The 70,913-nt window shown below is 42.9% G+C and overlaps 2 protein-coding genes across 5 annotated transcripts in view; both read left to right on the top strand.

Annotated features, from left to right (window-relative positions):
• GFPT2 (glutamine--fructose-6-phosphate transaminase 2) overlaps positions 1-4,619 on the top strand; it is a 17,634-nt gene extending 13,015 nt beyond the window's left edge. Inside the window, exons 14-19 of the mRNA XM_054642969.2 lie at positions 42-199; positions 336-450; positions 1,050-1,177; positions 1,815-1,982; positions 2,415-2,576; positions 3,765-4,619. Coding sequence (XP_054498944.1) covers positions 42-199; positions 336-450; positions 1,050-1,177; positions 1,815-1,982; positions 2,415-2,576; positions 3,765-3,809 — 776 coding nt within the window. The 3' untranslated portion in view covers positions 3,810-4,619. The remainder of the gene's footprint in view (positions 1-41; positions 200-335; positions 451-1,049; positions 1,178-1,814; positions 1,983-2,414; positions 2,577-3,764) is intronic.
• A 1,433-nt stretch (positions 4,620-6,052) lies between these two features.
• On the top strand, positions 6,053-32,083 carry MAPK9 (mitogen-activated protein kinase 9). Of its 4 annotated transcripts, none has more exons than XM_077186614.1 (12): positions 6,053-6,202; positions 9,910-10,084; positions 13,927-14,056; positions 15,193-15,251; positions 16,171-16,309; positions 16,528-16,693; positions 17,621-17,692; positions 21,753-21,935; positions 22,446-22,570; positions 23,093-23,156; positions 24,471-24,542; positions 25,264-32,083. In XM_077186614.1, exons 2-12 carry the CDS (start codon positions 9,963-9,965, stop codon positions 25,404-25,406), a joined length of 1,275 nt encoding a protein of 424 aa, XP_077042729.1. In that variant the 5' UTR covers positions 6,053-6,202; positions 9,910-9,962; the 3' UTR covers positions 25,407-32,083. The 4 variants fall into 4 exon arrangements, with proteins under 4 accessions (XP_077042729.1, XP_054498704.1, XP_077042731.1 ...); XM_054642729.2 differs by lacking the exon at positions 17,621-17,692 and adding an exon at positions 17,911-17,982; XM_077186616.1 differs by having other exon boundaries at positions 25,259-25,406.
• The last annotated feature ends 38,830 nt before the right edge of the window (positions 32,084-70,913 follow it).

Below are 70,913 nucleotides of genomic sequence, written 5' to 3' on the forward strand. Positions count from 1 at the left end.
TATCTCTGCCAACCTGAAGTGAAGGTGTGAATGTTTTCCAGGTGAAACTGCAGATACACTGATGGCCTTGAGGTATTGTAAAGAACGCCGTGCTCTGACAGTTGGCATCACAAACACAGTTGGAAGTTCAATATCCAGGGAGACTGACTGTGGTGTGCACATCAATGCAGGGCCTGAGATTGGTGTGGCAAGCACAAAGGTAATTCCTGTTCAGTGTTTGACTTTCCCCCTTCAGCCCTGTGGAACACAACTCAAATTTCAATTGCAGCACTTCAAACTGAGACCATATTCACTCTCTGCAGAATTAGCTGCTAAATGTTTTGTTTTGTCTGCAGGCCTATACCAGCCAATTCGTGTCTCTTGTAATGTTTGGCCTAATGATGTCTGAAGACAGAATTTCCTTGCAGAAAAGGAGACAGGAAATCATAAGTGGACTAAAATCATTGCCAGGTATATTGATATTTTGGGTTTGAGGAGGCGTAGGGGATGTTGGCAGTGTAAAATACTTCTCAGGGATATTTCTTTCTCATTAAAGTTTCACTCTCCCCCTCATCCTGAAAGGCAAACAACATGAGAAAAATGGACTGTTCACTTCTGCACTGTTTGCCAATTTCACAAGTGCTCTTCCAAGAAACTTGGCAGGAAGATCGGAATTTTCAGGGGTTGGGTTTTCTAATTAGAATAAGGTAGTTTTGTATGAGACATATTACTTGATCTCCTAATTTCATGGTTTGAAATTTTTAAAAACTCCCACTTTCAATCAGGATAAAATGAAACTAATTCAAGGTGATTTTTACATGGATATTTCACAACTTCCTTTAGAAATTCAAATGGGATGTATGAGCACTGCTTAAACCAATAGTTGTTTTAAATTTATTACTGTAAGTAAGGCTGGAGAAAATATCCTTAAACTGCAGTCAAATTTGCTAAGTTAATGGCTGAATTACATTAAGTGTATTTGTTCTATTAGATAATTAGAACATTCTAGTACAAATGAACTATTTTTTCCAGTTAAAAAAAAATGATTTTCTTTTCCTGTGCCTCAACAGAAATGATTAAAGAAGTCTTGTCCTTGGATGAGAAGATACATGATTTGGCTCTTGAACTGTACAAACAGAGATCGTTGCTGGTTATGGGCCGTGGGTATAATTACGCCACGTGTCTGGAAGGAGCTTTGGTAGGAACTTCTCAATATTCTTTGATATCATTTAAAATGAGATTTTATGCCTTCTGCAACATGGTTTTTCTAATATTTCATTACAATTTAATTCTACTGCAAAAAAACTATTTATAACCAGAAGCATTTAAACACATACATAAGGTGAACCTGGATCTGATACCACTTTCTTGTTTCTTTCACATCATAAACATAGTGTTTAATTAGTCTATTTAAAACCAAGAAACTAACAATTTAAGTTGCTGACCCATTTGGAAAACAACATCAAAAAAATGCAATGTGCTAATGTTGAGAATAGATGCTCATGCATGGAAGTCATTAATTATGTTATGAACATCCTGCTAAAATGGACACGTGCCCATTGCTCAGAGGAGTTGGGTGTGTTAAAGGTAGACTGCAGCCAAGGCTGTGCTGGGTGTTTGGTTCCTAAAATTCCTCTGGTTACTCCATGTGTGGGTGAGCTCTGCTGCTGCCACAGCCTGCTAGAAATCCCAGCAGCCACCTGTGTGTTTTCACTAATACTTGATACTGGGTAGATGTATTGAAGTGGCAGAGGCACAGCCTGGGTGTTTTGATTCTTGTGGCTGTTGCTTCTCAGCTGATTTAGTAATAACTTGAGGCATTTCCTTTTTTTTAGAAAATCAAAGAAATCACCTATATGCACTCAGAAGGTATCCTGGCTGGTGAGCTGAAACATGGGCCCTTGGCCCTAATAGATAAACAAATGCCTGTTATCATGGTGATCATGAAGGATCCTTGTTTCACCAAGTGCCAGAATGCCCTGCAACAGGTCACTGCTCGGCAGGTACAGTGTTCAACTGATTCACTTCTCCTGTGTCATAGGAAAAGAGATGGTGCACACTGCACTGCTGCTGGCTGTGCACCTGGAAAGGGATGTACTGCTGATTATTGTTAATTATTAAGTTATAAATAAGATGCTACATCTGCATTGCAGGTTGTTATTACAGGTTAATATCAGTAGTGAAACCTGCTTTCATATGGCTTGTTTGTTTTGGGGTCTTTCTGTTTTGAAGCAAATGGAATAATGTTTAAACTCTACAGGGTGAAAACATTCAAATCTTACAATATAGCAAAAGTCAAGAGCCATTATGCAAGACTGGCATTGCCTTTGTTAGCTACTTGAGTGTGTTCAAACACATACAGACATGCTGTAAACAATATTTCAAAGCAGGTCGAGACTATCTCTTCACATAACAATGCAAAAATTTATTTTCAGGGTCGTCCAATCATTCTGTGTTCTAAAGAAGACACTGAAAGCTCAAAATTTGCCTACAAAACCATTGAGCTGCCTCATACAGTTGACTGTCTTCAAGGAGTGTTGAGTGTCATTCCTCTTCAGTTACTTTCATTTCACCTGGCTGTTCTCAGAGGATATGATGTAAGTATTTTCTATATTTAACGCTCCTTTTTATGCAGTTTTGAACTTCCTCCTACCAGTGTAAAGTGAGAGACCCAGTTATATGGCATATCTAAACTAGCTATGAAAATAGCCAGTGAATCTCATAGTGAGTGGGATTATAGAGGTGACATTTCAGTGCCAATTCTTCAGTTTTGCATTTTTTAATTAGTATCCTTCTAAAAAAATTATAAAGCTCTTTAGCTGGTTAGTTAAGAGTGCAAATTGGGACTTTTTCAGAGAACCTAATCTCAAAATATGATATTGTACTTAAAATAGGTCAGTGCTTTGTACACCTTGGTTTGTTGATGTATCACTTTGACAATGATGACTGCTTTGGAGAGGTATCCTGTGCAGAACAAATATGTATTTGTTAGGAGGGTTTTGGAAGCACAGATGAATTCAGCTGCTATTGGAGTTAAGACCCAACATTGCCGGGTGGAATGTGCCTGGCTTGTCTGGCCTTGCTGCTGGACCAAAGGTGGCAGCTGTGGTGGTCTCAGCCCAGAGACACCCCTGGCTGGCTGGGTACTGCAGCTGGCGCTTGGGACAAGTCCAGGCAAGCAGGAACTCGGGTTTGCCTCTGGTGGAAAGGCTTTAGGAGATGGTGAAGGACAGAGGAAACAAGTCCTGCTGGAGGGTTTGATCCAGAGCTTTATTCCTAGCACACAGGCTTCTGAATGTTGCAACAGCTCCAGCAGAACCAAGAACCGCCTGGTCCCTGTGTCTTTTAAGCCCGGGGATAGGGGGAGAGAAGGGGTAGGTGTGCCACCAACCAGGTAGGAGGGGGGAAGTCTCAGGGGCCAAGTGACACCTGGATAGGCCAATGGTGCCAGGGCTGAGAGGCATCTTTTGAACTTCGTCAATCACACTATGCCCTTGCTGGAATGTTAAGATTGATGGACAGCACTTAGCAAGGGGGCAAAGGGGAGGGGAAGGGGGAGGTTGTTGGCACACCTGAGGGAGGAACTGGGATAGCTGAAACAGTGTATTACATCACACTGCAGCAAGCTGCAAGTCATTATCTGCAGATCTACAGCCTGTTGTGTGTGTTAATGTGTCTAGAATCAAGCAGAACTCATTAAGAAGTCAGAAAAAGCACACTAAATGAAGTGTCAAATGTAGAATTGTATTACTCTGCCATACTGAAAGCCTGTCTCTTCATTCTAGGTGGACTTCCCAAGAAATTTGGCCAAATCTGTTACTGTAGAGTAACAGCCATGAACAGCTGATGTCTTTGTCACCAGACCTCTGAGTTATACTTGTAGAATGTGTTGTTCTGAATTGATAGGTAAATGTTTTCTCTAAAAAGAATGATAGTGCTAACTGGAAGGTGTCAGAAGGATTTATCTTGCAGCTTTAAAAGCTTTTGATGTGCCTTGTACCCAAGTGCTTTTGCTCACAGCAAATACTCCTCTAAGTCCTGAAATTACCAAAGAAGATAAAAATTGTTTACACGTGGTATACTGAATGAACTTTTTTACTGTGCAATATATATATATATACAGCTCTCTCCAGAGTAACTGTGAACATTTTTTTAGCCTACACTACATAACTAGTTTCAAAGATATAGTATTTATAAGTACAATTTGTATAGCTTTTTTTAAGTTATTTTTTTAGTACATTGCTTATCTGTAACATTGGTAATGCTCAGAATGTAAATACTGAGCATGTTGATACTTCTGTACAGTCATTAGGGATTTTCCTCCTTCAGCCTCAAACTGGAAATTTGTTGTCCTCTCTTCTTTCCCAGCTTCCCTTCCCCCGTTGCATCTGTGTTTCATATTTAACCAGTCATTTGCAAAGTTCTGCCCTGGCTGTAAATTGCCAGCTATGTTTTCAATTTCTGCTTCTTTTAACTGTTTTGAAAAGCCAGAATGGTATTTGTTTTGTATGCCACCCCAGCTCTTATTTGCATAACATGTATAGTGCAACAGAATAAGGGAACTGGATGTCTTTCAAGTGATATTTTTGTTGAAGAGGGTACAATGAAATGACAATGCAATTAAAAGATTATATAATTCTTCTTATTATGTGGTTTGGTTTTTTGTGTGTGTATGTGTGTTTGGGTTTTTATTTGTTTCATTTTTGTTGTTTTGATTTTTTTTAACCTGATGACTTCTATGTCAGATCTGAAGAAAGTCCTATTTTAGTACCATATATATTTGCAAAAGCACACACTTTGATAGCTGTGAACCAACTTGCAGTAGGGGAGAACCTATAAACCTGCAAAAAAATAAGCTGGACACACACAAGAAGTTCTGTACTCATTTGTTTGGTTTTTATTTCCAAATGGCCAGAAAGCATAGGATTTCTTTTTTCTGCATTTTATTAACTAACTATTTCACTAGTGAAGTTTCTGATATTCCTGTGCAGGCTTGGTTCTAAGTGAAGGTGTTTGAATGTTTACTCAGGTTAAGAGCTTGAAAGTGTTACACCAGCTTGTTATAATAGCAGCTACTTACTGGAAACCGCCCTAGGACTTTTATTACCATGTAATAAAACCAAAATTGTAACAAAAAATATAGTACTAATCTGACCTAAATGCCAAGAATGTGTAACTCTGTATCTAACATGTTTTGGAAAGTGATGAAAAGGCCCCTTTTACTCTTGATCTAAAATTAATATTCCCTTCATATTAAAAAGTGGAACTATCAAAGCATATTAAGGTAATCTAGTCTATATGTGACATTAAAGTGATTTATTAAAAAATTACAGGTGCATTTTTCTAAATTAATCTGTGAGAACAGAAATCACAGAAATGAAAGCTCTCATCAGTCCTAGGAGAGGTGGCAAATTGAGTTTATTTTTAGGCAGCACCTGTTTTAAAAACAAGCAGTCCTCGTGTCAGGGCGGGGGGTGTGTAATGGAGAGAAGGCTTATGATTTTTGTGTGGGCTTGAAAATAGCTTGGGGAGAGAATAAATCCCTTCCCTCCTGAGCCATCGCTCTGGAAGAGCTGAGGGAAGCCAGGCAGAGGGGCTGTGCAGAACTGGTGGGCCGGGGCCTGCTGTGCTGTGGTGTGTGGTGCTGTGCCCTGCTGTGCTGTTGTGCCCTCATGTACTGTGCCATGCTGTGCGGTGTGGCGTTGTGTTGTGTCCTGCTGTGCTGTGCCATGGTGCCAGGCTGCCCCTGTGTGATGTCACCGTGCCCCTGCAGGGCCTCCTGCCCACGGCGGGCCTTTGCCTCACCGAGGGCTTCTCCCGCCTGCCGGAGCTGTGAGGAGCCGGCAGCAGGACTGGCGCCACAGCCCGTCATGACATGGTACTGCTGTGAGGTGACATCACGACTATCGTGACAGGCTGACATCAGGCAATGACATAACAACTCAAATGACGTCACGATATCGCACGATGACGTCACACATTCCCGCCACGCTGGGGGCGGGGGCCGAACTGCCCCGTCACTGCGGGCCTTCAGCGCCCTCCCTTATATAGCGGCCAGCAAGTCCCGCCCCCATATTCGATTGGCTGAGCTCCTCCGGTGGGGGCTGCGATTGGCCGCGGCGGCTGTCAGACAGGGGCGGCGCCGTGCGGAGCACCGGGAGGCCATTGTGGCTGGGGCAGTGGGAGGCGGTGGCTGGGGCCGGTCCCGCCGCGTCCGACCCAGGTGAGGGGGCGGCCGCGAGGGGCGTGCTGGGGCGGCGGGGCTGGAGCCGGGGCGGGACGGAGTGCTCGGCTCGTCCCGCGGCGCGGGCAGAGCCGGGGCACCCCGCGGGCCGCTGCCCGGGCCCGGCCGCGCCGGGGGGACGCGGGGGAGCGGCGGGGCCGGGCCCTTCCTGCTCCGGCCGAGCCCCCCGCCCTGCCCGTGCCGCAGTGCCGGCCCTGCGGAGCCGCCTCTGCCCGTCCCGCTCCCCTGTCGCTCCGTGCCGGCCCCGCCGGTGCCCGTGTGCGGCCGGCCCGCGCTCGGCGGCCCCAGAGCCCCGTCCCGGGAGGGCAGCGGGACCGAGCGCTGCGGCTGCGGCCACGGCCAGCTCGGGCTCTCCGGAGCCGAAGCGATTGCTTAGCAGAAGTTTTAGGAAAGATGTGAGAAGACTCTTCTTGCTCGCTTCTTACATGAGCAGTGAAATTGCTTACAGCACATGCATGTTTAAACTTTTTCTCTCTTTACACCAGCTTGCCCTGGCAGAGTTCTGAGATCCTTTCAGTGTTTGCGTTTGTGTGTAATAGCTGAATGAGACTGTAACAGGTAGTGGTGAAATCTTTGTTTGGTCAGTAGTAGTGTGGGTTGCTCAAAGAAAAAAAATCTGCTTTCCAAGAGTTTCCAGTTGTAAACTGCCTTTAAACTGCTGTAATCCTTCGGCATTACTCAGCTAGTGCTTTGCTACACTTTCGTTCTAAAGGTTGGCAGTAGAGGAGCGAGGTGTAACTCACTGTGATTTTGTAGTTGGACTCTTTCCTTTTGATATATACTGCTGTAAAGATTAAAAAAAACCCTTGATACTATTGGATGATAGTCCTTAAAAGGGCACACCTGAATTACAAATGGTTTTGCAGAGGTGAATAAGAGAATGGGGGAGATTCGCTGCATGGAATTGCGATATGTTTTCATAAATACGTGTGTGTGTGTGTGTGTGTGTATTCACTGCTAATATTGTCAGCAGTAGAATTTTAGCTTAAGATTTAAAAAACAAGCCAAGCTTCATGCTGTTCTTGTGTTTCGTTTTCAGTAATAACATTTCTGTAACCAAAACAACCCTGGGAATGTGTTCCCAATCTGTTTCATAAGCTTTTGACTTGAAGATATCCAGACAAATCTGGTTAATAATAAGTTGCCATTTTAATAAATATATTTTAGGGAAGTGACTGTTTAATGCAGGATGTATTCTGTAGTGCAGTTGCTTTCAGCTTCTAAAGATTTCTCACTGAAATTGTGTATAAGCCTACTACTGGCAGGCTTGGTGTGTTGGTTGTTTTTCTAGTAGGAGAATAACAGGTAAATACTAAGAAACTTATTTCACAGATATACTTCTTACTTGCACAACAGGAAATCTATTTTTATTTGGGGGCTCTTGAAGCCCTAGTGAAAGTCAAGGCTCGTGGAGAGCTGCTTTGCACAGAGAATTGCAAATGTGTTGAAATACATAAAACTTATGTGTTCTGATAATCCATTTCTCTTTTTGGGGCTTTTCTAAGGAGCTTATGCTCATTTCCAAGTGATTTTTGAAAGGTGGCTTTGTGCAGACAATGATTCTTAAAGGGAGGGGTTTTCAGGATCAGAATAATTTTGTTTTCCCGTATTTCTTTATCCCTTTTACAGAAAAGTGTTTCATTAACTCCTGAAGAGGTACAGCATTGTTCTTGTGTAGCTAACAAGTTGATATCCTGTAGCTTGATACCTAGTTTATGCAAAATCTGTACTTTTTTTGGTTTTGTCTCTAAGTCCTTGCAGAGGGAGGATCTTGACCTTCCAGCTGTACTTTTCTTAAAATATTGAAGATTCAGTGAAAATACCATAGGTGCTCAGGAGCTGTTCACCAGAACACTTGGTACCTCAGAGTGCATAGCTTTAGAGTAATGAACAGGGCTGGAAAGGAGAGTGGGATGTACTGGGAAAGTCTGGAGCTGCCCTTGAGGCATCCTGTGGTCCCATGTTAGTGCTGGCTGTGCAGCTGCATGACTGCCTGCCTTCAATATTATTGTGTTGGAGATACCATTTTCTTCCTTTTTCTCCCTGTGACAGAGCAGAAAGTTGGTAGCAACACATTTTCCCTTTGCTGATCCTTTTCCCCCTGCTTTTTTTCTAAAGCTTCTAAGAGGAAATGTCAAATGAACTCACTGCCTAAATTGCTGCTGGAGATGACCCAGTTGAATGTCTGCCTCTTAAAATGCTGCATAGATTTTGAGAAGCTAGAAGGTAAAAGGGACTCTAGACATTTCTTGAGAATCTCTTAAGACTATTACAGTTTGGTTTAAACTCAGCCTTTACTAGGATTTGGAGGTATTCCATTTATTTTATTGCAGATTCCTTGAGTTTGTCAGCTGACTTAAAACATGGAAAAGATGCTGCTCCCTCCTACATGCACTGAGGAAGACAGAAATCCAAATTCTAATTCTTAAAGCAACCAAAAGTTATTTGTGTGGCTTTGTGCCCTTCTAGGGTGGGTGTCTGGGTTGCCCTTGAGGCTTTTCTGTTTTGCATTGGCTCACAGATACTCGGTGGGGCCATTGAAGAGAGAGACAAACTGTGCCTTTAGAAAGCAAAGCAGGCAGCCCAGAGCACAGCTGCTCCGGGGAAGGGGCTGCTTGCATTTCCTGTTTTAAGGAACAAGTTTGAAGAGATTTGCCTGTGCAAATCACTCGGGGCTCTAATGGCACTATCTGTCATAGTGAATGTGAAATTATGAAGGGGAAAATTTGTTAGAGAGCTCTTCGGTAATTACTGAGGTAATTTACTTGTAAGGTTTGGAAGAGGGATGGACACCCAGGAAAACTGTTGGTCTGTGCTCTTGTTACTGTAGCACTCAGAGCTAAAGAGGTTGAGTCCATTACTCTGCTCTCTGATGTAATTACTTTCCTCTTATTCATTCTTGACAGATGAATTTAACTTACTCTCTATTGTGTCAGGAAAGTCTCTTCTAAACTGTGGCACAAAAGTCTCATTCTGTAGTACTACAAGGACACTGGCTGGTAGTGCAGGGTGTTGTGGTGTGGATAAAATAGGAAGGAGAATGTGTTGTTATAGGTCTGGATTAGGGAAGGGTTGCCTGGCAGAGCTCTCCTTGAAATTTCCTACTGAGCAAGGCTGAAGGGATTGTTGGAGAAATTGCAGCAGCCACAGGGATTTGGGGGTTAGTTTTGTTTTAAACTTGTTTTGCTGTTTTAATTAAGTCTTTTATTAAAACCCTGTTTCCTTCTGTCCATGGACTCCATGAATGTATGTTGTAACTTTTATCTTTGTTCCCAGTGTTTGAATAACATACTTTTTTATTTTTTTTTTTTCTGTAATACAGAGATTAGTACAGCCCTAGCACATAGCAGTAGTTCTAAGTTACGGAGTAGCCTTCAAGGAGTAGAGGGTTGTACTTGGGTGGTTTTGTTTTTAGAGATGTTTACTTAGATGCTTTTTGTTTGAGGGATTGGAGTAGGAACGTGCATTCCCTTGAAGCTGTGAAAGCTGTAATTGCTGTCTGTCTGCAAGTATATTTCATTAGCAGTGGTAATGCACAAAACTGAAAGAATGTTTGTTTATGAATGAATGTTTAATGGTGTGCTGTTGAAAAATTCATATGTATTAAAATATGTATAATATTTCCCATCTTGTCTGCTGGAAATTAGTGAGATATTGAACATTTGTTTTTTTTTCTTTTTTTTAAGATCTTGAAAACTTTGCCAGGTCCCTGAGAGAGAAAACTACATGACACTACACCATGACTGACAGTAAATGTGATAGTCAATTTTACAGTGTTCAAGTTGCAGATTCAACATTCACTGTGCTAAAACGTTACCAGCAATTGAAGCCCATAGGATCAGGGGCACAGGGCATTGTTTGGTGAGTAATAAATACTTTATTTAAATATTAAAAGCTGTAAATATAAAGCAGAGTTTGCATGTGTTTCTGATAGAAGTACCAGAACATAAAACACTGATAATACATTCCTTTGTTACAGGGTTATGGACTAAATAAATTCTAAACCAACTGCTTGCTATAGTTCATGTGCAATTGTATTTTTTTGTTCTGTTTTTAGGGAAAATTAATATTTGGATAACTGCATAAATTAGAATGGTCACCAAATTTCTTCCTTTCTCATTAATCACTTGATTTCTGTTTCTAGTTCTCCCATTGCCCTTGTAGTTGTGATATTGCAGTGTAAGGTATGACAATGGTGAGAGATTCTGGGTTTTACTCGTTTCTTCATCATGGCCCCCTTTCTTCCCCCTCTTTTATTCCCAATCACTCCTGTCCATTTCTAGGAGCCATCAATGCAGTGCCTTGCCATTAACTGGCAGGATGAGGCAAATCAGTGTCATTGTCACTCCATGGATTAACCAGAAAGGGATGCTGTGTGAGGGGCTGGGCTGGCCGGCTCTCCCTTGGTGTGTCACCCCAGCTTTGTGTCCAGCCTCCACTGGCCCAGGACGTGGGAGTCTTTAGGCTGATCCTGAACCTTAGTCTCTTGTATGGCACCACACCTCTGGGCCAGCTAAAGGTAAACACTTTCAAATGTTTTTTAGACTGCAGCAATCCATTCTGCACAATTTAGTGCCAGCCCATATTTTGTTGGGCAAAACTGACTTGGTAACAGCAGAAATGTTTATTGATGTGGGTTTTCATTCCATAAACAGGGGAGCAAACAGATGTACCCAGGAACTCAGTGATATTGACTTCATCACAACACATGGTGGGCTGTTTGTGCTCTGAATCCAGCCTGCAGTTTATCTTCATCTATAAAATCTGCAGAATAAGTGTGATGACTCATGTACTGCGAATAACTCCTTAACAGCACCTGCCCATGTCTTCTTGGCCTTTCCATAACCATAATAAGTTATATAAGTAGAAAAACAGTGCATTTCTGTGAGACCAGGCCTTGATTTTAAAATTTTTAGCTACCCCTCTTGCCTTGCTGATAGGTGACAAACAAAATGAAAACACCATATTTCATTCTTCTTTGGTGGGTTGAGTGATGAGGGGGGTCCTAGGTCTTGGTCATTAGGATTTGGGAAAGATTTAGCATAGTACTGACATTTTCCAGGTGTCTGTGTTCTCAGTGTTATGCTTGGTTGAGATGGCATGCAGGAATTTGGGGTGCTTGGAAGTGTTTCTCCTTTCATTAGAAACAGAGCATTTTTAAGCCAAATTACTTTGGATCTCTGCTTCAGAATGAAATGCAGATAATGTTAAGGTCATCGTGTTGGGAGGAAGAGGAAATTATTCCATTTATTCACTTGTTTTGAAACTATTTGATTTATGGAACAACAGAGTGAAACATTGCATGAATTTTCATCTCATTGTGAAATACCTCAAGTTGAACAAGGTGCAACATCTTTGTTTCTCCTAAAATCTTTATGCAAGGGAAAGATACATTTTACTTCCTAGTTTTTTGTAGAAAACTCAGTGTAAGATGAGTGCTGTCCTGCTATGTTTGGCTGAAAAAATTGTCAGGACATTAGGGTAACACACAGATATAATGGCTTTTTTATCATCCTGTGTTTAATATAAAAAATAGGAGAAGTTTTTCTGGAGTTTTCTGTCTGGATTTAATTTATTCTATGAGGAATTTTTAATATCACCTGTGTCACTTTAGCTAGGAGAGGTCTAAATTTCTGCTTTTTTTCTCATGATGTTAATGGGAAACTGCACTGGTATTGCTTCATGTAGTATTAACTTTGATATTAAAATGTAGGATAATAAGTAGTTTTAAAAATATATACTTAGGAAAAATAGTAAATGAGAGGAAGATGAAAAAGTAAGTCAGTTTTTATGTACAGGATATTTCTATCTCACAAGGCCAGGAGAGAAACTGGATAGATCATTTGTAATTTATGTACAAAGTAAACATATTTAACTTACTGCATTTCTTTGTTCCTAAGTATTAATGCATCTGAAGTCTGGTAATCTATTTTGGACTGAATCAAAATAACTTTTGTCTTTAACTTCCTGGCATCTTTTTTTTTCCTTTCTTGTCCTTGATTTCCTAAATTTTCTAGTCAGTCTCCAAAATAAGAGGTTCAGGTGGAGTTCTTCATATGTGCTTAAACTAAGGCTTGTCATACATCTGATTTCTCACATCACACAGGGACACTGCCCCTAAAATTATTCCTCTGTCTGCTGCTGCCCTGTGATTTACAGCTAATTCATGCAGACCCTCTTGGTTACTGATTTGATACTAATTCACAGGTATAATCATCAACATATGGAAGTCATTAAACATTAGAGGCATTAACATATAAAAATTAATTTATATGTAACATCTTTTGGGTGAATACTGAAATATCAGTGCTTTCATGTTTATGTTTAGGAGGAAAATAATTTCTCCAACTGCCTGGCCAGTTGCTTTCCTCCCACTCTGTTTCCTTTTGCACAGGCATACAGGGTTTAAATCAGAGACTTTCTGTAACATTCAGCAATGACTTGTGCACTTCACAGAAGTCAGCTGAAACAAATGCTAGCAAGTCTTTAGTTAGGTGGCACATTGGTTCAAATTGGGAAGCATGTCCCAAGAAAACACATCTCCTGGGTGAACCCTGCTTTGTGGCCTTTTTCCAGGAGGGAAAGCAGTGACTTTATGCTGGGAAACTTGATAGAATTTGAGTATTGTTGTACTTACAGGGAAGCTGTACTTTTTGTTAGACTACTGTAGTGTGATGGCCCTTTCAAGTCTGATGTCACATAGAACTTGATGAGATAGGAAAGGAGCTCACAAAGAGCTTAAATGTGCTTGGAAAAAATGTGAATGAGAATTCTTTCCTACCCTATGAAAGTAACATCAAATGGAAATAGGGTAATGTGGGAATCCTCATTTAAAACTGAAACTGTTTAAGGACTGGAACTCCTGAGTAGCATGTGCTGGGAATTCACATCTATTTTGCCAAATAGTCTGTGTTACTAATGAAGACTATTCCCATTTTAGTCTTGTTTTGTTTATACAGATACTTTAGCTTTAGATTCTTTCAACTATTAAAGCAAGTGTAAATTTGACCTCAAACTGCAGAGGGAATGAAGAAAGGCAAGTGAAAACCAGGGTAAATTTAATGGTGATGATCACTTTTAAATTCTTGTATTCCTCCCTTCAGTCTGAATTTTCCTTATTTCTCAATTCAATGCATTTTTTTCCATCCAGAAGCAATTATGAATGTAATTTTCTGCTAGGCACTACATCTTTTTATCATTGCAACCTATCCATGTGCAGGAGAATATTGATCCCTGCAGAAGGGATCATGGAGACAAGTTTTGTCTCTCCTTTAGCTGAGAGAAATTTCTGCTGCAAATATTAAATGATTGTCAGTCAGCAAAAGTGTCCAAAAAGTATTCCAAATATACAGATTAGGCAGCTGCAATGCTTCTTGATTTTAAACAAGCCTAAAATATTTTTAGATCTTGCAATTTTGGGTGTGAGTCTTGAGTCAGCAGTTTCAAGTGTAAAGACAAAAAGGAGAGCGGGAAGACCTCTGATGAATGTCAGTGCTTCTGTTTGACTTACTTGTATTTATTAAAGGTTGTGTAGTTTTTAAAGGATGTTTCTTTTCTGAATTAAAATTAGGTGTAGTACCAACAGGCTAGCAGATATACTTTGTCTTAAATCTTAATTTCTTTTCCTTCCTCACTTCTGCCTCCCTTTGCCCCCTCCTCTCCCTCAAACAGACTTCAACTTGTTTGTCTTTGAACACTTCTAGTGCTGCATTTGATACAGTGCTTGGAATCAATGTTGCTGTGAAGAAGCTGAGTCGTCCTTTTCAGAACCAAACCCACGCCAAGAGGGCCTACAGAGAGCTCGTTCTTTTAAAGTGCGTCAATCACAAAAATGTGAGTCGGCCTTTGTGTTGCTCTCCTTACTCTGCCTTATCTCACAAGCTCAGCATTTGCTCTCTCACTTGCTGTTAGTAACCATAGGAATGGCAATAGTGAAGGGCTGGAAAGATTTGCTGTGGGCAGTGCAGTTCTCCACAATGTATGGCTCAGTTTTTGGGTGAGCTGCTTGGGGTCTGAAGTACCAAGGGGAGGAGGTTTCTGCTGCCATCAGGGTCAGGGACCAGGCCTTGCTCTGTTGCATTTGCCCTTTCTCAGCCATGTGCAGCACAGCTTGTTGGCACTGGGGTTGTTTGTGGATTTGACCATTGTAACTTCACTGTATTTAAGTCTGCTGAGCTTAGGCAAGATTTTTATTGAATACAGTGTTTAAGTGCTGAAGTTTTCAGGGATACAGCACTGTCTACAAAATTGAAATGCTATGGACCATACTTGTGAATTTTGAAATCTTTAAACTCTCTAAAGTGAGCCATGATGTCAATACTTCATTGTTCAAATACAGGAATATCAGGTTTATGTGACTGCTGTGTGCTGGTACTAACATGAACCGAAACATTGCTGGTCATTGAAGTTGTGCAGTCAAATCTCAAACTTCCTGCTGTCAATTTGCCTTTCAGGGCTGCTTTTTAAGTAAGCTTTTGGTGAGGCCCAGATGTAGCAGAATAAAAGCAAGGTGGTTATTAAAGCTGGCAGTAGAGCAATTTTAGCAGTTCTGGAAATAGTACATCATAATCTAAGTTTAATGGGATGGTGTGGGGCACCTCTGTGCACGTGGTGTTGGATAGCCTTGGTTAAAATTCCTTGCACAGCATGTGATTTAAAATAAGAGATTATTATTTATGGGGGAAAGTGGGATATATTTCAGACACTGGGGAGGGAGCTAGAGAGTGTCATATAACTTTAAAAAAAAAGATTTTGTTCTGTCTTGGTTCCCTTGGCACACATGCTGCAGTTTGGAACTATTTCTGAATTGGCAGTTTTTCAGCATATGTGAATTAAGTGCAGCCAAGTAACATTCAAATTGTGTATATAGTGACAGTGTGCACTTTATTTTGCATAGTAACTTCTGCAGTAGTGGAGTTTTGTGAATTAAAGCAGAAGTTTCTCCTAATGTTTTGTTTTTTGTTTTGTAGATTATTAGTTTATTAAATGTATTTACACCACAGAAGTCACTAGAAGAATTTCAGGATGTGTAAGTACTAAATGTTTTTTCATTTTCTCTGACAAATACTGGCCTAAGCTTTAGAGTTGGATTTCCAGTATCCTACAGACTTCATGCTTTGAAAATCAAGAGTAGCTAAAAGCTGAAATGGGCAGGGAAAAAGAGATATTTACCTTTTATCATCAGTCTACCACACTTTGCTTGCCCATTGCTCTGGTTTATGTGCATGGTCCTTCAGCAGCTCCATGGATCACCTCAGGATAGTAACTTGGTCTGGATAACATGAGAGCAATTTTTTACTGTACCAGTCACATCAGCACAACAGTATTTTGGCCTCAGTTCAGCACTGAATATATTTCTTTTTTATTCAAGCATTATCAATTGGTCTAGAAAGGATTCATGGCCATTTGGTGGGATATCCTAGGTTCCAGTGAATGTGCTGTTGTGGTTTGTGGATAGGCTGCTTGGGCTAATGAGGGAGTGTTTGTGTCTGAAGAGGGTAAGTAGATGACAACTGCAAATTATTTTATCATTCTTAGTTTTCACTGTGGTTATCCTAATTTTCTTATTTTTTAGAGTAAAATACAGTGAAAGAGAGCATTTATGTTGCATTATCTGCAATCTCTACATCAACTTCACTCAGTCTTGGTTTTTCATGATGCATAAATATAGAATTATTCTCTGTATTACTGTTTATAAAACTAGTAGAATTTTAATTTTTGTGATGGAATAATTCAATTAATTAATTGAACAGTTAATTTGTAATGGTAGGACTTTTTTGAATAGATAATTTTACTTTGTAACTATGATCATGGATGGGTTTTTTATCATTGGTTTTTTGACACTTAGGTTAGCAGAGCTGATTTTTCTTAAATATCTCGTATGCTAAACTTAAACCTATAAAAAATAAGACTTGAGTTCTTTTAATACTTTCTTTTTTGTGCTTTAGATATTTGGTTATGGAGCTGATGGATGCAAATTTGTGCCAGGTTATTCATATGGAATTGGATCATGAAAGAATGTCTTATCTTCTTTACCAAATGTTATGTGGGATCAAGCATCTCCACTCAGCTGGTATCATCCACAGAGTAGGTAGTAGTAGATCATTCACAATACTCTTTGTGAACACAGCTTTTATGAAACAGGGAGGAAGGGAGGGGGTTGTGTAAATAAGCACATACACCAGGGCAGGGAAATGCAGTTGTTATTAAAGTTACTTTTTGGCTTATCCTGATTGTGGAGGGGGAGGTGTGTGGGTATTATTCTGTATGTTAATCCTTCCTTAACTGAAGTAATTTCTTGTTAGGATTTGAAACCCAGCAACATAGTAGTAAAATCAGATTGCACACTAAAAATCCTTGATTTTGGACTGGCAAGAACAGCATGTACTAACTTCATGATGACTCCATATGTGGTAACTCGATATTACAGAGCACCAGAGGTTATCCTGGGCATGGGCTACAAAGAGAATGGTAAGCTGCTGGAGTAATGTTTAAATCTCCTGTCTAAAGTATGTCTCTCTTGGAACATAACTACTGTAAAAAGAGGAGGGAGGGCTGCTTTCCCCCTTTCAAGTTTGTTAAACATGGTACTGGAAATGAAAATTATTACAGTGTAATTTTTTTATTGAAAGTATGATAGTTTTCTGTATGCTTTTCCTCATTTAACATTAATTGCTCCCTCTCCCCTGCTCTAGTTATATCTTGTCATATATTCACCATTATCTTTTTGCCATGTTTTTTACTCTCAGAAAAACTGTTGAGGCTGGTATTAAAAAAATCTGAACCCAAAAATCAATATATGAATAATAAACCCTTTAATCAATGTAATTTTAGTCTGAAACATCTTCTTTTAACAATGTGTCCCCTTATGCCTCTCTGATTATTAAAATACATTGCAGATCCCTACCATAAACCATGTCTAATATTCTCTTAAGTCTGCTTGATGCTCAGAGAGGCTGGGTGTTACATTATGAAAACTAGCACAGCTGTAATATACTGAACATTCAGCCAACAAAATTGCTCCCAAGGAATTTCCTTCCATTATTGAGGGATTTACCTGCTGATTTTTACTACCACTGGACTTGTATGCTCTTCATCACAAGGGCTTGTGGATGGTTTTGAGTGTCTGTAATTTTGGGTGTGTAAAATAAGGGACTTGTGGGACCTTGCTGGGCCCTTGATAATGATAAAAACATTTTATTTAGGGCAGAAGGCAGCTTGTTGTACAGCAAGTGCTGATGTGAATCAGAACTTCAGCAAAGCTTGTTCTGGTTGGGACAAAAATAAATTATCTGCAGGACTGTAGGAATACAGTGTGAGCTTTCAAATAAATAATTGTGGTATTAAAAAAAAAAATCTCTTTAATCTTTTGTCCTTGTTGCACCTAACATATGATAGTGGATATCTGGTCTGTTGGGTGCATTATGGCAGAAATGGTCCTCCATAAAGTCCTGTTCCCAGGAAGAGATTGTATCCTTCTTCATGGTGGTTTCCAGAGTGTAAACACTGACTATGTTTTACAAAATATAAAATTCAGGAACACTCGGTGTTGATATGATTGAAAATTCATGTGAACAGTTTGGTTTTCCACATTGTTGTGTTTTACTGTAGATGCAGATGGTTTTGTTTGTTTTCCTCACATTTGTTCATGATACTCCATAATTTGATCATTTCACTTTTATTTTCAGTTGATATCTGGTCAGTTGGGTGCATCATGGGAGAATTGGTGAAAGGTTGTGTGATATTCCAAGGCACTGATCGTATCCTTCCCTAGTCATGCTTGAGTCCCATTCCACTTCAACAGAAACACAATTCTTTAGAACTGTTTAAAAACATAAACAATTAATAATGTTAGCAAAACATTTAATAATGTTTTACTAGATCCACTGTACTCTCTGAAATTAGTGTCATTAACCAAGTTGTTGAGCTTTCCATTTTATTTTCTTAGTAGAGTATATTTCATGTCATTTATAGTGGCTGAATCCAATGTGTTATGAGCTCCAGCTTTTGTAGTTTAAAAGACAGATACTGCTAGGTTTGAAAAATAGAAAAGAACTTATTTTTTGCTCTTGTTCTTTGTAGATAAGTGTTTTAAGCAAAAGCCTACAAAGTTACTTCTTAACTATGCATGGATTTTGCTGATTATTTGTTTGAACAGTAGACTTTTTTTTTTTTTTGCACAATTTTTTGAGTTTTAATCAGACTTTTTTCTTGTTTATTATAGGGCTTGCTGGGCAAAGGTGACCTAATGGCCAGCACACTGCATGAGATCTTTTTTTATTATTATTTAGCATAAAAAAAGAAAAACTTTCTGGAAGTTCTTTTTTTCCCCATTTTATGAAAATTTAATTTTGGACTGACTTCTTCTATAAGACAGTTGTTCTTTCATTTCTCCTTCCAATATTTTTAACCAAGATTTCATAGAACCATAATCTGAGAACCATTTGGGTTGGAAGGGTTCTTAAAAACCATCTCATTCCAACCCCCCTACACCTTCCACTATCCCAGGCTGCTTCAAACCCCCTCCAGCCTGGCCTTGAACCCCTCCAGGGATGGGGCACTCTGTCTTCAGAATTGTGCTCCAAGGTTTTGAAGCCAACATAATATTTTTGCTCATCAGCAAGGAGCAACCACCACTAAAACATCAGGTGCCTGTTCACAGATCCTTGTGTATCTTATAGAGGAGGATTTCCAATTTTAATGCTAACTTTCATGACACTAATCTTCAACAGTTGATCATACATTATTTGGTAGTAAAATGATTAAACATTAAATAAGTCTCTTTTTTTTCTACCTTTCTTCCTTTATATTTATTATTTTACTTTTTGAAGCCTTCAGACCAACCTAACACAATTCTTCATGGATGTTATGTGTGTTTCACCTGCATGTTGTTAGCATGGGCTGTTTTGATTTGTTCATGAATAAATGAAGGAAATTTTGTTCGTGCTTGTTGAATATTCAAGTTATCATTTGTGATTCTCTCAGGGCCACTGAAGCTCTACCAGTCTATGTTTCAAGGAGTCTCCTCCCTGACAGGGAAGTGCATAGCTGTGCTTACAGGGATTTTTCCTTCTTGGAAGAGTTTCAGTTCTCTTTCATGTGAGATACTGAGGCCTTTCCTGGGTGAGTCAGGTTGTCACCTTCAGCTGCAGGATTGTCTTGGCAGGATGATTTCTGGGCAGTGCTGCTGTGCATGGCCATGAAACATTCCTTTTGTTGATTGTGTTTGGTGTTTCTTTTCTTTGGTTGCCTTTTTTAAATTAAATTTTAAAATGTCTTAGTATTTGGGCATTTAGAGGAGGGAGCCAAGCTCAGCATATTGCCCAATGCTTGCCCTTGACTCTCTTCAGGAAAATCTGCTCTTAGATTCAGTAATTTGTACTTTCCCAGATGGTGGATGGGAATTTCTGGGATGCTCTGGGTGGAATGAGGTGCTCTGTGTTGCCAGGGTGATGGATGCACAGACCCTGCTCCAGGCTCTGCTGGGGAGGCCTGAGTTACTGCCAGCTGCTGTTGGAAATGAGAAATGGAGAGAAACCAGGGAATGCAGGCACCTCAGGTGACATGGTGGAAAAGCCTGGCAGCAGCCATGTGGTTTTGCTGTTCTTTCTGCCCATATGGAGAAGGAAACTGATGGCCTGACCAATGCAAAAAGCACGAGGGGTATTTGTGCTTTCTTGGGAAAAATCATGCTTTGTTGTGATTGTAGGAAGGACTCTGTTTTCAGCTTTTCTTCCAGAGTCCCTCAAGGCAAATAGACTTGGCATGGATTAAATGCCTGCTCCCTTCTGACCCTGAGGTCTCAGGAGTGGGGAGAGTGGCTTTGTGTGAAGGCTGCCAGGTCAGTCACAGAGCTTACTCTGCCTGCTTTATACTGAAATCCCACTTGCATTTCTGCTAAGAGGCTTATTTTAAGTCCATCCTATATTGAGTATTTTTTCAACTTTCACCATCTGTAAAGCACTTTGAAAGTGAAATATTGTTTTTTGCTTGTTTTTGCCTCTAAAGTGGGATAGGTCACTAAGTTTTCTGCCCTTCCCTGCAGTCTTCTGAGGCCTCAATAAACTGGACTCTAATTTGATTATCTGTTTAACTAGGCTGCTGTTACTCAAAGGAAAAGCATCTTCTTGAATCTAGATTGGTGGAGCTCTCACACAAATCAGTTTCTCAGCTAGGAACAAAATTTCCTAATGTATGTTAATTTTCTCTTTGTCTGTGCTTTGTTTTAGCATGACAGTTAACAATATCAGTTCTGAATTTTGATTTTAATATAGCTTTTCCATTGGAATGCATTCAATGAACAAATAAAATTTTCAATCTTTGTATCAGAAGTCTAAAATCTTAGCATGGAGCAGTAACTATACATATATTCATAATTGTATTCTCAACACACTAACTGAAATAGAAGCACCTCAGTGTTTTTTAAATACATCTTAATTCAAAGTACAGCATATTTATTGTTTAGTTGCATAGTCTGTCTATGAGAATGGATAGGTTGAAGTGCTAGATGGTGAATTTAGCTATGAATTTTTTTGCAAGGTCAGTGGACAGGCTCTGCTGGAATTGCACATTCTTTTTATCAGGAAAAACTGGCAAGTATAGATCTGAGTTGACTTAAATGTTAGGAATATTAATGCAGTGTCTCCTGAGTGTGATAAATGAGCTTTGTTTGTCCAGCTGGGCTGGTTCAGAGCAGGCTCTGGTATCTCTGTAACAAGTGTCACCATGGCTGGGGAAAATGCCTTCACTTGAGATGGGGAGAGGGGACACTCCTGAAAAAACATGAGGCCCAATTTCAATTTGTGGCTTGTAAATGCTATTCTTACAAAATATTTAAATTTTGAATTATAAGAACAGAGTTATCTGTGAGTATGTTGGTTGATAAACAAAAGAACCTGCTATAGAACATTCTGGAATATGGATTTCCTGTTCAGAACTCCTCTGGACCTTTTCTGAAGTTGAAAAAGAAAAAGAAATCAACCCCACCCAAACACCAACCAAAAAAAGCCCCCAACCATCCAACTACAGCCCTGCTCCAACTCAAAGTTTTATTTCCTTAGGAGACAGATACAAAACTCCTTACTTTGGGTGGGATGCATTTGTGCTTTAGGGTTTGCTCTATGTTTTTCTCTAGCTTCAAGAATTTTCAGTGTCCCTGATGTTTCATTGCACTTCAGAAGATTCCTCAGCAGCCTTTATTTTCTGACCTTAGAGTTGTTTTGCTATGGCTACAACTGCCAAATAAAGCTTCTTTTGGATTCTAGAAAAATATTATAATTAGAAAAAGATACTTAAGCATAATGCATTGTGCAGCACTTCCAGCCTGTCCTTCAGAATACACTGACACAAAAATAAGGCTCAGATTTTGTAGCTTTTTGCATGGCAGCTCAGAATACTGCTGATGCTGCAGTCAAGTTCTTCTTTGTGTCCTCTGTTCAAGTTCCTGTTAACTTCTCAGATTTTTAAGTGGTATTTTTTTAGAGTGCAGACTTCAAATTCTTCAGCTGATTTTCCTAAAGATATGGTGCAGATATTGATCAATGGAATAAAGTTATTGAACAATTAGGAACACCATCAGCAGACTTCATGAAGAAACTGCAGCCTACAGTGAGGAATTATGTAGAAAACAGGCCAAAATATCCTGGTATTAAGTTTGAAGAGCTCTTCCCAGACTGGATATTTCCATCAGAATCTGATCGGGACAAGTTAAAAAGTAAGGCGAGTTTTTTCTCTCTGTTTTCCTATGAAGTTAATTTAAAATGTCTGCAGCACCCTTAATTTAAAGCCTAATTAAAATACTTATTGCAGTAGGTGTCAACATTAAAAGCTGCATACTTTCTGTTTCTTTCATTTATGACAAGTTTTCAGATCTTAGTAGTAGGTACTAAATATTCTTTCTTTGTCCCAGGATTCTCTTTAATTCTCTTAATTTTAATCCATTGAATAATGTCTGTAATTTAGTGTTCTCCAAAAGTAATACTTTTTATTACTGATCATCTTGTTCTAAGTACATAAAGCTCATGTGGGTTATATTTTATCTTTAGATAATTACTGAGGAAATGTAAAAAAACCCCAAAACCAACAATCCACCTTCCTATATTCTGTAGAACAGAAATGAAATTTTTGCAGTGCATGTCCTGTGTTTCCAGTATTTATTTCCTGTGTCAGACATTAAATTCTACAGCTCTTTTACATTTGTGTTCTTTTCACCTTTACTTTCTAGCCAGCCAAGCTAGAGATTTATTGTCAAAAATGCTTGTAGTAGATCCAGACAAGAGAATTTCTGTAGATGAAGCCTTACGTCATCCTTATATTACTGTCTGGTATGATCCAGCTGAAGCAGAAGCTGTAAGTTTGCAATTAAAATAAATTTTCTAAGATTGCAATTCAATAACTTTAAAAATAACTTTAATTTTAGTCAGGAGCATGCTTGAACTCACTGGATAGCAGGAGTCACACAGGAAGCCTTCAGATGAGCATGAGGGGCAGAATCACCTGAAGGACAGCTGCTGGTGGGGAGCTGATACAATTCTAAAGTGGTTGTTAATATTTCATTTTACTTACAGAAAGAGGTGCCTATTAGGTGGCAATCCTGGGCTTTTTGAAACAGGGCCTTGCTCTAAGGCCCTGTAAAGCTTTACAATTAATTTAATTTTGGTTGATAATTTTAAACAGCCTTTCAGAGGCAGGACTTAAAAGCAGATTCTGGAGTTGTAAAATGAATGTGTCTTTGATGTATAGGGAATAACCTGCCAAAAGTGAAGGTAAAAAATGATAAAAAATTGTCATCTTTAGATTTTTTTCATTAAGATTGGGTGTGTTAACCTGATTTAGTAGGCACTGTAGACTTTTCTTTTCTTTTCTTTGTAGCCTCCACCTCAAATCTATGATGCACAATTGGAAGAAAGAGAACATGCAATTGAAGAATGGAAAGGTGAGGAGTGAGCATGACAAATTACATTTATTGTAGTATCTGGTGTTATTAGTGAGTGGCTGCAGCATGTGCTGGATTGTGTAACAGACTATTCCAAATAATTCCCACTATTCCAGAGAAGCAGTACTGCCTGTGGCAACAGGAAAAGAAATCAGTGATGGAAACAGGTTGTGTGTGGAGTGAATACATACCTAGGTGTGTGAATGCTCATATACACATGGAACATTCTGAAGTCTGTTCAACAAAATGCTGCAGTTGTCTTTTTTTTGGTCCCTTTTTGTTCTTAAGTGCTTGTAATCTATAGAGCTTTTTCCTTGACAGAGAGTTCTCTGAAAAAGAAACATGCCTCTTCTCAGTGTGCATTGTTTAAGCCATATCTCTTGACAATATTTACTAGTTCATTTGTTTTAGAAATCTAAATAGTAGGAGAGTCCTTTGGTGTAGTTTTTTTCTCTAATCTCATTGCTTATTTATTGACCAAATAGATTAAACTGTTGACTTAAACAAAAGAATAAACAGCACTGTAGTATTAAGATCAATTTCACCTTACAGTTTGAGTCAAAACCAATAAATGGTGAGGCAGTTAAAATTTTAACATCTGCCATCACAAGACCAAGGGTAATAGGCATCTTTTATGACTACTTGGAAAGCTGCTTGCTTTTGTAAAACAGCATTATAAATTTCAGATATTGATTCTGGCTGATCTATACATTTGTTATCCTTAGGGCATGCCTACACAGGTAGGTATGCTTCAAATCATCTTTGATTACTGCAAGGTGGAAAAGTAAAATGAATCCACTAAATGTAATTGAATGCATTTGTAAACATTGTTACTCAGAATTGAAGAGTCCTTAACCTACTTAGATATTGTTATCTAAATTGCATTAAGACTGTGGGTGCACACACAAGCTCCTGTGATTTAAGTTACAGCTCTGGATTTTCCTGGGTGTTGTTCAGGTGACTGTATCCTAACTTGTCCTTGACTAGTAAATGGGGGTCTTCATACAACATTTTAACTGTTTAACCTTCTTCAAAATATCCAGACTTTCCTCAGTTCACCCTTGGAGATGGTTCTTCAAGAATAAGTATTTGTGTATAATATTTTGTTATCAAAGTCAAATTTCCAGGGAGGTTTACATAAAATCAGATTTTGAATCCAAATCCAAATGGCAAATAAATACCTCTGTAGTTCTACTTTCAGACTGAACCATTTCCTTGTACCTTGATACAAATGAGGCTTGTTCACAAATCTTCTGTGGTCTTACAGTGCTTTTTCCTGTCTCTTTTTGCTTTTGTCCACTGTTCTCTTGCAAGAATTAATATACAAAGAAGTTATGGATTGGGAAGAAAGGAGCAAGAATGGTGTGGTAAAAGATCAGCCCTCAGGTTAGTCATTGTTTCATTAGTTCTGTAACTGTCACCCATAGCCCTGTGAATGAGGAAATCTGCTCAGTAATCCAGGTAGGCAAAGCTTTTGTTGTTCGGGGCTCTTGAGACTGATCTGCCTTTGGAGATCCCTGTACTCTGCTTTTTAATTGTTCTGAACTTGTAGAAAAACTTCACTGAGCTGCCTTGTCCCCAAAGGGCTCAGTCATCAAATGAAATGATCAGCAGCAGTGAGCTGCCCTGGAGCTCAGGTAACTGTGCTGAGTGCTGCTCCCAGGCTCAGCATGAGCCCCTTTCCTCAGGGTTAAACAGCTTTAGGGCTCCCTCAGGATACTTAACAGTGCTGGGTTTGTGCCCATGATTGAATCCTTGTGCTTGCTGCTGTTCTCACAGCTCAGTAATCAGAATATTTTTTGTACTGTCTCTTATTAACTGTATCTGTTAGATTTCTTGACACTCAGGTCACTATTCACACTATGCAGTGTTAGTCTTTTCTTCCTTCCCTCCACAGAGAGGGAGAAAAATAAAAATCTCTTAAAAGGTCACCTTGGCTTTTGAGTGCTAGGGCCCTTACTGCTTGCTTTTCTCCTTTTTTATTAATTCCTTGATTTTCTAAGGATTTCTGTGGGGAAAGTGCTGCTCACAGCCCAGAAGCATGGTTATTTGTGACTGTAATATTGTCTTGCCTCAGATTTTATTATGTTTGGTTTTCTTAGCACAGATGCAGCAGTGAATAGCAACACCAGTCCTTCCCAGTCATCATCTATCAATGACATTTCATCCATGTCAACAGAGCAAACATTGGCCTCAGACACAGACAGCAGCCTGGATGCCTTGACAGGACCCCTGGAAGGATGTCGATGATCAGCTGTGATTGCAGACCTGACTCTGGAAAAGAACTCTAATTTCCATTGGGCCTGAATTGCTTGTAAGTTAATGGAACCAAGTAGAAAAACTCCATGTTCTGCATGTTCTGCTAAAGTAATGCCTGTTGTTTTTTTTACTCAGTTGTTATGAAATTGCCTGCTTAATGTTGTAGAATGGAAGCAAATCAATGTCTAAAGAACAAAAAAAAAATTAAATTTAGACACTATTACAGGCTTTTCTTTGTTTCAGCCTATTTCAGGTGAGCAGTTATAATAGACTTTTAGCCAATAACTCCTCTTCAGTGGCTTCATCAATCACCAGTCCCAGCTGGCAGGCTTCTGTGACACAGTGGTTGTTTACATTTAGTACAGTATTGCTCATCAGTGGGTTTTTGAATGTATAGTCCCTATGAAGTTTCTTTTTCTGTGTGACTGTGGCAGTTTGCTTTATTTAACGACCAGAGTGTTGTGTGTGTGAGCTCACATGTGGAATGCTCTCAGTACTATGTTTAAAGGGCAATTTTTCTTCCACATTGCACTTTTTTTTTCTTTTAATCAAACCCTTTCTATCTTCACTTTTCAGTAATTCTCTCTTCTTGTAGAAGAGATAAACATGAAATTTAAAGCATAAAGCCATTACTTCGTATTTCACCTGAGTGTCTTTTTCAGTCTTTTAAATGTGGACAGAAGATACAGTGGCTTAAATAAATCTTGAGGAAGGATGAATGACTTTTCTGTGCAGCAGTGCCTGTTTAGAAGAGGAGAATGTGCTGAAATGTTCTGTATTTTGTAGCTTGTGGTACTCATCCTTTAACAAAGATAAACAGAAAAAGAAGTTTTATCTGTGATGCTCTTCATTCACTGCAAGCTCTGATAAAAGGAGAGATGACTTGGAGATACTTGCAGCCTCAAAAAGCTGCATAAATGTTTTCCATTTTTTTAATGGGTCCATTCTATCTAGTGGGTAATTAAAGAAATAAAAGTACAGTAGTTCTGAGTCACTTGTAAATTAAGCATTTAGGTAACAGAGCTTAGCTCTATTCTCACCTTAGGAAAGTCTATTTGTAGTGAGAAGAAAGACATATTTAATACAAATTTTCTAAATGCAGTGTCAGACAAGACGAGGAGGTTATTTGCTGTTTCCATACAGATTTATCAATACAGTTTTCAGGATCAGATAATACAAAATTGCCTGTTACATTGCACAATCTGTTGAATTAGAAAATGCATTTGCAGTAGGGTAGGGCTTAAATTGCTTTGTAACACACACTTGTGACTTGTGCACGGTCACTTTGGGGTGCACAGGTGTGAAATTTGCTAAAGGATCTCTGTGTGCATGTGTGTGACTGAGCTATAGAACTGTAATAGACATGGACAAGTTGAGGTAAAACACCACTTTCATAGAGGCACTATATTTAGCTGTTGATCAGATACTCTTGCCTTGAATATATAAATAGAACCTGTAAAATACACTGCCCAGAGAGGCACTGCATTACTGACATACTTCTCATGTAAAACACAATTGCCCATTGTTCCAAGCCTTATGACTCGAAAAGCAGCACTTTCTCCTTATGCAAACGTTGCTTTTATATTAAAATTTTGCCCCTTTTTAATAGCTTAATTTGCTGTAGTAAAAATACCAAGATTTTAGTATCCCAGAAGATTAAAAAAAATTAACAAGGTAGTTAATATTAACTTCAGAATTGAATTCTGGCACATCTGATTTTTAAAGTTCTCTTAAATTGAATTGCGAGATATTTGTTGCTTGTTTGGTTTTCAGCCTATGGATAATTATATCTTTGGATACTGACAGTATATGTGAAATATTTTTAGTGCATTCTTGTCACTGGAAAAACATTTTAAAATACCTATTTACCATATAGCAGAGCAGTACACTTGGCTGTTCTTTTGCTTTTTTTAGTCCATGTTATTTGTGTAAGTTAAAATAGCTGAAGACACCTATTAACAATGAACAATTAGTGATTCATCTGCAAAATTTCATTTTTCAAGACTTAAATTTTTTAGCTGAAATTGCACTGTACTATGTTCATTTTAACAGTTTCTACTTTAGAAGACTTAAAGATATGTTGCTTTTTCCACATGTGATTTAAATACTCACAGAGTTGAATTTTTCCTGTTGGACTTGGGCTGCTCAGCACAACAGAGGGTTGGACCAGATGACTTCCAGGTCTATTCCAACCTAAATTATTCTGTGATTCAAATTGTCTTTAAATGTTTTTAACAATACTGTTCTGTCTTCATGACTTGAACTGGTATCTGTCCTTCTCCTAGTACATACTGTGAGCTTGATAATATACTCTTGGAACAAGAAAAGAAACCCCAACCTTGAGATTAAATGAGTTTATTTGTAAATCTTGTAGGAAAAGCTGTCTCATACCTAATTTTTTTTTATGTCTTCTTGCTATGGCATACATTGAAGCTTAATTACAGAATGCCTTCAGAGCATGCATGAACTATCTGTGAATATTGTGGATTTTGACTCCAGTTTAATCCAAAACCATAGTGCAAACGCACATGGATCTCCAGAGGACACCAATGCAGACAATCCCCAGCAAAGGCAGGCAGGTGCATGCTGCAGCTCCCAGGCTGTCCCAGTGTGCTCCTGTGCACTGCATGCAGCTCCTCCCCTGTCCCTGCTCCTCACTGCAGGGGACATTAGTGCCAGGTTGGTGACATGGTGGTCAATGCCACGAGAACCTCCTCACTGATGGAAAACAAAATCCAGTGTCACTTGACAGGGGTTTAAAAAATAGGAGAGTTTGGTGTGCAATATAATCACTTTTACTCCTAATACTAAAATTATGTATGTAAAGTGATGCAATTGACCGTGTTTTTGCACTTTGGCATTTATAAATATTTATATGTATTTAAAAATTAAGAATATGTGTGTGTATACATATATATTAAGAAAACAGCTCAGTTTTGTAAACATGAATGTTACTTTCCTTTGAGAGACTTTGTATAGTGTTAACACTACTGCAGCATACATAGACAATTTATGAACTATGACTAAAGTAAATGTTGGTCAGCATAGATACAATCTGTAATCTTAACTGCTCACCTGAAAAAGAAAGGGATCTTTGGCTGTCAATAGATACTTTACCAGAAACTCGTTAAACATCTGAACACTGAGTAGCTGAATGGCATTGCAGAAATGGAGTATGTTTTAAACAGTTCATTTCATCTGTGCTCATATCATTTTTCCTCAAAAAAAGCCTTTAGAAAGAGAAGCTTGGCATTTTGAAATCTGGGTAAGCAGCCTGTGCTTTGAGGAAATCCTGTGATATGACAAGTCTAGGTCTTTATGGAAAAAGACAAGAAATGAATGTCAAAATTAAGGCTTTGTCTGCATGGATCATACAAACTAAACTAGTCTTAGGACTGGAAACTACAGTTTGCAAACAGCCTTTGAAGTTTTGTAATGTTTCCAGCAAGGGCTTGCATTTTCTTGTCAAAATAATGAAAAACTCAACCTTGACTAGAAATTAACTAGTTGGTTGGAGAGTTTCAAAAGCTGTTAGGAACCAGAGGGCTCTTGAAAGAGGTTTTGTCTTTTTTACATCCTAACAGAGCATATGTGTTTATTCCAAATTAATTAAAAGAAAAAAAAATTATTCCATATGTTTAATTTTTCTTTCTTAAAGGAAGGACCTTAAATGCTAAATCACTTTGCTTAAAATTATAATTTTATGAATGAAGTAGGATTTAGCTATTCCAAACACAGCTGACATGGAGTCTCCAAGGACAGGGTGGGTGAGCCTTGTGTTGTCACAAGGGCCACCCTCCAGCTGGGAGGTCACAGCTCCAGGTGCAGACAGACAGACAGACAGACAGACCTTTGTGGTCCTTGAGGAGCATGGGTTCAGCCTTGCAGCAGCACAGAGTGTTTGGGGTAAGTGCTGAACTGCATTTGTCTGCATGTTCTACACGTGTCACATGGATTCTAGCAGGGCTTGATGCTAAACCTTAGTGAGACCATATTCTGGGAAGCAGATTCTTTCCTGGGATGTGTGTTGTGTCATTCCTGCTCAAAACTGGTTTTGATCCAGGGACACCTGCATCCAGATGCAGAATTTGGACTTGAGTTCTATAATGAATATAGTAATTTCTTTGCTTTTTCAGAGTGTCTTGAATTATTTTTTTTAACCTGTTGAAATATGATAAAGTGTATTCTGGTTCATTATTTTACATATTTTATGGTCTTTTACATGAGTGGTGTTCTAAAAGCTTCTTACACAAGTTGTCAAATCAGTTGTGGTTTTTGCCCACTCTGCATGCTAAAATAATGTCTGGGGCTAAAATAATGTTTTAAGTAAACCATCTTTTGTCATCTTAGCTTTGGAGGAAATTGAAGAGATAACCATTCTTCTTTTGTTTGTGTTTTATAAAATGATTATTTTTGCAGCTAAAATTTCAGTTGTTGGATTTCAATCCCACAGTGTTGCTTTGTGGATATAAATTTCCTGGGTCCTCTATTTCACATGTGTATAAGATGTCCAGTCTAAAATTAAACTAATAAAATGCACTCTTCTGCAATTTGTTGTTCAAAACATGGCAAATCATTTTGGTCCAAGAATTCAAAGCAAAATAGAGAAAATACATTTAAATAGTTAAGTTTATTCAGTGATGATGCTGCTTATTTTTTTAAAAGGTGCTTGCAGTTTTGCACAAAAGAAATAAATTTTATTAATTGCTGGGTTTGAAGCACTTTAGGATTCTTCTAAATACAACCATATATGGTGTTTAAAGGAATGACATAACATGCTTAATGTGTTCAAATTTTGGTTGTAGCCTTTGCTATTCTGACAGATTTGATCAGCATGTTTCTTTAAACCTGTTTTCAGAGATTAGAAATCAGAAACCTTTTGGGGGCTGAAATTCAACACATGGTAAGAGATCATTTGAGAAATACCTTCTGAGTGGGTGACTTGATTGGCAATGTGACTACCTGGCCATCTATTAAATAAAGACACAGCAATGTCTGTTCCTGCAGCAAGGGCAGCTCGCTGTGAGCACTGGGATTCTTTTTTTAAACAAAAAAAACCCTTTTCTTAACTCTTGGCTATGCATCATGAGGTTGTCCGTGCTGTGCTGAGGCCAGGCCAGCAGATCTCTGTCCCTGCTCTGCAGTGCTCAGACACCAAAGCCCTGGGACGTGTGGGGTGTGCTTGAGCCTGTCCTGTGTTTCTTCCCCTGCTGGGCAGTGGCTCAGCACCCTCAGACTCCTTAGGATAACAACAGAAGCAGGGGAGGAAGGAGGCAGGTGCAAAGAGCATTTGGTGCTGGCTGCCTGAAGCAGAGATGGTGTTTGTGGCTGATCAGAGAGCTCCTTGTACCCCTGAGCGTGTGCTGTTGTCTTGTCTTCTAACGGGGAAAACCTTTTTTTGAAAACCCAAGTGTGTCACATTTTCTATGAATTCAGATGCTTAAATTGGTGCTAATTTTTTAAAAGAAAATGTAACAGATGGTTAGCACTGTATTTGTCTGTTTTTGATACCTATATTTTCTTAACTGGTAGCAAGCCAAACTTTATAAAATGACTAATGTGCATTTTCAGCTCCATCAGATTCCCAGATTTTCCTAAAGTAAAATGTTTAAACTTCCATGGTAGCTACTGCTTCTTTGGAGCCATTGCTTTCAGGTGTTTTATACACTAATCAAATGAACACAATTAGAACAGACAGCAATACCTGACTATCCCTTTCTTAAATCACAACGTGGTTCCCCAGGTGGTTTTAGCAGTTTAAGATGCCTAATTAAGAGCAAATTAGAGATACCTGTGTGCAGTTAACTCAGTACATTGAAGCCTTACCTGGTTGTTAAGATAATTTATAGAGATTATACAAATCTTCATCTATTTTAAAGAGGGAATAACAAGAAGAAATAATTAACTGTTTTCATACAAATTAAATGTAAATTCCAGAAAATATATTATTTAATGTATTACAGAACACAAGCTATTAAAGAGTATAATAGGCTCATGAAGTGATTAGTTATGAAATCCAGTTTTATCCAATGACTCAAAACAAACCCCCTCCAAAATGTAGTTCTTTGAGAATTTCTTTTGAATGCCTTCAAGTTTTACCTCCCCTCAGAATCAGCTGTTGGTTTGGTGTCCTCTTCCCCACCTTCTGTTTACCAAATGTCACCAAAAGTAGCATCAAGCCCTATCATTGTTACAGTGTTCTGGTTTTATGGCCTTAACATTAGTTCTAGTCTGGTATATAATTTCAGAAGAAAGATGTGCTTTGAAGTCTAACTATAGATACATGTGGCCTCTTCTGCCTATGGAATTAGGCTTTGATTGTCATATCTCATTCTCAGTGCTTGTGCAATAGGAACATATTCCTCTCAATGCAGTGGCTATTTTGTCTGATGCTGGACTTTGGTTTCAGGATGATAGAAAGTTTTTTTGGGTTTGTTTGTTTTGGTTTTGTTTTTATGGACAGCAGTCATGCTTCATTGGTTTTTTGGACTGTTACTCTTTAGGAAACTAGAATTTCATAAGGAAAACTGTCAATAACTAGTTCTGTAGTTCTAGTTAAAACCTTGTTCTGAAGCTTTTTGGTTGTTTTTTTTTCTTTCCAAAAACGTTATTGTAAAACAGTACTAAAGCCACTGTAAAATTACAAATAAATATGTATACATAAAAGATTTGAGCAGTCTGTCTTATTTACTGTATTTTTCTTACTTATATTTTACTTACTTACTTGGTTCTTCCTAGGTTGAAGCAGAATGTTTTATGTAACCAATGATGTATATTTGATGTATAGATTACTTCTTTCAAAACATAAAGTTTCAGTTACCACCATGGCTTCTAGTTAATGGGAATGTAGGTGTTGGCATGAAAAGTGAATGAAAAAAACTTGAAATTTATTGGAGTGGAATGGATTTTCCTGAACAACTGGAATGTTTGGACACATAAACAGCACTTGGTTTTACTACCAAGTGTGTTTTGAAACATATTTGGGGGGTTTTGTTGTTGTTGTTCAAATAGCAGAAGCTTGAAAAAAATAGTTCCACTGTGCTTCTTTTGAGGATGATGTGAGTATTTTTGCAATGACAGTGATGAGGTTCCCACCTTGCAGAGCTGTCTGCTCTGACTCCAGGGAATGGGACTAAAACTGAACTGCTGCTTTGATCCACTGGATTTAATGAAGGGTTTCTGATATTAAAGGGGGGATTAACAGCTGCCTTCCCAGATCCAGGGCAAGGGTTCTCAGCCAGCTTTTGGTGTTGTGAAAGCTTCACCTGGGACAGTCTGAAATTACTTTTACAGTTTAATGTTTCTTTCTTGTGTGGAGAACACGGAAGTTTTACCTCTTCTCTACAAGGCTTTGCAACAGAGCATCTGGATAAAGCAGGGATGCCCAGTACATCCCAAAACACCCCTGGATTAGATTATGGGATGTTTGTTACTGTTTGAGCTACAAGGAGGATCTAATCCATTAAATACACACCAACAGCAACAAAAAAAATCAAGCAGGATGCTGATGTGTGAGCAGGGAAGTGCTTTGCAAAGCATTACCCAAGAACATTCCTCACTTATGCAATACCTTGTTTTACATTTCCTGCAAGTTCTTGATGCTGGCAGGACAGTTTTTAAAAAGTAAGGAGGGAGTGATGTGATTAAACAAGACTCAAATATTTTTTGAGGAAAGTGGGACTTCAGAAGCTGATTTTTCTCATAGGAATAAGGTCTAAAAAAAGAATGCAAATGCTGGAATTCAAATGAAAAACCTGCTCATTTGTGACTGCTTGGTGTGAAGGTGTCAATGAAACAGGCTCTTGTTCAGTGTTGCACACACATGAGTGCATGGAAGGGGAAGATGCAAAACCCTCTGCATCTTGCTTTGCTCTCTGCATTTCCCATCCCCATCTCCCCCAGCCTGTACCACTTTATTTGGGTTGCTGTCCCAGTTTCCCAAGCATCCCCTGAAACTCCCAACTGCAGCACACTGTTCTGCTCCAGGCTGGTAGAAACATAAATACTGTAGAGCACAAGATTAATTTCCCTCTTAGAAAAGCTCTAGTCTTTTAAAGTTAGCCTTTTTAAACATATGTTCCCATAAATACAAGTATTGGCACCCCCAATACGTTTCCAATCTTCAGTGTTATGTATTAAAAGCTGCAATTTTTAGCTACCCTAATTTATAATAAGTATAAATAACCATATGGCCAAAGGAGTCAGTTTGTGGGTTGATTGGTTTTTTTAGGGTTTTGTTTTTGTAGCAGAATACTCCAGTAGTGTAACAGCAAATGGCAATGCAACATATTTTAGGAGACACTGGTGATTCTGCATAAATTGCAGTTTCCTTGTACTGCAGGGGAAAATAGAAGAAGACTACAGCAAAGATATTTTTTAAAAAAAGAGACTAAAATCCTACAGTTACTTTACTAAGAATAAATTGAGGAATACTTCAAGAAATTAAATGTATCTTTTTCTTTACATGAGGCAAAGTGTAATTTGACATTACCCACTTGCCATCTGTTGAAATGCAGCACATTGAGGTATTTTCTGGTTTATGTCAATTTGCATGACATACTTGTAACTTTTAACTAATTAACAATGTTATATTTAAAACATTCACTCCTTGTAACTACACAATAGCAGAGCAGCACTCTTTGGAAAGTGAAGCCTGGAAATGTTGCTGCCTTTTTGCTTTGATAACAAGCTATGGGTAAATCTCCATTCAATTTCTAATCTTAGAAATTGGGAAAATACTAATGAACACTTTCCTCAGAGTTGTTAAAATTCATGACTTGCAATTTGTAAAGAATAATGACTTACTGCTAATGCTGCTGAGCAGCCTGCACATTATTCCCTGGAGAAATGCTTGATATTGGATTAAGGCAAAAGGGAAAATACACAATAGACCAGAGGCTTTTCAAGAGCTCTGTGCAGCCCTGCAAAAAATCTTTTAGATGCTCTGGAGTTCCTCAAGCACCTTACATGAAAATGAGTTTGGATGAGTGAATAATTGCCTGCCTAATCCTGTAATGCTGGATCCTGGTACAGGGAGGCATTGGCTGCAGCAGCATCCACAGACCCTGCTCCTGGTTGTACACAGTGGGAAGGGATGCCTTCCCTGAAGCCTCAGAGTGTTTAAAATCCTTTACCTTGCAATTACAGATTTGTTCTCAGCCTTTGGTGTGCCCATCAGCATCCTCAGAGCTGCCAGGTGGTGCTGGGAGGGTTTGCTGGCAAGTCCCCAGGGCAAGCAAACCTGTCACTGCCATTCCCTGGGACCTGTCCTGTCTTCTGATCCCACAAAACATCACTTAGAGCTGACTTAGTTTCTTGGGAATCTTCTGACCAGGCAAGTTGTGTCAGGTATCTTGAGAGTTTTCCTCAGTTGTGGTTCCTCAGGAGGAGCCTGTGAGCTGCCCAGCTGCTGTCACCAGCTCAGTGCCTCTTCTGCTCAAGAAAGGACCCTGTTTGTGTGTGTGCCTTGCTCTCCCTTGCCACAGGTCCTGAGAGTTTTCTTCCTCTCACAGCTGTTTGGAGCTTTTCAAGTACTTGGAAAGGGCCATTTTGCCAGAGCTGGTATGGCATTCACAGTCTCTGAAAAAATTCCTTTGCCCAGGATTTTCTCCTGGGAATCTGAGAAGCCTCAGAGAAAAGGAAAACAATTCTTCTCTGATTTGCTTCTCCTCTGTTTTGTTCATGTGGAATGTGTTTGGGGATTGTTTACCCACAGGTGATTGTTTAATTGGATTTGGGTGTGAGTTGGTTTGACTCATTGGCCAATCAGGGCCCAGCTGTGCTGAGACTCTGGAAAGAGTCATGACTTTTCATTATTATCTTTTTAGCATTAAGTAAGTATCCTTTCTGTATTCTTTAGTATAGTATTCTTTAATAGAATACAGTATTATAAAGTAATAAATTAGCCTTCTGAGAACATGGAGTCTGATGTATCATTCTTGTCTTTGTCAGGGCATTCCCAGCAAATACAATAACCTGGGATCTAATTTCAGCCTCCAGCTTTGCTTTTTGGTTGAGGTCTTCAGCTGCTGTACATCTGCTGCCCCCTCCCATTATCATCTCCAGGAGCTATTGCTGCTTTCCTACCCCAGCTCTGGTGCCTGTAGATTGTCTGATACCTGCAGGTGGCTCATTTGAGAGCTGAGCACTTTAAATGGTTCAATGCCCTGGCTGGGAGGGGAACCCTGTCCCAGTCCCAGGGCTGCACAGGGGGAGCAGGGAGCCCCCTTTGCAGCATAAGGGACACAACTCCTTGCATTCCCCTTCCCACAAGTCAGGAGAGAGACCTGTAAGGTGTGTTCTGGCTGACTGTATGCAGCTGGTGAGGCATGAGAAAAATTGCAGGGATGTGAAATGGCTCAGGCTGCTCATCCCTGGAGCATCCACTGCGAGCAAACGGCAGCAGCGCAGCGAGGGAGGCGGCTCCCCCGGCCACGCTGCTTCAAGGACAAGGAGCTGGAGGTTAAGGAAAAATAGGCCACATCAGCGATATTTCAATCCCTCTTGGAGAAACTTTGATGTGAATAGATACAGAGTGTTTATTTTAGCTGCCTGTTCTCACAGGAGAATCAAGCACAGCACAAAAATAACTCGGTTATTACTAAAGGAAGAGCAACCCTTGCAGTTTAAATGCGTGTCTCAGAAATAATGGAGATGGTTTTAAAATAATCTGGAAATATGTTTCCTCTCCCTCCTCCCCACATCTTCAGTCTCAGGATATAAGAAATGAAAATGAGCTGTTTGAAGTGCTGCTGTGTTTCTGTGAATGTTTTACAGGCCTCTCTCTAAAAACATCTTCAGCGTTCCCTCTGCCCTCCTAACAAAGCTGGGATGTGTTCCTGGCAGAAATTGGGTTTGGGAGGTTATTGAGATGCTTTCCCACCTTAACCTGCACTCCCTTCAGTAGGAAGAGTCCTTAGAAATGAGCAGGCATGTGAGTGTTTTGGGAATCTAAAGAAGGCCTGGGGTGTAATATGTAAAAGCCAAGTAAGTAAGGCTTTAGCTGTCTGAGGGGGAAGATGCTGTACTGGAGGAAGACGGGGAGGAATCCACTAATTTGATTTTGCAGAAGTGAAATAATGAACTGGTTTAAATTCCACCATAAACCACCCTTCCCCACCCAATGCTGCAGTTGCTGCATGTGGAGGGATAGAATGTAAGAAAATAAAGATAGTGCAGAAGGTGATCTCACACCTGAGGAGCTGCAGCTGCACTGATCACCAAAGATTAGGAACAGGCCTGCCCTTAACAAGCCACAGCTGTGCCCAATAAGGATGAATGCTACAAAAGAGTGGGTTAGCTGGGTGAGGGGTGAGTTGGAGTTTGTTGGTTGTGCTGTGAGGATCTGCCCATGAGAAATCACCAAAAAGCTATGGAACTTTTACAGTAAGATGACAACAGCTGCAAGCTAAACTTTTCCTCCAAACAAAGATCTTCCTGGAGTATTCATGGCAGTGCTTTACAGGAGTTCTGTGCCTATTAATAAGCTGACAGATGGCTGTAGTTTCTGATGCAGCAGATTTGGTTTCATTGATGAATCTGTTTTCTCCCTGCCCCAAAGGACAGGCACAGCTGTGTGGGCAGCAGCTGCTCCTGCACAGACCTGATTCCCACAGGCACATCTGCCTGCCTGGCCAGGAGGGGATCCTGTGGGGAGGCAGGGAGGGAGCTGGCCTGGTGTCTCTGCTGAGGCAGGGTAGGGCAGCCAAGGGATCCCCATTCAAGAGCTGAGGCACTGGGAGGAGTCCAGCCTTGTGATCCCCATTACAGTGACACCATTAACACAGTGTGGGTGAAATCAGGGAGTTCAGTGGGAAATTCAGAGAGCTGACCTCTGCTCTTGGTCCCCAAGCCTGTGTATTGCTGGAACTGATTCATGTAGGGAGGGCCATGGGAGGCAGCCGGTTTGCAGCACATGGGGCTGGGACTTGGGGACAAGCAGCCCTTAGTCCTGTGCCTCTTTTACACAGTGGCTGCCAAGCTCCAGGTTGGGAGCTCAAAGTACTCCAGAGCAGCATCAATGGGGTGTCACAGCTGGAACCTCATCTGCTCTGTTCTTCCTCTCCCAGTTGTGATCTTGGTGAGGCACAGCACCATATAACATTGATTTCCTCCCCCACACCCCTCTGGATTTACATTTATTTGTCTGCCATGTTTTTCTTTTACCTTCCCTATGGCTTCTCCAAGAGGATTGCTTGTATTAGTTTCCTGACAAGGTAAAGGTCAGCAATGAAAGGAGCTGTGGTTTTGGGTTTTTTTGCCCTCAGGCAGAGGAAGAGCCTGTCCCAGACTCTCAGCTTGCAGAGAGCTGGGATGTTTTGAAAAATTGTTTCTTATTTTGGACTGACTTGGGATGGAGCTTGTGATTCTCTGCTGTGACCTCTCCCTGGAGTGCAGAGATGCTGCCATGTGTGGTTAAAATTTAACATGCTTGAAATAGTTCTTCCAGACGAGCTGTGGGACTCAGCCTCCCTCAGCTCTGGTCCTGTGTCAGCTGCCTGTTCCCCTGGAACTCCCTCTGAGCTCCAGAACAGAGACCAGAGTCCCCTCACTGTGCCTTTTGTGGGGTGTCATTTGCTCTGCAGACAGATGAGGTGTGACTGTTCCAAAAGGGACATTGATCAGCCCTGGGACTGTGCATGTTCGGGGTCACTGTCCAGATAACAGCTCACAACTTCCTGCACAGAAAAACTGATGACAGAGTCATAGAATGGTTGGGATTGGAAAATACTTCAAAGATATTCCAGTTTCAACTGCTGCCATGGGCAGGGACACCTTCCACTATCACAGGCTGGTCCAAGCTTGGTTCAACCTGGCTTTAAATGTTTCCAGGGATGGGTCAGCCTTTGCCAGGGCTCACAGGGAAGAATTTCTCCCTAATATGTAAAATCTACCCACCCTTTGCCAATTTGAAACCATTCCCTCTTGTCTGGTCAAGTGTTGTCCAAGTCCCTCTCAGCTACACCACTGGAGTGTTGTTGTAACCTGGGTTAATCAGCTCTTTCTCCCCTTCAGCCTGGGGCTGGAGCTGAGCTCAGCTGCCAGCAAGGCCAAAAGCAGAGGGAGCTGGAGGGCACCTGCTTGTGCCAGACTCAGCTCTTGCAGTTTGGTAAAGCAGCCATGTGGTTTGTGCAGGTAGCCAAGAGCTTCTCAAAATGCACTTCCAGGTGTGCACTGGAATGGCTTGGAATGACCTGGACCCACCACTGTGCTCCCAAACCACCCTGTTCTCCATGAGCCCCTTGTGCAGCTGGGCTGGAGAACATGTCCTGGAATGGGGAAACACTGCTGCCCTCTTCTGCAGGATGCAGTCAGAGCTGTGTGTGGAATTTAATGCTCTCTTGGTTTGCCATTGATGAATTGAAAGTTTTGTTCTTGTTGGGTTTCTTTTCAGCCTGGACTTCCACAATGTTGGAATAATGAATGTCACAGCTTCATCTCTTGTTTTCCTCTTGCAGCTGAATTAAAAATGGTTTCCTGTGCTTTTTTTTTTTCAAATCCCACTTGGATTTTAATTCTGAACGAACTATTTATTGTACTAAATATGGTGGATAAAGGGAAACAAAGAAAATGTTCTCTGTGCACCTTCAGAAAGAGAATCAGGATGGACTGGCTGGGACAGGCTCTGGTCCAGGCACCTGCCCATGTCCTGAGTCTGACCTCTGTTAAACTCCTGGCAGCAATCTTGTATTGTGTGATAGCAATCTTTTTACAAAAAGAAATGGAAACAAAGTAATAAAAAGCATAAGTTCAAAACTTGATTTTGAAATCTGATTACACTTTTGATTTGTCTTTTTATGATGCGTGCTCTTATACAAAGGTGCTGCCCCATTCCAGTAGAGGAGGAACAAGTGTGTGTGGCTCAATGTCATAAGGACCTGAGCTTTTTAAGCTTTGGGGCTTGTCAGGAATAGTGGATATTGCCTGTCTGCATAACATAATGCTTTTGTGCATAAATAAAGGTCTGGAGCTGCAGCCAGACAGCATCACCGACAATGAAGGTGGTTGCCTTTGGGCAGCTGGCAGCTGCTTGAAAAGCAGAGCTGGATTCTCCTTGCAGTGACCCCAGCAAAGAGCCGTGAGCGCGTTTTGGCGTCTCTGGCTTGTTACGGGCTGGAGCCGAACGTGGCACCCTCCTCATCCCATCCCGGGCCGGGTGCGGGGCTGCCGGGGGCCCCGGAGCCCTTCCCCGGGCCCAGCTGAGAGAGGGACGGGCCTGTGTGGGAAGGGGGAGTGAGCTTTTCCCTCCCCTCTCTGCTCTCAGCCGTGCTCAGCCCATCTCCCGCAAGATGCCACGGCTGGGGCTGGGCTGGCGCTGCCGGAGCCAAAACGCCCGGAGAGGAAATATCGCCCCCCCCTCCGCCTTTTTCAGGCTCTGTGACACTTTGTAACCAACACCTTATAAAAACACCCGTAAATTATTTACGTTCCTTAAACAGGGGGCAAAAAGACAGGTGTGGGGGAAGATTTGAGAAACACAGGCTCCTGGCAGGAGAGGGCACTGTGTACTTGGCTATTCCGAGGCAGAGCGCGGTTGGGATGAGGGAATTTGGGGTGGAAAGGCAGAGGAGGCGCGCACTGCCCCGAGGTGGGAACAGCCCCGTGCCGTGGACGGAGCTCGTGAGCTGCTCCTGCTCCTCCTTCCCACACCATGGTTTGGGCTAAAACCTGCTTTGTAGCTGATGCTGAGTTACAGGGGTGGGCTGGGATGGAGGCAAAGCCAGTGTGGAGAGGTGGGAAACAAGGCTTCATCATAGGCAGCATCTGCATCACCCTGCAGCAAAAGCATCCTCACCAAATATAAGCAAATACCTTTCATTTGAGATGCTTTTCTCCCTCAGCAACAGTACCATAGCCATAATTTACCTGTTTGCTTCAATGTAGGGTTTCCATCTGGGGGAAATGGAGTTTCACTGGAAATGTGCGCTCAGATTAACTCTAATGCTTTGTTTTCTTCTGTAAAATAACTCCTGTTGTGTTATAATTGGGGAAAATTGCTTTGAAGAAACCCTCCCAAACTGCCTGTCTCATGGACTTGGCTTTTAATGGAGGCAGTTTTGATGCAATTCCCTGCTTTAGTTTTATTTTAGCTCTACAGATCTGCAAGGAAGGATTTCAAGTATTGGGTTTATTCAGCGCTAAAGACAAGCTCAAGACTTTCTTGTGCTCTCAGAATGACCCTAAACCCTCACAGGGATCAGCATTTATATTTCTGATAAACACGAATGGGAGCTGCTGGTGTTCAGGCTGTCATTCAGTTTTAAGGATTTTATTTCCCTTTCAGGTTCTTCCCAAGGCGTGTTTCCATGTGGGACTTTTGTCTTTGCATTAAGGACGAGGCTTTGACTTTAAACTAGGGAAAATGAGAGCTCCTGGGATCCCTCTGGAAATGATCAGTGTAACAAATGCTGGGCTTGAGGCGAGCTCTGGTGTTTAGCTGCATTTTGGATGGTGTCTGTAAACACAGCAGCTGTCTGCATGCAAACGGGACTTTCCAGCAGTGCATAATATGAAAAGAATCTTATTACCAGTTAAAAAAAAAAAAAAGAAAAAGCAAGAAAGGCTCAAAGAGCTCAGAGGATGCCAGCTTGCTATCAGCTCCAGCAGCAGTCTAGACATCTCAGAGAGCCATCAGAGCAATGTGGTGTGCGTGAGGCATTCACAGCTCTGCGTGCCTTGGGGACAGCTGGGCAGAGGGAGCTTTCCTCAGGGAGCTGTCCTGCTGTCCTCCTGCTGTCCCCTGTGCCACTGCTCACCTGCTTCCTCTCCTGCCTGGGTTGGGGTGCCAGGGGTCACCTCTTGAGGCACGGTGTGTGATGATGAGTCTCTTTTAGTGTCATTAACCTTGCTGATGTTTTGCTCAAACCTCAGGGGTTTTTGCAAGTGCTCCTGGGGCAAGGCTGTGGCCATGGGAAGGGCTGAGGCTGGGGGAGCTGCAGGGACACTGCCAGGGGCTCAGACACCTCCACTGTCCCCTGCCCTGGGCCTTTCCTCAAGGAACAAAGCCAAGGTCTGACCCCACTCCCAACACTTCCCCCAGCCACAAGCTGCTCTTCCATCTGCTCCAAAACCTGCTGTGCTGGGAAACCCCAAGATGGGGCAGCTTGTTCTCCCAGGGACCAGTTCTGAGTCAAGTGTCCCCACCACCTCCTGAGCCAGGCTGCTCTTTGGGGCAGGAATAAACCATGTCCAAGTTCCAGGATTCAATTTGCAAAACATTACAAAATTTGGGGGAGAAAAAAACCCAATAGCTTGCTCTTTAGCAAGTGCTTTACTTACTTGAGTGCAAAGCCAGGGATCTAAGTGGGTTTTCTGCCATCCCTCATGACTATGGGATGAATGCCACGGGGAAAACTTGGCTCTGCCTGCACTGAGGAGGTTCCCAAAAAAGAAATACCAAAACACCAGAGGAAAGACAACTTTCATGATAACTTCTGGCCCATCCAGAGGGAGAAAATGTCAGGAATTTCCCAAGAATATCTGTAGCGTTTGACTTTCCAGCTGAACTCTAGAGCTGTCTGGGAGGGAGGAGCACCAGACACTGCAGGTGTCCTGCCTCTCCTCCAACACCCAGACCTGGCATTTCTCACAGGGCTCTTCTTTTAACAAAATTCAACAAAATTTATTTGGTGCTTCTGGGTTTTTTAGTCTTCTTGTTTGTGTTGACAGGAGCATGTTAGGCTGGATACACAGCTTTGTGGTTTGCATGTAACAGGGGAAAAAGCAGCAAGAAAATGGGGAGGTTTATGGAAAACCAGCAGTTCTTTGCATTCATTTTTGGAAAATACAGCACAGAATTCACTAGTCCCAAGCAAAGATATTGAAGAAAGAGGGAAGGAGAGATATACATCACTTAATGTGTTAATTTACCAAGGCAAAGCAAGCAGGTAGCAGAAAACAGTAGAAGGAATAAATCCATGTTCTTATTCAAACTGATAAGTAAAATGCATATTAAAAATGCAGTGATTGCTTTAGGGGGCTTAAAATTATGGCCCTAAAAAGCCCCAACAACTTACTGGTGTGAAGGTACATGACTGGAGGTGGTTCCTGTGCAATCACTGCCCTGTGAACGGGACTTTGCTCCTCTTGCACCCAGTGCTGGAGCTCTGTGCTTCACTGCAGAGCTGGAATCTCCCCCCAGCTGGGGACCCTGCAGGGTTGGGGATGCTGAGGATGGGTCAGTGCCTCCCTCTCACCTCATCCCCCCTCTGTGGAGGGTTTTCATGGCTGGAGGGGAGCATGAGGAACCAGAGGTGCCTGGTTCAGTCAAATGAGGGCAAAATTTTGGTGAGAATAAAGATAAACAGTGAGCGAGCCCTGTCCTGCCAGGGAGGAGGAGGAGGAGGTTGAGGCACAGCCAGCACTGCAAGGCCAGCCTGGGGGACAGAGAAGGACAGCAGCATATTAGAGCCTCTGATTCAATCATTTTTTCCTAAATGTCACTTGAAGAGAGTGGTCGTAATGTTGAGTCATTACCAGCCATTTGCATGTACAATAACAACAGGGAAAAGATAAAAAAATCGATGCCAGGATCAATGGAGAGCTCCCTGCTCTGGGTCTTTTGCCTGGAGCTTATCATTAGCAGACACTCACAGAGCAGAGTGCTATTAATTAGAGGAAGCATTGGCAGTCCACAGGAAATGACTGGCAGGTGGAAAATCCTTGGATTTTTTTAACTGTGTTTTTGGAGGTGGGTTTGTTTTCCCTTTTGTTTATCACTTCTGGACTCCTCAGTGTCCTGAGTGAAGCATCTCCTTCCCACCTATGCTTTGAAGGAGTTTTCTCACCTGGAATTATGGGAAAGGATGACTTTCCAAAACATGTGAACAAAAGCCAGTGACAGCTCTGCTTGAGCTTAACCCCTCTCAAATCACTGGGCACTGAGCCTCTGATCCTCCTCTCTTGCACCCTTTCCCCCAGCACTGCTCCCAGCCTGGTGTAGCACATAAATAACAAACGTTTCTGTTGGTTTTGCAACAGCAGCTGATGGGTTTCCAGGAGAGGGGGCTCTGGGCAGGCAGAGCATTCTCTGAGTGCTGCTGGAAGCCTCAGCCCTGGCCTGAGCAGGAGCAGGGCTGGGTGGGTAAAATGACCCTTGAGCCTTGGCTTCCCTGCAATTGGAGTAACTCGCATGGAAGCCCCAGGAAGAGGCTTTGTCCCCCCAGGTGTCCCCAGGCTGTGGCATCCTGCCCTCCCCAGCTCAGGGCACCATCCAAGGCAGGGTTGGTGCTCTGGCCTTTGGCTGCTCCTTCTTGACCCCTGGGAAATGGCTTTGGGCTAAAATTCAGCTCAGAGCCCCCAGCCCACCCACTGCAAAGAGCAGTTATAGATCAGCAGTGAGGAAAGCACACAATTAACTGCAAAAATCCAGTGATTTTGCTTATTTTTGACAGTTGTGTGAGCTAAAATGAAGACAAAATGCAGCAAATGTGTTTAGGGACAGCTGTGTCATGGCTATGCTGAGGTGGAGCTGTGCCAGGGCAGGGGCTGCCCACGGCTTTGTGTTGGGGAGAACCTACTGGCTCTCAGGGTGAGGACCTCAGCAACATTTATCTTTTATTAGCATTTTGGGGGAGTTACAACAACTTCAAGTGTGTGAGAGTGTACACAATCCTGCCTGGACTGGCTGGGCTGTGAGTCTGGCTCTTGGCACTCTGTCTGCTTTATTGTCTGTGGTTGTGCATTTACTTTAATTAAGAAACAAATGCTGAAACCACATTCAAGATACTCTTCCTCCTCTGCATCATGGTTTAGCTGATCCCAGGCAGCTTCTATTAGGTGGCTTTGTATTTTGGGGTTTTTTTCTTACTTGCTATTACTACCATGAAAGCATTTCTAGGCCCCAGGGAAGACTGGGGAAAAAATCTCTTTAAAACCAGCAATTATTCTTAGTAAAATATTCTAAATAATTCATTGCTTACTGGCTGTAGTGCACTATTAAATGCCTTTTAGCTACTACTTGTATAAACTCTGAAAGCCCTGGTTCAAAGCCAAGCTCAGGTTAATGATACAGAGATTTCTGTGGGAAGCTCTGTGTGTCCAGAGAGCAGCTCCTGCAAAAGCCCCACAGAGCTGGGCACAGAGGGGTCTGTGTGGGCAGGTGCCTGTGTCATTGCACTTGGTTTTGAGCAGATTCTCAGGATTTCTGGACCCAGGAAGTCTCCTCATTCTTGCCCAGCTTCTGGAGAAGCTGGCTGGGCAATGCTGTATTGGTGTAATGTCCTCCTAACAGAAACCCAGGGGATTTAGGAACATGACACCTGCCTGTAAAGCTTGGAGGAAAGGGCCCCAAATGGGAAGGCAGCAGGGCTCAGTTCCCCTGCCTCTCCAGCAGCCTGTTCTCCATCCATGCCCACTGGAGATAAAGGGGATCCTTGGCAGGCTGGGCTCAGTGCAGGGCCCATCAGGGTAGTGTGAGGGTGTTTTTCCCTTTATTTATCATATCCCTGCCCACCTCTGCATGTATTTGTTTCTATTTGGTTCAATGCTTACCCAGCACTTCAAGCCCTAAATCTGATCCAGATGAGTCCTTATTTGTCTGAGAAAACCCTCAACACTTGTAGAAAACTGTTAAAGAGGAGTGACCTGAGCACAGCATTAGACCCAAGGATCTGCCTCCAGCTCATCTCTCTGAGCATCACTTCTGGGTGCAGCTATAAAGAAAAGGCTGAAAGATACCGAAGCATGAAGATTTAAATTTACATTTCCTATATAAAGCTTTTTTCAAATTGTCTATTAGCAGGTATTAGCATCTCTTTGCATCCTTAACATCTGGGTAAAAAGGAAAAGCTATGGCATGGCTCAGCAGCCACCAGGTACATCAGATTCCAAGGCCATTTCCATCAGCAATTCAAGCAGTGCCGTGCACTCTGTAGGGTGGGACATGTTTCAGGAAAAATGGCTGGTGGAACCCATTAAAGGTTTTCCAGTTTCATTCCTGTTTAAATTATGAACATTGCAGGGTTCCATCAGGCATGGAACTGTTTATTTTGTCATTTCGAGTGAAAATATTTCAATTCATGATTTAAACCATAGAGCTCTTTGCAGAGCTGATCCAGGTTAGTTTCCAAGAAACAGTAAATTGTAGCTAGACCTGACAAAAGCCCATCTCAGCTGCTGGCCCCCATCCAGACACTGCTGACCCCATGGCACTGGGATCTCTTCCCTCAGAGCAGCCACAGAGCTGGGATTTGCAGGGTTTGGCCCAGGGTGCAGTTTGGGAACCAGCAGACACAGGCTGAGCTCTGCTCCCCCAAAGGTCTCCAAGTATTTCACAAATGGTGACCTTCACTTTATCTCTTGGAGGTGGGTAAATAGTAATATACTAATTTTACAGATGACTAAACAGCGTAGAGAGTTTAAATGGTTTGGCCAAGGTCAGAGCAGGCAGCAGTGGGGCTGGGAGGAGATCCAGTCCTGCTAAATCCCATCACCTCCTCCCACAGCTCTGGGCAGGCCCTGCCTTTCACAGAGCTCAGTGGCGTGGGGCTGAATTTAAATGGATCTCAATTTCATTTACAGCAAACTCCAGGATATAAACTGGGAGTTTCAGAGCAAATCTTTTATCTGGACGTTTTTAAAGGACTGTGTCATTTAAAATTACACTTGGCAGAAATCAGGCTCTTAGAAATCAGAAAATAAGCTGCCTCCTGAATGACAGCTATGAGGGAATGGGCGAGTTAAGGGATTAATTTGTTTGATTAAATCTTTAAAGAGTTTACTGAGAGTGCAGACAGGCCTGCAGATTATAGCAAGGGCACAGTGGTGGGCAAAGGAGCTATTTAGATAGAGCCCACGTGCTATCTTTCATTTTTCTCAGTCTGTAATTACTTGTAAGTAAAATAAAAGCAAAACCACAACTGAAGCTGCAGAATTAGTTACCATCCTATTTTTGCTCCTCCAGGATAATAAAATAGTGTGAATGACTGATGGCAAAAGTGCCTCCTTCAGCCACCAACACCCTGACATGGGAGCTCCAGGGAGAAATCAGTGCCACAGCCCAGATGGGCTTTTCTAAAATCCTTTTTACTTCCCCAAACATTAAAGCAATCACTGAAAGTGCACATTCAGGATAGGAACAGGTTGAAGACACTGAAGTTTTTGATGATAGTAATGAGCTTTTTCCATTAGGGCTGGGAGGCTGGAATGGCCCATTTGTCTCCAGGTTTTGCTGAGCCCCTGGGAAGCTCTGCAAGAGCAGCCTCTGAGAAGGGGTGCAGCACATTTATAAGCACATTTATTTAAGCCAACAGTAATCAATGTAGTGTTCTTCTTAATTTTTTCTATGACATGCAATGCAGCAGGAGCCCAGCAATGCAGGTTTCTACTTTGTTTAATGGCTCTGGGTGCAGCAGTTCCCTGCCAGCCCTGGGGCTGTGAGGCAGAGCAGCAGCTGCAGGAGCTGGTCACTGACTGAGGCTTCTCCCCAGGACCAGGGGCTTGTCACAAAATGCTGACCATGGCTAAGGTGCTGCTCAGCAGGGGCACCTTCCCTCCACCAGCCTTTGATGGGGCACATTAGGCACAGGTGGAGCTGGACCCTCTCTCTGCACCCTCTGGTCTAGGGGGGCTCTCAGCTGCATTAATCAGTTCAGACCAAATAAATCCTTTGCCCAATTTGCCATCAGCTGCCCAGAAACAGGGAGGAGCTTACTACAATTTAGCACCCCACCTGATGGCCCTTGGATGGGTATAAATAAGGGACAGCCCCTAAAACCCAAGGTTTGCAGTGGGGTTGGAGATGGGCTGAGTTTGTGATACATGATTGAAGGGTTTTGTCTTTCTTGCAAGTTTTGAAGGGCTGTGAAGCTGCTGAGATGGACCCTTAAGCTGCCTAAAGGAAATGCCAGGTGAGAAAAATAAAGTTTTTTAACATAAGAAACTACAGAGGAGCTGCAGTATTTAAATGCCTCACCAGGCACTTGGCAATCTTCTGTGGGCTTGTGAAAGGCTGGTGTGTGGGGTGAGCAGGAGGGCTCAGGTGGGTTGGTGCCAGTGTGCTGAAACATTCAGAGTGGGACCCACACAGGTTGTGTCCCTGGGGCCAGCTGTGTGTCAGTGGCACTGCAGGGTGACAGTGGTGTCCTCTGCAGCCCTGAGCCCTGCCTGGTGTCCTCGGCAGCCCTGAGCCCTGCCTGGTGTCCTGGCAGCACCGCCTGTCCCATGCCCCCAGGCAGAGCTGCTGCAGGGTTCACTGTGTGTGGTTTGCTCTGCCAAAAGGCTGCAAGCGGCTGCTCTGAGGGGACAGGTGCCAGGTATGGGGAGGTGCTGGCATGTCATGAAAGTTTGGGAGCCTTCCCTAAGGCCTGAAGCCACCATGGAGCTGAGCAGTTGGGTTCCTTTTGGAAATGGAAAAGGGTGGAAGTGGCTGAATGGTGCTGTTGTACCAGGCTTTCAGAAACCTTGGAAGGACTTTGCTGCAGGTGGCAGCTCAGGGCCTCCCCCTCTTGCTGAGCTCCATCAGTCCCTGCTGCTTTATTCCCTGGTGGCTGATTTACGAGGGGGGCCTTGGCTGGTGTCCCCCTGTGAGCCCTGTGCACACAGATGTGCTCTGTGCCAGCCTGCTGGGCTGGACTTGCTGCTGGGGTGATGTTTCCCAGCATTGCTGAAGCATCACTGCACTATTGACAGAGCAGCTGATGGATGTGAGCATCACTTTTGCTTTTTATTTGCAATTAATGCTGGGTTTGTGCCTTGAACTTTTGTTTTTTTCAAAGCATGCAGACCTGTTCTGAGCCATTAACCTGACAGCCAGTGAGTAGTGGCCTTTATTTTGTTGTTTTCAAAAGAGTAGAAGTCCTTTTCTGGAAAATGAATGGATCAGGTTATTAAAGCCCTGCAGGAGCATTGTGGTGAGGCACTGAAAAACCAAGGCCCTGCTCTTAATCCCAGCTGAAGACAGCAGAGCTTTGCTGGCTTGTGTCAAGGCAAGAGTCTGACCTACTGGTTTGGGGTTGCTCTGGGACAGGATGTAGCTGGGATGTTGTTTGAGAAATTCCCACTTTCTTTATGCACTGATTACCTGGGGGGACCATTTGGTTTGGCTGACAAACTGTGTGCTCACTGTAAAATGGCAGATTCTCAACACAAGCCCTGTCCTTTAAAATTTCCCACATCTGATGATGCACAAATCTTCTAGCTGGGTTGGGGTGAAAAGGAGCTGGGTACAGAACTCATATAAACTTACTCAAATTTGGAATTTCTAGTGTAAAATTTAAAAACTGTGAGCAAGTTCCCACTAGCCTTGTCACAACAATGGTGGTAGGACAAACTCAGAACATCTCTCCTGAAGAGTGGCAGAGGCTCCAATTTCACAAGGTGTTACTCAGAACAAGATGAATCTTTGCAGCAAGTCTTTGCAGAGCAAAGAGTTCCTGTGTAGCCAATGGCCCTGAGCTGTAATTTAATTGCAGTTCTGATTTTTTTAATTGTTATTATTCCAGGAGCAGCTTGGACTCCTGTGCTATTCTGCTGTTAAATGCATAAATAGGCATCAGGCTGGCACGAACAAGCTTACAGTGCAAAAAGCAATGTCCTGGGGGCCTGAGTGTCTCTGGGACAAGGTTTAAACTCAGATTCTTCATGAGTTTTCCCAAGCCCTTCCCTGAAGGAAGGGATGGGGCAGAGGAGCAGCAGGTAACATCCCTGCTCCCACTGAGAGCATTGCTGCCATTCCATAGCTTTGGGTTATAGGGAGAATTTGTGCATTTTTGGGTTGTGCCACCCAGGTGTTTCACAAGATGCATTTTAGGAACAAATACAAAGCTGTAATATTTTAGTTCTGTTGTAAAGGCTGAATCACTGGAAGAGAGAAAGGGAGTTACAATATTTTGTCCTTGTTTGCACGTTTAAGTATAACCCCCCCTCTGCTTTCCTTGTTACTGCAGCAAAAGTATTTAGCAAAGCATTAATCTTGCTTGTCAGTAATAACATGCAAATTAAACACCTGCTCTAGGAATCTGTAGTGCTTTGTTCCATTAGATTGTATTGACATGTCAGGTATTTGGACTTTAATTCAGAAAAATGATGCCATTTCCATTTATCTCCCCTAATGAAGAATGAAGGTGTGCACTGATACACGGCTGCCCACAGCAATGCAGCTAAAAGTGAAAAACAATACTTAATATAGCCACTAAATTACATGTGACATCTCATTTAAAGATAAACAGCCTGAAGGCATTTGTCCAGGTGGCATTGATGAAATTTTAAATGTTCCTTTGGATTTTCATTTAACCACCAGTTTGGTAGTGAAGGTGCTGTGCTGGCTGGGAGATGTAATGTGTTGCTGCTTTAAATGTGAGCTGGAAGGAGAAGCAGGAGAAAGCTGCAAGTCCTGAGGGACATGGATGTGGATTGGCCAAGACATTCCTGTCTGCTCAGCTGGGGAGACAGGAGCTGTGGCCATGAGATGGGTGGAAGCAGATCTTGTGCTGTGAGGTGTCAAAGCTCCCTGTCCCCACCTGCAGAGTGACACTGGTGCCAGAGGCTGGGCACAGCACAGGGGTTCCTGCAGGGCTCTGTGTGACTCTGAGTGTCCCCTGGTCCTGAGAGCTGCAGGCTGGACACTGCTGAGCCCCACTCTGTCACATCTGACTCCTTTTGCACATCTTACTCTCTAATTTTCCATCGTTTTCTGGAAAAGCTGAGATCTACATGGAAAAATGTGAATACAAGGGGGAATGGCTTTAAACTGAAGAAATTCATCTCTGTGAGAGTGGTGAGACACTGACACAGATAGTCCAGAGAAGCTGCAAGTGCCTCATCTCTGCAAATATCCAAGGCCAGGCTGGATGGGGCTTGGGGCAGCCTGGTCTAGTGGAAGGTGTCCCTGTCCATGGCAGGGGGTCAGGACTGGATGATCCTTCAGGTTCCTCCCAGCCCAAATCATTCCATTATTCTGTTAAATGTTCCTTAGCAATTTAAACATGGAAATTAGGTCCTATTTTCCATCTTAGCAGGGAGCCCTCTATGCATTTGAAACATGTTCCTTGCTTGCTCTTTTTTTTACCTATCTAAGTAATCCAAATTTTTTCACTTTTTTTTTCCCATGAGTTTTTCAGGCAGGTTTTGTTTTCCTCTGGACCTGTTGAGATTGGTTTTGCTGTGTCACGTCCAGCTGGACACAGGAACTGAGCTGAGGTTCTTCCTGTGCAGAACAGAAGGAAAATCCCTTTTGCAGGGTTGTGTTCTGGCAATAGAAAACCCACATTTTCAGCAGAGCTTCACCTCTGACTTTGCTGGCGTGGGCAATCTGGGCTGCCAAGAAGCAAACCTTGTTTGTGTGTGCAGTTGGGGCTTTCTGGGATCTCCCACAGCAGTTCCTAGAGGCAGGCCCTGGGGCAAAGCATCTTGTGGCAGAAACAAAGACTTGCAGAGGGAATGCACACAGTGCCATATTCTCCTGCCAATATTTACCCATCTCTTGAAGTGACTGCTTGAATGGTGTCTCTATAATGTTTTTTCATTGCTGTTTTTGGATGAGAACCTTTGATTTACTTTCAACTAATTTCTTTTGAAGACTGCTCCAGAGATGAGCTCTGTGTGGTATTTTTGTCCAGATCTGAATTTGTACCAGAGATTTTTTTGTTTGCTTGCTTGTTTTCCCCCAGAAGGTAGCTGGCAGCAGCAGGAACAAGCTCATGCAGAGGGTGCTTTTGTGGCCAGACACTGAACACACAAATGACCAGGCTGCAGATCTTCAAAAGCATCCAGCAGCATGAAAAAGCCATGCTGGAGGCAAACAGCAGGCACTGCCAGACCTTTCCCTCCAAATCTTTGATTAGTCACATTTAATGGGATTTCTTCTCATGCTTTTGGGCTGTTCAGCAATGCTGGAGTTTGACCAGCATTCATGGTCACCTATTAAAACCTCCATACAGCCACTGAATGTTTGTTTGTGTCTCCTTGGTGGATGCCAGGCTCAGTCTAAGACACAGCTCTCAGGATTTCCTGGTGTGGGGTCACTGGGATCCAGCTCTGGGAAAGATCACATACTTCTACTTGTTCAGTCTTGATTTTGATCAGGGGAAGAGTTGATGTTGTTGCATCATTCCTAAAGCTCACCCTCCCTTTTGGCTGTTTTTTTCTTAAAGAACATAAAGCAATTTGACACAATGGGCTGTGCTTGGATCTTATTTTTGCATCTTGAGATGTGACAATATCCATAATAAACACAGGCTGGGATTGCTTGTGGAGAATCCACCCTTATTTTGAATAGATCCTTTCCTTTTCCTCTGCAGACATTTAAACCTTGCCTTATTAAAAATAATAAAAATGCATTTCCCCTCACATAAAATATTAAAAGCAGTTTGATGGGTTTTATTGTTTAATAAATAGTTTGCACTCCCAAGGCTCTTTCCAGCTGACAATATGAGTACTCCACAATCCTTTCCTGTGCCTGGCCATGTGAGTTGCCTCCAGCAAAGAGGGTTCCTAATTCACAAGGTGCCTCTGCCCAGCCCAGCAGGCTCTAATGGTGGCTGGCAGGAGCTGGCCCTGCTGTCATTCCAGCCCTGGGCAAGTCGGACATTTCCATACCCACTGAATCTCTGGGTGTTTCCTGATGGAGACAGCAGCCTGGGAGAACCTGGACCTACTCCACAAACCAAGCAGGAATTGAGTGTTTCTGAGAGCAGCCTCATTTATTTACACCACTGAAGTTTGTGTGTTTCATAGCTGTTCATTTACTTACCTCCCCCAGACAGGAGATGAGGTTTTTCTATGTTTTCTCTTGTCCAGCTGGGAATTCAGGCCTGGAGAGAGGAGGAGGCTGCTCAGGAGAGCCTGAGGCAGAGCCAGGACCCCATGGAGGGGCATGGCCTCATCCCTGCTCTGGCTTCTCGCTCACATTTCCCTGAGCTCTGCATCCCTGTGACAAGTGACATTTAGCAAATCATGTCAAACTGAGGATTTGCTGATATGATTCTTCTGGCTTGGTGGGAGGGGGTGGGGAGGAGGAAGCCTCTTGATTAACAAGAAGGACTAGCAAGAAAAACCTCTTTTCTTCAGCAGCAAATACTTGCAAAAGCAAGAGTGCAGGGGAGTTGGGGCTCTGCTGAGCTTCCTCCACCTCTGTTTGTGCAGCTTCATGGTAGGTGTTGCTGTGGGTCACAGATGATGACTTATTGGTGCAGTATTTTGGTGGCCTTGTGTCCTTTCCCCAGCACAGTGCAGGTTATTTGGGAATGTTGAGGAGCAGCCCCTGCCAGCCCAGCCTGAGGATGGACCTCTGTGGTCCCACCACTCAAGGAAATCATCATTGATTTTATAATAATATGCTTACAAGTCACTATTACACAGTTGGTTTGTGGGGTCCTTTGTATATTTTTGGATTCACATGACTCCTCTGGGTGGCAGATCCAGGGCTCTCTTGGCCCACAGGCTGTGGCATCCTTTAGCTGGGTGTTTATGGGTGATGGCTGCTGAAGAAGGGGGGGTAAGTGATGATCTCAGCTCTCTGAGCTAAGGGAATGGGGTGTTTGAGACTGCTGTAATGAGAAGTGAGTGAAAATGGCAGCAGGGAATAGATTCTTAATTTAAATAATGAGCGCCCTTTGTTGCCTGACAGATGGTCATTTTCTGAGAAATGCAAAGTCTCTTTGGAGGGGTCAGATTGCTTGTATTTACATGGAATAATGAGGGAGAGGCACCGGTCCCAACACATGCTGTGTTTTTCACATTTTTCCAGGGGTATTCCCAGCTGTCTTTGAAAAGAGCAGATCTGATCCTTTGCAAACCTTGTGTGAATCTGACCACACGTTATTATTGCACAAGAAAATCAAACAGTGATGGGAGTGTCTCTGATATTCAGGCAGCTATTATAATGCCCTTTAAGCATCTTTAGTTGCTAGAAAGGAAGCTTGATACTGATGCCAGAAAACATCTTGGGCCTGAATGTGCCTTTACTTGTGCAGGGCTGGCTGCAATCCAAGATCCAGTTATCTGCACGCTGGTGGTGTCTCTGGGATTTAACTCATGGGAAGGCAGATGGATGGCAGAGAATTTACTTGGAGGAGGGCACCTTCCTATACACTTCCTCCCTTGCTGCACCCATTTTTAATGTAAGAACTAAAGATCAGGCACCCAATACTCTGTTTTAACCATCATTTATTCCATCAGTTGTGGTGATGGGCAGCAGGGGTTATAGAACAGGAAGGGTTTTGGGTACACCAGGAATTCCTTGCTGTTTCATGATATTTTACTGGGATGGTGGCAGCTCTGTTGAGCATCATGTCTGCTCTGGCTGAGGTGTCTCATTGTCCATCTGCTTCTCTGGAGTGTGCAGGTTCTTGCTGTCTCATCAAACAGGGCAGAAAGGGAAGCAGCTTGTCCCAAGCCAGTGGTCAGGAGATGAAGATTCTGGTGGCAATGGCTCATTCTCCCATGATGTTAAAGAACTTTATTGCTTCCTGGTGAATGTCAATATTTGGTGTACACAAGCATTTAAAGGAGGTACAACACAAAGTAACCTTTGAAGGAGTAGTTTGACCATCCTTGAGCCCCCACAGAGGAACTGTTAATGGCAATTGTTGACATGGTTCTGTTACTGTTCATTAATCACCACTCAGGCTGAGGTTTTAGCCCGAGTAAGCCCTTACAGTCCCATTAATCTTCTCCCTAAACACGAGGAAAACAAACACTAGTCTTGAACCCAAAATTTTCTTCATGGCACAGACTGTATTTGGGTGTTGGGTTTCTGCCTTTTCCTGTATGTGGGTCTCCATTCTGCCCTATTTCTTCCATTGCCAAAGAAGGATGAAGACTTTCTGTGCGTGAACGTGCAGTGATGACTCTGTCCCAAAGGAGAATTCAGCTTGCAAATATACCAGAACAACCCTCTTCTGAACTCCTTGCAGCAGTGCAGGAATAAGTTTTGCTATCACACTTTAAAAAAACCCCTAACACCTTCCCAACCTCCTGATTCTGAAAGTCTAGAAAGGCACTTACAAGTTGGAAAACACTAAAGGCAGTGACTGGAGTTTTGTTGCTCAGCAGCTGAGAGGTGCTCCCATAAAATTCAGCAGTTTTGTGCATCCTCACCATGTGTTCTTTAATCTCTGGGTAGCAATGTGCTTGGAAGAAGCCAAGGCAATCAACACCCATTTTTCACAGTGAATCAACTGCTGGTGTCAAGTTCTGGTCTGTGTTTTGTGCCAGAAATGGCTTGTTGTCACCTAAATTTGGAGTATTGTAAGGCTGCATGTAAGGCTCCATGTAAGGCTGCAAAATCACTTGTTTCCTGGATGTGACCCTAAATTATATACTCCTTCTCAAGTCTTGGAGACTGAAACAAACTGTATGGACAGGGTTTTTCCCCCTTTGGTTAATTCCTAGCCAAAGGTGGTTGCCTGTTGTTTTCCATATACCCTGTGCTCAGACTGACAGAAATCAGATTTGGGCAGTGTGGTGTCCCTGTCAGGGTTTTTGCCACTCTGTTGGTTCATGCTCCTTGCCAAGAGCTCTGTGCATCTGGGAGGGAATTCCCAAGGACCTCAAATTGCTGAACAGTTTGCAGAACCCTGGCCTGATCTGTGTGGTTTCCTGGCAGAGTATGGAGGCATTGGCTTTGCTCTGGCATGGATAAGCTCTTACAGCTTATAAAATATTTTCTTTTAAAAAAATGTGTTTTATCTCATTGACCTGCAGAGAACCAAACAAGTGTTTCCCAGTGGCATCCACGTGGACAGGACTTAACAGTCCAGCAGCTGACAGTGTGTAGTATCACAGGGAGTGAAACCTTTAACCAAAAGCAAAGCACAAGTAATTTTTAAAGCTTAGTGTTCTAAATTTAGCTTCAAAGATGCTAAAAGAAGATGGGTAGATAATACAACTGGTCAGTGATCTCACAGGCTGTGAAAGATGTGAGTTAATCCAAAAAAAGTTGTTCATGATTGTGATGGTGTTCACAGGGCTTTTTGGATGAGGGAAGAGATGAGGATCTGACTCCATGCTTCAGAAGGCTTGATTTATTATTTTATGATATATATTATATTAAAACTATACTAAATGAATAGAAGAAAGGATTTCATCAGAAGGCTAGCTAAGAATAGAATAGAAAAGAATGATGACAAAGGCGTGTGTGGCTTGGGGTCTCTGTCCGAGCCAGCTGGGCTGTGATTGGCCATTAATTAGAAACAACCACATGAGCCCAATCCCAGATCCACCTGTTGCATTCCACAGCAGCAGATAATCAATGTTTACATTTTGTTCCTGAGGCCTCTTGGCTTCTCAGGAGGAAAAATCCTAAGGAAAGAATTTTTCATAAAAGATGTCTGTGACACATGATCTTCTGCACCTCTTCACCCACACAGGTTTTATTTGTGCTCAGGGGTGACAACTGTGTGTACATGGGGTTGTGATGTTCAGGGCTGATCCACTGGTGTGCACTGGGATGCTCCTAAAGAACCTGCCCAGCTCTGCTGTGCTGTGTGTGAGTGCATGATATTCACATATATAAATGCCAAGGGCTTTCATTACACTTCCAAATAGAAAGGAAACCTTCATTTATCCATGCCTGGAGAATCAGAGAGAGAATCAGCATCAAAGAGAGCCTCCTACTGAAACCATTTGATGTTATAAAGGATAAAGAGAATCTGGCAGAGGCCTTAGAGGGGGGGGGAAATCTGACAGGCACTCAAGTGCTACAAGCAGCCCAGCCTTGTAGTCTCCAGTTTAAATGCTCCAAGAGTATGATCATAATGCACAGGGGCATTCAGAGCATAAATTGATGTTTTGTCTTTGCCTTTTTTTTTCATTGCACTAAGAATTTGCCCTGCAGCTCCTGGATTAATTAAATGCTGACAGTCTACTAGAATAGGGGTGGAGGTGCTCTCCTGGCCTTTGGTTGTGTTGTGCAGAGTGGAGTACACAGTGCCCCTAGGAAACGAGCTTGTTCCATTAGGCAAAATCAATAAGGCAGAAATCTCTGTGAAATTCTTGTATTAAATTACAAATAGACTAACCCCCTAAACCAGGTGACAGTGATCATTGTTTTTATATCCAGGACAAATGCTTGTGGGAGCACTTTGGTCAAAAAGGCATGTGCACTTCTGCAAACATCAGCTTTGGGTTGCTTCCTGTGGTGACTGATTTTTCACTCCTTGGACTATAAGAACAAAACTTTATTTTGCCTATCAGCTGTTTTCTGGGGTACTTAGTGTTTGTTCATGCAAACATTTACCACAGAGGATCATTTCATGACAATAAATTCATGCTCTTTCCTGAGGAATGTTGTCCTTAATGTCTAATTTTCCTTGGTGGCAGCACAGAAGTTTTCTTGTTATGCCAGTTTTATCTCAGATCCAAGCTTGGCGGGGCATGAGGAGCTCAAACAGTTGTTCAGCAAGTGCCACCAGTGCCCAGGCACTGCCTGGGATGAAGGAGCAAATATGCCATGCATTTACTGTCCTTGAGCAGCCCTGAGTGACACATGCCACAAACTCTTTTGTCACTAATCTTTTAATGTTGCAGTACTCATTTCTTCTATTCATGCATACACCTCTTGGACTTCTAGGCTAGGGGGAAAATCAACAGGTTGTTTATTCCTGAAATGATTGTTCAGGGCTTTGATCCACCTGGTTTAGAGAAAGGTGGCAGGGGCTTGGAACAAGGTGGTCTTGAAGGTCTCTTGCAACCCAAACCATTCTGTAATTCTGTCACAGGAAACCTTGTCTGTAAAGGCAAGAGCTGGGACACCAGCAGGTTTTGATAGGCTCTGAGACTTGCCAGGCCTTTCATTTTCTCTCATGGGTCCTGTCTCCAGCAGCTCAGGAGCTGTTAAAGCAGCAGATGCTACAAAACTTGATCTTAGGACATACAACACAGGAAAAAAAACACAAGGAAATCATGATCCTTACTATTGTAATTTTTACAGGAGATGAAACTCCTGCTGCCCCAATCCTGAAAAAATTCATGTTACCTACTTGGATTTCTGGTGGGTGGGGCAGGGACAGAGGAGTTCAGCTGTAGCACCTGGGGCACATATTGGGCATTGGAAGTGTGGACAGGGACTGGGTTTCTTTGCCTGGATGGGGGAGTCTCATCTCCAGAAACCCTTAGGAACAGCTGGATGAGTTTAGTCAGAAGTGTTTTCCCTGACTGACAGCCCAAGGAAAGGGTTAGGTCACTTCTCCTGGTCCTTCCCAGGGTTATTTGTCACCAGTGCTGAAGGTCCTGTCCTGTGCAGGGTGCTGTGTTCCAAACTGCTTGGTTTTTTGGAGGTTTCCAGAATAAAAGTCCTCCTTGCATTTCCTGGAATAAATGTCTTTTGGGAAACATATTTTGTTATGAGGGTCAGAGACTAACACCCTTCCCAGCATCCATAGCAACCTGCCTTAAGAATCTCTGCTTGGAAATCTTGTAATCTTGCTTGGATGCTTTTTGAACAATTTCCAGGAATGTTCTGCTCTTTCCCATTCACAAGTACTAAATATATGCTCTGTTTGGACTGCAGACCCTAGTCTATTTTTATATTTATTTCCAGCATATTTTAATTTTTCTACCCCGGGTAGAACAATTTGGTCTGTTCTTAAACCCAAGACCTTGCTGCCCCCCTCTCCTGCCACTGCTTGATTTTGGCATCACTTACAAGGAGTTTATTATTCTGGGGTACTTCTGTGTGGACAAGGACTGTGCCAGCTTCTGACTGACTGGAGACAGACTTAAAACCAGAAAAAAAATATGGGCAGGAAAAAAAGGAAATCAGTTGTCCCTACACAAAGGAATAATAAAGAGTACAGAAGTGTTTTATCCTGTTTGTAAATGGTTAACTGAGTTTTGGGGCACACAGTAATAGAGCAGTGAATTCCTTCTTGTGGAGCATTCCTCATTCCTCTGGGTTGAAATGACCAAATGACCAGTCTTCATGTGTAAGGCAGAAAACAAGGGGCTGCTTGCTTCCTTGTCCTCCTGTGTGCCCATATTTAGCAGGGCTTTATTTATGTGACGAGGTGCAAGGGATATGGGCTCATTGTTTACGCTGCATGAACAAGGATGGCAAGAAAATAGATTTTTATCAGTTCTACTCTTGTCTTTGGTTGCTGCCTTGGCCTCTGGAATGTTTATTTCTGCATCTGGTGAAGATTTAAAGGCGGGGAGCAGGATTTGAGAAAATATTCTCAGGCATGTGGGTAGTGAAAGACTATTCAATTTGAGCCATGTCTTAATTAAGCTTATATATCTCCTTGTGACCTTGACATGGAAATTCCCCCTTTAAATAATGTTTAAAAGTCTCCAGGGTCAAATCCAGGCTTCTGTGATGCAAAACACGACTAATGAAATGACTGTGTCCTGAGCTGACAATGTCTTGCTGGGCTGTAAAAGGCTGAGCCTAGAGCAGTGCTGGGATGTTCCAGCTCTGCTGGGAACCCAGCTCCAGTCTTTGGGAAGGGGTTTAAATTCAGAAACAATCATGTTTTTAAGTGTGTGTTGAAGCATTGTGAAGCTTCAGTCCCACAGGGACAGCCATGGTTCTGTCCCATTGCTCCTCACTAACACCCACCACAGCAGCTGCCTTGGCTCTACTTAGTTATTTTTCCTCCAGACAAGGACTGTGACCTTTGATAGTGACAGAGGGAAACTCTCCCAGCCATACTGGTGCTTTAGAAATGAGGGAAAAGGAACCCAAGCCCTGAGTCTGTTACTACAGAAACAAAATCCTTAATCCACCAGGGCTGGATGGTGCAGCAGAAATGCTGACTGGAGTTTCCAGCAGCAAGGCAGGTGAAGGGGTTAAAGACAAAGCTGGTACTTGTTCCTCCGTGGCATTATCTGTATGATTGCTTTTCATATCTTGTTTATTGTGGTTAGCAGAGCAGCTATAATACAGAGTGCTAGATGCAATAAATCTTGTCATTGCAAACAGCACACTTTTCATCAGAGCTGGAGGAACTGCAAGGTAAGCATTCAAAGGCAATCTATAGATTTAATTATATAGAAAGCCTAACCCGTGTGTAGATCTTAAAATAAATTATAACTGTGAAGACTGCATTATGTTCAGTTTTATTTGTATTACGTGTGTTATCCTGTTTTAGTTGTTCTGAGGACACAAGGAATGGCATTGCCAGCACAGAGCCTTCTGTGGCTTTGTATCAGCCCTGAACAGCCAAGGATGCTGGTAATTTAGGGGATGAGAGTTTTTCAGCCTTTCTGACAGCTGTGTCTATAAATTCACACTCCTGAGTTTTAAAATCTTCTCAGATGCTAATTGTAGCAGCAAGAAATCCCATGGGGTAAAGGAAATCATCCCTGATTTTATTTACTGAAAGAGGCCTGTGACCACAAAGCAAAACACTGTGCATCAAAGTGACAGGTCCAAATTGCTCTAATCTCCACACTCCTCTTGGCACTGGGCTGGCCACAGCCTGAGGGGACAACCCTGCCTGTCCCCACATGAGGGACAACTCTGCCTGTCCCCACATGAGGGACAACTCTGCCTGTCCCCACATGAGGGGCACTCTGCCTGTCCCCACATGAGGGAAAACTCTGCCTGTCCCCACATGAGGGACAACTCTGCCGGTCCTGCCTGTCCCCACATGAGGGGCACTCTGCCTGTCCCCACATGAGGGACACTCTGCCTGTCCCCACATGAGGGACAACTCTGCCGGTCCTGCCTGTCCCCACATGAGGGACAACTCTGCCTGTCCCCACATGAGGGACACTCTGCCTGTCCCCACATGAGGGACAACTCTGCCTGTCCCCACATGAGGGACACTCTGCCTGTCCCCCTGCCTGGGCAGGAGGGAGGAGATGACTAATCCTCCTCAGCCAAAAACACCCACCTGAGTCCTGGATGCTTGGAATTGTAGCAGTTTCTGCAAACTTTCATCTTTTCCTGACTCGAAGAACGCCCAGCCTGGTGGTGCTGCCGTGTGGGCCTGGGTAGGTTGGTTCTGCGCTGTGGAATCCCAGTGTGGGCCTTTGCTCCCCCAACACAAAATTTGTGAGGGCTGCAGGAGTGCAAAGGGTGATGTGGGGTGGTTTTGCTGAGATTGGTGTTCTTGGGAGATGTCAAGTGAACTTCACAAACTTCTGGGGGCTGAGCTGCTCTGCTTTGGGAAGGGCTCAGCGATGGTTTCCCCAGCTGAGGCCTGAGGGAGGCTGCTCTCCATAGGAGCAGCAGAAATAGGGCTGGTAGAAATGGAGAGATGGATTTGGATTTGTCATGGCCAATTAGGCACGAGCCCCAGCTGGGTGAGATCAGCTCTGTGGCAAAGAGCAGGACATGGTCCCTGGCTGGCAGAACCTGCTGTGGCCTTCCCAGCTCAGGAGCAGGGCCGGGAGCTCCTGGGTGGTGGGGAAATGTGATGTGTCACTGGAGTGTTCCACCTGGCCACACTTAGTGGCGCTTTTGGAGCACTCCCACAGACCATGAGTCAGGAGGGGGTTGCCCAACAGGCCCTCAGGGTGCACCTTGCTCAGACAGGTTTGTCCAGGAAGGAGCAGCAAAAAAAATCCTGCTGGAAAGAGGCAGAGCAGGCAGTGGATGTGCTCCAAATTCTCCACACCTTTCTCATCAGCAGCCCTGAGCAGGACTGAAAGGTGTTTGTGCCCATTTCACTGAGTCATGGGTCACCCTGAACTTATGGTCTGCAGATGAAAAGTGTAAAATTGCTGCCAATTTGTTTCATTATCTTGGGCTGTGAAGTGTGACTCAGGAGCTGCTTCACAAGGGATTTTGCCATTGGTGGCACAAGGAGGCTCAGGAATGGTGCCAGGCAGGAGTGGAGGGGTCCCCACAGCACCAAAACCAAAACAGGTTTTGGTTCTAGTCCTGTTTTCCACTCATGGCACTGCCCAAACTCCCCTGGCTCTGCAAACTGCTGAGTTTGCCCAGTGCTTCTGTTCATCATCCTTTGCTGGACACAAGGATTTCCTGTTTCAGAGTGAGGGCTGAAAGAGAAGTAATTGGTAACTGTAAGGGACTGTGTTAAATGATAAGAGCAGTGTAAATATGACATGAAAACTAAAAAGCACATTTTCTTCCATCTCACTTTGCTGAAGTAAACCATATCTGACTAGAAAATGTCTAAAATCAATAAAAGCTAGGCCTCAACAACAAAATACATGTACTTAATTAGCACAAAAGCACAAATTTATTTCCATTCATAAGCAAGATGCTGAGGTTTCACTCCTGCCTCATTGTCAGCAGTATCACTCTCCTTGTGCCCCCCTTGCCAAATCCCTGAGGTCTGGGGACAGCAGCATTTTGGATTTAACACAGTCAAGATGGTGTTTGGGGTAAATTAAAAATATAATAATTGTCTGGCAACTGTGGCAGTGGTAAAACCTTGAATAACTGCTTTCAGCTGTGTGCTGGAGTGATGGGAGAGGCAGAGCATGGCTCAGTCCCCTCTGTGGCAGGAGCAGGGGGAGGTCACTGCCTGATCCCAGTGGGAGCAAGGGACCACCTTGGTGGGAGCTGCTGCAGTTCTCTGCTCTGCTCTTCCCTTGCTGTGCTTTAACTTCAGGGATTCATTTTTTCAGCCATATTAGTGTACATGTGAGGAGCAGCACAGTCCCAGAAAGAAGCTCTTTTGTTCATCCACACAGCAGGAGCAGAGATGTGTGATTTGTTTGTGTGGACTGGGGAAATCCTGTCCCATGTTGTTTTTAATGAGATGTTCTTAAAGCTGGGTTTTGTGCTGATGACAAACCTGTGATCAGAACTGGTGACAGCAGCTGTGCACACAAAGACTTGTGTTTATTAATTCAACACAGGCATGTGCTCATGAAGAAAAGTCCTTTCCCAAAATTCTCCCAGGACTTGTCTGTAACCAGCTCATAAACTTCTGCAATTCCTTTTACCTCTCCTGCTCTGGTGAGAAAAGCAAAGCATCTGCTGTGACCTTCCACCTGTGCTGGTTTTTGGCAGAGCAGGAGAATCCCTCCCCTGCAGCTCTGACACAGGTCTGGGTGTGCAGGATCCATAGCACTCAGGAGTTGGGGCTTGAGCTATACCCTGTTGCTTGCACAAATCTACATTCTTCAAGTGTGCAGAGGAAATCTCAGCCCTCATTCATCCACACCATGGTTGGGGTGGTGCTGAGCCACCCTAATCTCAGTTATCTTTCCAGGGGCTTCTCCAGGGCCTTAGCTTGGGATTAGACCCTGGACTGGCAGTGTCCCTGCTCCCCCTCTGAGCAGGCGTTGGGTTGGTGACAAATGGGCACAACTGTGGCATGTGCCTTGCTTTCAGCATGCAGGCTGCTTTGTAAATGGAGTGGTTTGCTAATGCAAGAGGAAATGGATGGGTATTAATTGCTCTCTGGCAGTTTGTCATTCTTCCTGTGGGTTACTGATGAAATAGCAGCGGCCTGAGGGAAAGCAGCAGAAGAGACACAAACGTTAGGAACAACCTGAAGTCAGAGGAAAAACCCAATATTGGCTGGAAGCAGAAGTAGGATGGATTTTAAACTGAACTCTTTCCAGTAGATTTACCAATATCCAAATATTTCATCAACTCTTGGCCTCACCACGCTGCTGGAAGAAAAACTTCTTCTGAAGGTCAAAACATCCTTTCAGTATTTCAAAATGAGCCATTTTGACTATTCTTTCAATGTCTTTACATTCCTTTTATTATGAGAGCCACAAATTTTGGGGGAAGAAACCCCCAAACCTAAATCTCCTTCAGCACCAGATTGAGAGCAGAGTAATACAACTTTAGTTTAAATACAGAGGAATGTTGTGTTGGGTTCCTGAAATCCTGAAGTTTTGCAACTTCTTTTTGTCTTTCTCTTTCAGCACATCTGCTTTCTTTTGGGGGATTGCAAATGAACTGAAATAATAACGATCATGCAATTATTTTCTCTGCTGTGGATGAATTCCTGTGTTGCAGTGGATATGGTGGGTCTAGCAGACCATGGAGTGGACAAAGCTTAGATGAAAAATGCTGGTGCTTTGGTGTGTGCTGAACCCAACCAAATATCATTATGATCATCTTGGGCCAGCTCTAGGGAGGGAAATCTTAATTACCCAGGTTAGGTTTTCATTTATCCACTTGTTCAATTTAGCATAATAAGCCTGAAGAGGCAATGCTCCTTTGCCAGCAGTGGCACTCTGTGCTACTCCTGGTTCAGAGGGGAGCAATGAGCAGGTACAAATATTCCATTAAATTTATTCATTTCCTATAAGCAGCAGTAGAAACCAAATTATTTTGCCCTTTACAGATAGAGTTACAGCTTCTTTAAAGATGTAGAGCTACAACATCCTTTGGCTGAAGGAAAGTCCAGGGGAGAACAGAGTGGATTTGAATTGCTTTTGCTGTGAATGTATGGAAAACTTGGACCAGAAAGGGAATATTAATGCTTTGCTGTGTCTGTTTGCACATTGCACTGCTCAGTGATGCTGCCTAGCTCTCAGCATGCTATTTCATTTATACATGCAATTCTAATAATCCTCATTCTGTGCTTCAGCCTCTTCTCCATTTTCCTTTTCTCCCCCAGTCCCCACATTCCTGGCAGCTGGAGAAGGCTGGGCTGTCCAAGAGCTGGTAGACAAAACAACCCCATGTTCTCATCACCTTTACACACAGCAAAGATAGAGGCTTGGAGAAAAGGCTTTGCTGTTCTGCATTAAGCAGCATTCGAGTTTCACATCCCAAAAATGAGATTCTATCCTTCTCCCTGAGAGCAAGGCTGGGAAAAACTCTAAATAGACACAGAGCTAACAGCCATTGAAATGCTTTTTTTTTTCTTTTCACTTCTTCCCTACCCCCCACGTCTGATGTAAACTGTTATTTGGCTGACACCTGGTGCCTGCAGGTGTCATCCTGTGTGCCATTAACATCCTTTGCACCAGGAGGGATGGATGCATCATGTGGCCCAGGTATAACTGTGCTCCTGGGCAGGGGGAAATTCAGGTTCCCCAAAACTCAGACTAGGAGGGATGAATGGGGCTGGTTTTACACCACCTCAAACTGAAAGTATTCATTGCAGCCAGGATTTTGTGCAGGTGCTGAGATATGGGGGGTTTGTAGGTGATAAGGAAATGCTGAAAAACCTGGAGGAATTTTTAAATTATATACTTGTGTGTGGAAACTGCTTTTTCAGGCTCTTGGGAAGAGTGGCTTGGCATGTGTGCTGTGATGCCATTAAACAAAGCCAAGCTCAGCTGGGGTGATGGCAGAGGCTTCTCAAACGGGGACAGACAAACACCAAAGTGACCCCACAAGTGACATCCTCTCCTTTTGGGGTGTCCTGAGGCCACCCCAGCTCAGCTTTCACTCCCCAAAGCAGCTGAGTTTAGGATCTGCCCTGGTGTTTCTGCAAGCACTCCAGAAGAGCAGTTCAGAGGGATCTCTCCCAACCCCTGGAGTGGGACCAAGAGTCCTGTGGGTGTCACTGTCACAGGTGAGAGGCACAGCAGAGCCTGAGGAGGGGACCCTGTGCACAGCCCCTGAGCTGCTGGCGTCTTCCTGACTTCAAAGGCAGCAACTGAGAGGTTTCCAGAGCCTCAGCTTTGTTGTTCATCTTTTCCAATGCTCATAAATTATCAACAAACAACCTCAGCTATCAAGTCAGTGAGTAGGAGTGGGTAATTATGTTTGTGGTTCAAAATGAGGGTTGTCAATTTTAATTAGGGAAATCTGAGGGCACAGGGAATTTTTAATGTTACTACCTGAACTCTCGAGTGCTGCACAGAAAATAATTGTAAATGAAAAATTAATCAGGGCTTGGTAGGGAGTACAATGGGTGCTCCTTTTCCTCCTATTTTATAATTTTCCTTTCTTTGAATCAAATTTGGGTCTAGTGTTACAACTGCCATGAAGTTTGATTTTTAATTACAATAAGGAAAAGGTATGGACACATGCCAAAGGGTGATTTGGGGAATCAGGTTTTTAGAGCCCAACAATCACTAATATTTGAATATATTTCTCAGGTATGGGTTTCAGAACAAATCGACTGCCTGAAGGGTGCTGCTCTGTGGGGTTCTGGTATCAGCAAGAAAATTCTGAGCTGGTTCTTATGGCCCTGGCCCTTCCTGCAGGTTTCCCTTGTCCTGATGCTCTGCCCTGGTACAGGCAGGGTTTGGGCTCAGAAGTGTGCCTGGAGGAATCTCAGGACTAAACATTGGCAAGTGTCACTCCCATCATCCCTGCTCCTCCTCAGATCTGGGGAGTTTCATCCTTTAATGTCACCAGCAGCCAGAGGGGCTGTGTCTGTGTGACTGCAGTATCTGAAGAGCAGGCAAATGTCAGCTGATGGTGGGGAGTGTGTGCTAAGTTTTAATCAGCAGGCCAGTATCTTCTCCTAATTTATTTTCCTTCATTTAGACAGGATTTTTTGTATTGCATGTGATGCTGTGAATATTTATGATGAGAACTGTTTTTCTCTTACTGCTGCTGTGATTAACTAATTTGGTACTTCCCAAGGGTGAGCACAGTGAAGGTTAAACTGATCAGGCCCAGTCCTTACCTGGCATTATCCTTTGAGCATCAGCAGAATGGTTAGGTGGGATTTTGGCACTGAGGGTTGTTTTTCTCAGCCAGATGACTCTGCCTGGCTTCAGCTGTGCTTGGTACCAGCAGAGCTGTGTCCTATACAGTCTCAAGACAGCAGAAAGAAGAGTTAGTGAGCTTAGATCAGCCCAAAGGGGTTCCAGGTCTCTGCCACATAGCTGGCTAAGGTCACAAATTAAGGGAGGAAAAGAGGGGAGCTTGTGTTCCCAAAGCCCCTGGTGCTCAGGCACCTCTGGGGCACTTGCACCTCCCTTGGATGCTGAGAAGCTGGGAAGTGTCTGTGGGCTGGGAGAAGAACTCAGAGGATTTTTCTTTTTTGCCAATCAGGGTGACCCAAACATAACTGTTGTATCATCCCAAATCATGCTCTGCAGGCAGCTGCCTTTCTGCCTTTCATTAATTTTGACTTCTCTTGCTGCAATTACTGATTTGCAGCCAGGCTTGAGGGATATTTCTGTCAAGAAAGGCTGCATGCAGTCAGGTGAATTTGTTCTCATGCCACTGTACCCACATCAGCTCTTTAACTGTTTGATCCTTCAGCATTTGGAGGGAAAATATTGACAAGAGAAATACATTCCTTTAAGCCTCCACCTTTGGGGTGGTTTCTGCAAATTGCAGCTGATGGTGTTTCAGGCTTTGCTGTGATTTGGGGCTGGGAGGTCAAAGTCTGGCAACAAAACAATCTGGCCCAAAGATTTTGGCACATGATTGAGACACTGTTACTTGGTTCCTATTTATTATCCTTGCTCCATACAACTCTGTATCTGAAGATCTGACCTATTTATGGGTTTCTTGTCATGAAGAGACAAGCTGGGGGATGCTGTCCTGTAAATTGTTTGGTGCCCTCAATTATTTCTCTCCAGGAACCTTCTTTGTTCAGCTGCTTCCCAGGCGAGTGCCTGGCATTGTCTGGAGGGCAAAAAGTGCCATTGTTCATCTGCACCACGGTGCAGAGCTTGTCAAGTGTCTGGCTGCAAATGGGATAGAGGGTGGTAATTAAAATGTGCTCTCAGAACACAGAAAGAGGTTGCAGACAAGTATTTATCGTCTCCCAGGCCTTCAACAGGCTGGTAAAACATCAGAGCACATTTAACACAACAGCTTAATTAAATGCTACTACAGTCTTAATCTTGCCTGGGAAAATAATTTGCTTATTTCCTCTAAACTGTGCTTTTAGAGAAAGGGAAGGATAAGAACATGCACAGTCAAAAACTTGCTTGTCAAAAATACCTAAAAATGCAGTCAGGGATGTATCCCAGCATTTGGCTGGGCTTTAGGAGAAGGAGCCTGGTTCTGCTGATGACAACTTCTCTAAGTGACCCCTGCTCTCTGTGTCTCCTTCACTCTGTCCATGCAGGGACAAAGCTGGTTTGCAAGGAGCAGAGCTGACACTGCCCTCAGTCCCACTGGCCAGCACTGCCTGTGCCTAGAGGCTGTGGGATGGGCTGGTCTGAAACAGGCATTGGGGGAATAAATGGCAAAGGAGTGGGGAATAAATGGCAAAGGAGTGAGGCTGAACCTACGGTAAAACAGGGAGAGGGGACAGGGTGCAACAGTCCCAGGCTGGTGCCACCCTGTGCTCTCCCCACAGCCAGGCCAGGTACAATCCAAATTGTGTTAAACCAACCTCTGCTCTCCTCAGCCCTCCAGGCACAGGTGACAGAGGGATAACACAGCTTTATCAATTGGATTTTAGAGATGCTAATGAGCTCTAATTGAGCCTGGCTTTTCTCTTTGTGTCCAGAAATGCTTCTGTTTCTCTGAGTGCTGCTCACTGGGCTGCTCTGCAGAGCATCACCTTTGAGCAGGGAGCTCTGCTGAACCGAGTGAAGGCTCTGATCCCAGCTCCTGCAGTCTGATGAGGTTTATTTTTAGAGTTTCACACAAGTGTGGCAGTGGGCTCTGGAGCAGAGCCTGTGGGTGTGCCAGGACAGTGTGCTGGCCACAAGGGATGCCCAGAGAGGAGCACCCCAGCAAGAGCCAGCTCTCTGTGCCTGGGTGCAGGGCTTTGAGGGTTTTGCTGCTTGTTTCAAAGCTGATCCCAAAGATGACTGTAAAGAACCGCAAGCGCCTTTTTCCCTGTCTGTTTGCATTTGTGGGATCTGACCTACTTCTTATTTGTAGCAGAAAAGCCTCCCTTGTTTTCTGACTTGCAGTGAGCTTCTGCAGGAGTGCTCAGTGCCTGAGTCCCATTGCAGTGCAATGAGCTTCACCTCAGAAAAACCCCCAAGGGAAGGAAGGTGGTTTTATGGGAAGCTGAGTTAAGGGCCAGGACATGTCCCCAGCCTGGCATCTCTGTCCTGCCTCTCCTTGCAGCCGAGCTCAGAGCCAGCCCTCCCACAGTTAGGGCTGTCAAGGCTGCTGCCTTTCTGCTCCCCAAACCCAAAAGTGCAAACCCTCAGCAATAAATCCTGCAAAATCATGCTTTGTGTGGCCACAGCCTCTCCCTGTTTCTGCAGGGACAGAGATGGTTAAACCCCCATGGGATGGGAGAGCTCTTCAGTCCCTGTGCAGCATCACTTGGCAAGACAAGAGGAGAGGGGCAAAGGGAAGGGCAGGAGAGGCTGTGCCTCAGTGCAGGGCAGCAGCACACACTGGTTTGCTGCTCCTGGTTTGCAGCACCAGCCTGCCATGGCTGTGTGTGTCCCCGTGGGGACATCACCCATTTTTTCTGAGCACATACATTTTTATCTATCTTCCCTGCTGGCCATCCACCAGCACTCCCTGGCTGCCCTCTCCTGGGGCAGAAGCAGCTGATATGAGCCAGGGAGGAGGCACACAGGATGCCCTGTGGATTTTAGAACTAAGCCTGAACAGCAAGGAAACATTAATATATGCTCTTTCCCCTCGTAAATATTTCTTCAAAAGACACTGCAGTATCTGGGATGCTCCTACACAACAGCAAGTCATAAATGATGGCTTTCTTCAAGGAGAATAGACTGGAAGTTCAGTTAAATGCATCAAATTAACTGTCAAAATAATCTTCCAGGAGTTGATGAGCCCAAAGATTAAATGGCATGTTATTTCTTCTCTCTGCTTTTTTTATCTTAGCAAAAGGGATTTGCAGTATATTTCAGAATCCATATTTTAAATGAATTGCAAATAGTTTCTAGTAGACTTGGCCTATATGAAAAGATTATTACCCAAAACAACCCCTCTGTCAGGGGGAATGTAGGTTAAAGAAAAACAGGAATGTAAATAAATGTAAAATCTTTACAGTGAATTCTGCAGGGGGCATGTTTATTTTCTCTTGAATCCCCAAGCCTGGCTTCCTATGCAATTAAAGGCTGTAGCTCTTCGTTGCAAAACATACCAGCATTTTTGTGTGTGTGTGATCAGTAAATATTTGGGCTGAAACTGTTTAAACATAAGCTTTCAATAATCTTTGTTTTGCTTTTCCCCCTGTTCACTGGCTGTGTCTTGGTGTGAATCTCCATAGACTAAAAATACATGATTTTATTGGAAAAGCTCAGGCATCTTTGTCATTTTGCTGTTTAGCTATTACCAGGAAAGTCCTAATCCTCCTTTGACTGATGTTCAGTGTCACACAGTCAAACAGGGACATGGGATGTGCAGCAAGGAGTTGTTATTCTGAGCCACACTCTTCAGGTACCTGAGCCCACTGCTGACATCACTCATCTTCCTCACAGGAAACTGCATGGCCCTAACAAAGCCTCCTGCCACAGGCTGAGAGCAAAAATGGTAACAAATAGATGCAAAAAGGTGATAAATGCCAGCAGTGGCACAGGGTGTGAGGAGGCAAAGGGCAAAGACAGAGATTGGTAGCAGTCAGTCCTGATTTTCAGGATAACAGCCTGGCTCTGAGGCACTGTTCCCACATTGTTCCTGTGAGAGCACTGACAGGGAAGGATGAAATGTGCCCAACCCATGGCTTCAGCCTTAGCTGTGATGCTTTTCCACGTGTTTATCAGGGGCTCTGAATTTCATCTCCCCTTTTAGGATGTTTTATAGGCAACAGCTAGCGATTTCCTTAATTAATTGAAAGACCTGTAGGGTAAGTAAGCAGGGAGAGGAAAAGAAATCCAAAGCTGCTGGAGGATTTCCCCATTACTGTGCTCTTGGATGTTCATGTCCAAGTTTAAAAGTAACCTTAATTACAGGCATCTAGAAAGGGCCATAATCATCTGTCATTCGTGGTGACAGGATGACATCTCCTGTTTGGATGCTTCAGCATTATCACTCACAAGCTCAAGAGCCCAGGCTGTGATGGTAACTATTTCTGACAGGCTCAGGAGATGAGCTGCAGGTTTTGGATGTGAGTGTGTGCAGGGGAGATGGTGTGGCAGCACAGGTATGTGTTAGGGCCCTCCACAGGCAAAAAGCAAACAGGTATTTTTATTATGAGCAGCTTTTAATTTGGATAAAGAGGGAAATAAACACAGAAAAAAGCAAGCACTGATGGGGTACCTTGTGTGCTCTCCATTCAGCTTCTATTGCAGATTCACCACCACATCCAGAGTCCCCTTAAGCCAGATGCTGTACCACCCAATGATATTAAACTCTTCCAAACAGCCAGCAAAGTCTGATAAGCTGTTAAAATTTGGAATCTCAGTTGTGTATTTTATTCTTGCTCAATTTCCACATTTGTGTGGGAGCACATGTGAAAACAAAGGCTGTCCTTTCCATGGAGCAGGGTCACAGGCTGCCCACTGGCTCAGTGACCTGGCTAGGAGGGACCTCTGTGGAGCTGAACTTCATCCTTTGCTTCTGGAAATCTCATGGATTTCCTTGCTTGCAGTATGAATTCCTGGAGAAATGTTTGTTTGTAAAAATAAACAAACACAAGTAGCTATTAAGAGTTGCTCTGTTTATTCCCTCCATCTATGGTGTTATGATTGCAGCTGTCATCAAAATCTTGCTTGTGAGTGCCTAAATTGAGTAAATTGGGCTGGAGAGCAGCAGGGGCAGGAATGCCAGACCCAAATAATGGGTTCAGCATGCTGAGCCTCCCCAGTTCAGGACTGGAAGGCACCCATGCACAGTGAACAGATGGCCAGTATCACATCTCTGCAGAGCAGCCCCTC

Source organism: Agelaius phoeniceus, chromosome 15 (genome assembly GCF_051311805.1).
Source record: "Agelaius phoeniceus isolate bAgePho1 chromosome 15, bAgePho1.hap1, whole genome shotgun sequence".
In the NCBI taxonomy this organism is placed as follows: Eukaryota; Metazoa; Chordata; class Aves; order Passeriformes; family Icteridae; genus Agelaius; species Agelaius phoeniceus.

Excerpts from the sequence above, each read along its gene's own strand:
- MAPK9 (XM_077186614.1), top strand. The coding sequence starts at position 9,963 with ATGACTGACAGTAAATGTGATAGTCAATTTTACAGTGTTCAAGTTGCA. Across the intron at positions 15,252-16,170 it reads CTAGAAGAATTTCAGGATGT|ATATTTGGTTATGGAGCTGA; the intron begins GTAAGTACTAAA and ends TTTGTGCTTTAG. Across the intron at positions 17,693-21,752 it reads CCTGTTCCCAGGAAGAGATT|ATATTGATCAATGGAATAAA; the intron begins GTATCCTTCTTC and ends GATATGGTGCAG.